Consider the following 65436-nt stretch of genomic DNA (forward strand, 5'->3'; position numbering starts at 1 on the left):
CAATATCTAGAAAATCAGCAGAAGAACTTGGAGGAATGTTCTCAGGCATGCAGTTCAGCCCCCTGCGCACATTGTCATAAAATCCGAGTGTGTGTACAGGGAGGTGCATTCCTTTCTGTTCTCATCACAGGTCCTTCCCTGGCTCTGCACCTGCCTGTCATGTGCATCCCTGTGAAGAGACAACCAAACAGACTTTGTGTCAGCAATAAAGCTTTTTTTTTTTTTTTTTTTTTTTTGAGGTGGAGTCTCGCTCTGTCGCCAGGACTGGAGTGCAGTGGCCAGATCTCAGCTCACTGCAAGCTCCGCCTCCCGGGTTTTCGCCATTCTCCTGCCTCAGCCTCCGGAGTAGCTGGGACTACAGGCGCCTGCCACCTCGCCCGGCTAGTTTTTTTTGTATTTTTAGTAGAGACGGGGTTTCACCGTGTTAGCCAGGATGGTCTTGATCTCCTGACCTCGTGATCCGCCCGTCTCGGTCTCCCAAAGCGCTTTGATTACAGGCTTGAGCCACCGCGCCCGGCCAGCAATAAAGCTTTTTAATCACCTGGGTGCAGGCAGGCAGAGTCTGAAAAGAGAGTCAGCAAAGGGAGATAAGGATGGGGCCATTTTATAGGATTTGGGTAGGTAAAGGAAAATTATAGTCAAAGGGGGGTTGTTCTCTGGTGGGCCGGAGTGGGGGGTCACAAGAAGTTCAGTGGTGGAGCTTTTTGGGCCAGGATGAGCCAGGAAAAGGAATTTCACAAGATAATATCATTGCTTAAAGCAAGGACTGGCCATTTTCACTTCTTTTGTGGTGGAATGTCTTCAGTTAAGGTGGGACAGCGCATTTGCACTTCTTTTGTGATTCTTCAGCTACTTCTGGCCATCTGGGCATATAACTGTAAGTCACAGGGGATGGGATGGCTTGGATTGGGCTCAGAGGCCGACATTGCCCTCTTCCCTACCTTCCCTACCTTTTCCCTCCTGTGTGGCTCTCTCACAAAGTGAATGGCCTCAGCCACAGCTTCTCTGCAGCTGCATCAGACTGTGGCAACAGGAGTGGTGGCTGCTGCAGGGCCTGCTGTCCCCTCGGAGCCCAGTCTTGCTTGCCGCTGCAGCCTGGTGATCATTTTACACCTCAAGTATGTAATTCTACAGAACGAGAGCCAACATGCTGGGGATGGAGGTGTCTTTATCACCGTGCTCTGCATATTTTAATCTTGGGTAGAAAGTTTGGAAAAGTATGTGATACCTGTGGTTTGATGTCAGAAGGACGTTGTGAACTTGACGTGGACTGAGGATGTTAAGGTGCAACACGCACCCCGGCTTCATTAAATGAGACTTCCCCATCTGCCTGCCAGGCACACACAGGCGTATGGCCACATTTTATGTGTTATCCTTATCTAGAGTGCACCTTATCATCATGCTTAAAGTTACATGATGATATTCTTCCTCATAGAGTAGGTCCCAAACCGCATTCAACACAGAAATGTACTCTTGCTATTATACGTAGAAAGTGCTTTCATATACCAAGTGGGAGAGCAGTCCTAAAATCTGGGCTGGAATCACAGAAGGAAGGCTTTGGGAAGCAACAGATTCCTTAGTCCTAAGCTGGTTTTTGATGAACCTAGAAACAGGACCGATAGAAGTGAATTTGCCTAAGGCCCTGACAGTGTCTCACGGTAGCATTTGAACCTAACAGCTTCTTGACCTATTTCTTTAAATGATTAGTCATGCTTCCTCTGATTCCTATACAAACGTATTCCTCATTTATTCTTTTGTTTCAGTGAATTATTGCGGTGCTACCACCTAACAGTATTTGAGTTAAAATGTGGTAGTGTTTATCCCTTTCCAAGGTTTTTAGTGGCACAGTTTTTCAAAGTTGTGCTTACAGTTTCTTGTTGGTTGTAAGATGTCCTTTCAGAAGCCAATTGTGTGGTGTATTTATGTTGATTGCTGGAGGTAGTTTGGTTAGAACCTACTTTGAGTGGCTGGTGTGGGCCTGGGGCACAGTGACAGCTGCCTGCTTCATGGGCAGAGATGAAGTAATTGCTTCCTTGGAAGTACCATCTTCCTGGCCACACTCTCCAGCCCATTTCATTTGTGTTGGCTTCCTCGCATCTGCACGTTTCTGGCTTCATGTGAGTCTCATTTATTTGAGCATATGACTTCAGGCTGTGGGGAAGAATGGCCATTTTAGCACAGAGATGCACACAAAGGAACAACTGGCTCAATGTGAGTGAAGACATTCTTGGGGGGATTTCATTTCTTTTATTCTATAACAGGCAGTCTGGGAAGCATTCTGGACACGTGGCCTGCGCTGTCACAGTTCCTCCTTGCAGGATCGCAGATGTTTGGAGATTGTAGTGATAACTGTTATCATTGAGAATGTCATTCTCGCAGGCTCTAATAAGTCCGGATTTATTCAGTGTTAATTTGTTAAAGACCACTGTATTTCTAGCCAAATCCATGTTAGTCGTTTCTCCTGGCAGTGTTGCTGGGGCTATTCCCGTGGCTTAGTCTTAGGGAAGCACACGCCTTTGAATACTGCTGAAGCTGTGAGTACCCAAAGCGCACCGAGTACTTTTGCCATATGGGGTGTTAGTCACTGATACACGTCTTAGTCAGACCTGATGGATTCTTGACCCCTTCCTTTTTTAATTTTTTAATTTTAATTTTAATTTTTGTGTTTTAAGAGCACAACCCCTCAGGTGGCCACCATGAATCTCTGGTGTCTTCAGTTGTTTGAAGCCTATTTGCTGTCTCTGGTTCAAACATATTCGAAGCCTGATGATGCTTCCCTCGGTTGTTCTTCTGCTGTGTGACCTCCGCGCCCGCAGGGTTCAAGACTGTCAGAGCTGGGAGCCACCTTCACAACTACCAGGGTTTCTGGAACCTCCTTTATCTAGCCCTGGGGATGGAAGAGATGTCATCAGAGGTGAAGGCTTATTAGGTTTACATGCCATTGATAACGAATGAGGAGGTTTTCTTTTATATAAGGGGAGCTTCTTATAATGTGCTTTAGTAGGTAAAGAAGCTTTTGAGGTTTGCTTTCTCTGGAAGGATAATTTGTGATCCTGTCCTTGCTTTCAACAAAAATATAATTTGCATACCAGTGCATGTTATGTTACTGAGCACTGGCTGACAAATGGTTCTTAACTCGTCATTCACTCCACCACTCTTTCTTGAATGGCATATGTGTGCCAGCTGTAGTAGGAACTTGCTAGGCTCTAGGACTAGCCCTTATGAAACAGGGGTCCTGGGGAAGCAAATGCATATAACTATAAACGTTTGAGGGGATATCAGCGGGGGTGCCTATAGGTGCAAAACTTCGTTCATTCATTGTCCCATCTAGGAGGTTTTGTGTCTTAGCAGCGTGTTCCATAGTAACACATTCCTGTATCAAAATATTCATCATATTATTTTGAAATTCTCTACTTAGGTATGTATTTTTTCCACTAAGTTTAGAACTGGTTAAGGACAGGCTATGGGGTATGTAATATATGTACACACACACACACACACACACACACACATATATATATTACCATTGCAAATATACAATATATATTTATATATACACATATATATTTCTCCCTCTCTATATATACACACAACACACACACATATATATGAAATACACACAGACACACACTTCTGCCAAGCACAGAAAGTCAAAACTAGGCAAGGGTTCTTTTAGGGTTCATGAAAAAATAGATGTGCTTAGTTGAGAGCGTCCTTAAGTTGCCAGGGGAAAGACAGGATGGATTCACAAAGGGAGATAGTTTTTTTTTCTCTCCTTTGTTTAACTCTTGAATTCGAAATAATCCAGACTTACGGAAAAGTTGCAAAAATAGTACAGAGAATTCCCATATGGTCTTCCCTCAGGTTCCCCAAACCTTTCACCCCATTTGTACTTTCTTTTTCTCTCTCTGTAGATATATATATATTTCTTTTTCTGAAATGTTTGAGAGTGGAAGGTAGAATGCAGGGCAGGGTGAAAGGCGGAGGGAGAGAGGTGGGTTTGGACACTTTTTTTTTAACCTTCTGAGATAGAGTTTCGCTCTTGTCACCCAGGCTGCAGTGCAATGACACGATCTTTTCTCACTCTAACCTCTGCCTTCTGAGTTCAAGTGATTCTCCTGCTTCAGCCTCCCGAATAGCTGGGATTACAGGCACCCACCACCATGTTCGGCTAATTTTTTGTATTTTTAGTAGAGGGGTTTTACCACCTTGGCCAGGCTGGTCTTGAACTCCTGACGTCTGATGATCCACCTGCCTTGGCCTACCAAAGTGCTTGGGATTACAGGCATGAGCCACTGTGCCTGGCGATTGGGAGGCTTTTGCAGTAACCCAGAGCGCTATGATGAGGGCTGGACCTGGTTGGAAATGATGAGGAAGGTGAGAAGTGGTTAGGTCTGGCATATATTTTGAAAGGAGAGTTTAAATGGGTTGGATGACAAGAGAGAGAAAAAGAAGTTTTAAGGATGATGTCAAGGATTTTGGCCTGAGTAACTGGGAGACTAGAGATGCTGTTATTGGGATGGGGAAGATTATGGGAGGCATGGGTTGTAGCAGGGGGAATGAAAAGTGCGTTTTGGGCATGCGAAATTTGAGGCCCAAAAAGAGATGTCAAGAAGTGTTGGCCCGACACGGTGGCTCACGCCTGTAATTCCAGCACTTTGGGAGGCTGAGACAGGCAGATCACCTGAGGTCAAGAGTTCGAGACCGGCCTGATAATTATTAAAATCGATCATTGATGTTTACTAATTAATCATATTATTGCTGCTAATATCGCAGGGGGTGTACACCTACCTGTGATGTCGTTCCTCATATCCAGGGACAGAGAGCATGATTTTAGTTTTAATATTGCAGTAGGTGTACACTCACCCTGTGACACTGATCCTAATATCCAGGGGGTAGAGTATGACATGACTCCCAACTTAGCAATGAATGGACAGCCACCCGGTGATATTGCTCCTAATATTCATGGAAGAAGCTTATGATATTACTCCCAATATCGCAGAGAGGGTACAGCTCTTCTGTGATATGGTTCCTAGTATCCGGAGGGGGAGAGGATGATAACAATTCCAGTATCGCAGGCTGTGTTCACCCGCCCTGTGATATTGTTATTAATATCCTGGAAGGGAGAGGATGATATGACTCCCCATACAGCCGGAGGCGTACATCCAGCCTGGGATATTGTTCCTGATATCCATGGAGAGGAGAGGCTGATATTACTCCCAATATGGCAGGGGGTGTACATCCACCCTGTGATATTCTTCTTCATATTCCAAGGCTGAGAGGTCGATATTACTCCCAGTATCACAGACACTGTACACCCCCGTGTGATACTCTTCCTGATATCCGGAAGGGGAGAAGATGGTATTAATCCCCATATCGCAGGAGGTGAACACCCACTCTGTGATATCTTTCCTAGTATGCAGGGGGAGAGGAGATAATATTATTCCAATATTGCAGAAGATGTACACGCCCCCCCATGATATTGTCCTTAATATTCCAAGGCACAGAAGATGATGTTACTCCCAATATCGCAGAAAGTGTCCACTCCCCAGTGATGTTGTTCCCATGGTCCAGGAGGGAAGAGGATGATACTACTTTCAACCCCTGCACCCTGCAATGCTCTCACCCTGCAACACCGACACCCAGCTCAACCTGACATGGGACCAGAGGTGCTGGCTGGGGGTGTTGATTGCTTCTCTTTTCTCCCTTGCCAGACTCAGTAGAGGAAGCTGAGACTGAGCAGCCGCAGGAACAAGGTGCGTTTTGCAGGTGGCTCAGGCTTCCTCTGGTTATGAGCCGGGCCTTGGGGTAACGCCGGGGGGAGGTGACAGAGCTGAGTACAGTGGGCATTGGATGCGGCTGTCACCCCTCTGTGCTGTGGGCTGGGGTCTTGGGGGACGTTGACTGAGGTGGGCCTGACCCTCTCGTCTACTCTGACACTGGAGGCTGTGGGGTCCCACACTTCTTCCAATGAACATGCTGGCCCGCCTGGTCCCCGACCGAGATGGGACATCCTTTCCACTGCTGGGGCCCACATGGAGCTGTGGGTTCCTTTCTCATGACCTGGAGAAGCTGCAGTTCACCCTGTGCTCTGCCTCAGAGATGGGAGGCCACACTGCCCTCAGCGGGTAGCAGAATTCAGAGCCTTAGGTTGCAGGGGCCTCAACTGAGGTCCCTGAAGGGTCTGCCCTTTCCTGAGGGGCTGATTCAGGGAGGCCCTCCCATCTCCCCTCTAGGGCTCTGTCTCTTCCCCTCACACAGGGTCCACATGTGGACAGCCTGGTGATGTGGACGCCCCAAGGGCCTTGGAAGTTCCCTGGGAATGGGATCCATCCCAGTACATTTGGGATGCAGGCACAAGGTCCCAGAGGAGGCCCAGGAAGCCAATGGGGAAGGGAAGGCTGTTGTAGGTTTAGCCTCGGGGAGGGGGTGGTTCCACCCTCTGCCAAAGTCCGTGGAGCAAAGGCACGTGGCTCTCCAGCTGCCCCAGAGGCCAGGGTGGTGGCTGGGAGGGGCTCTGTGCCTCTGCTGGGTGGGGGAGATTTCTTAGCTAATCTAGTGAAGTCAAGTCAGACATTTGCCTCTAAATCGTATTTATTTATTTTTTAATTCCAAGGCTTTACAGATGAATAAGGAGACAGTTTGTATTGAAAATAGTTTTTACATGTGAGCTTGAAAAAGAAAGTCTGTTTAAATCTAGTTTTTTCCTTCCCTGTAATGCCTCCTTTCATCCCAGGTTTTCCAACAGGAAATGCGTTCATTTGCTCACCTCTGGGAGGGGGCTTTGGCTAGGAATCCACCAAAGACAGCAGGTGCCAGTGGACTGCTTGAGCAGTCTGGCCTTTGTGAACCCTTTAGGAACTGTGGGCTTCAGGTTTTCAGACCATCCAAGGTGAAGGTGGCCACAGGGGCCTGGAAGCTTTCCCATCCTTCCTGCAGGGATGGTCCATTTCCCTGCACGGAGCTGGGTACATGGGTACAACATCCCTGTCCTGTGCCGTCGGTGGCTTTACCAATTTTGCATAGCAGCTTTTGAGCTGATCAATAGCTCTGATTGGCTGTTGAGGATTTCATGGATTCCTGTACCCCACCGGGGGCCCATATGCTGACAGAAGTGACATTTGTAGTTGTGGTGCTGCATACACATGGGTCCAGTTAGAAGGCTTTGATTCTTTCTAAAGGGAAAGGCATCTCTGAGGGATCACTGAGCTGACATAGTCTCCTCAATCCATGCTATCAAGTGGGCAACAAAGCAGGACAGGAGGATGATTTCGTAGGAGAGTCGGGCCACGGGCCTGCGTGTTCTCTCTGTCCCCATAGCGCTGGAGTTCCTACGTGCTCCAGGCCCCGGGTTTGCATTGCATATAATTCTCAAGGGCTCATGGCAAGCTGTACCAGGAACACAGAGGATGGGGATGCGGGGACCCTGCCCCCAGTGGACCAAGGACTCACTGCTGGACTCTAATCTGTCTAGGTATTTTTGTGACTTGCAGAAATACCTCCACCTTGCCTGGGCCTGGAGCCACAGGAGACCCTTCCGAAGGTGAGGAATGTTCTGGAACAATGCAAGGCCTGCCCAGGCTGCGCCCAGGAGCCAGCGTCCTGGGGTCTCTGTGCGGCATCCAGCAACGTGAGCTTGCAGGACCCCGAGGATCCCTCCTTCTGCTTGGAAGCTGAAGACGACTTGGAAGATCCAGAGGCCGTGAGCTCACGGCTGCTGTTCTTGAACACCTCCGGATACAAGGCCAGCTTCTGTGGCCTGTACGATGTGGCGCTGCCATGGCTGAGCGGCATGTTCTGCAGCTTTAGCAACGAGGAGGAGCAGACTGGGCGCCTGGCACAGGCCCGAGGGGCAGCCAAGAAAGCTGGCCTCCTCATGGCCCTGGCCAGGCTCTGCTTCCTCCTGGGGCGGCTGTGCTGCAGGAGGCTCAAGCTGTCCCAGGCCCAGGTGTACTTTGAGGAAACACTGGGGACCCTGGACGGCAGCTTCGGGGACCTGTTCCAGGTGGTGGCTGTGTACGCCAACCTGACCAGCATTTACCGGAAGCAGAACCGGAAGAACTTTACACAGGTGGTTCCCAAAGCCATGGCCCTGCTCCTGGGGACGCCCGGCCACATCTGCAGCACCGAGGCGGACGGGGAGCTCCTGCAGCTGGTGCTGCAGTGGGCGGTGGGTGGCCAGAGCCTGCAGGCCGAGGCCCGGGCCTGCTTCCTGCTGGCCAGGCACCACGTGCACCTCAAGCAGCCCGAGGAGGCCCTGTCCTTCCCAGAGCAGCGGTTGCTTTTGCACAGGGACTCGGGAGCCCCAGATGCTGCTTGGCTCTCAGACTGCTCCCTGCTCCTGGCTGACATCTACAGCCGCAAGTGCCTGCCCCACCTGGTGCTAAGCTGTGTCAAGGTGGCCTCATTGAGGACACAGGACTCACTGGCCAGCTCGCTGAGGAGAGTCAACCTGGTTCTCCAATAGCCCTCCAGCCCCACAACCTCCCCACCCAGACTTCCCACTACCTCAGGGGAGTGCTGGCCTCCCTAATCCTGGGCACAGGCCAGGCTCTGCGTGGCCTTCTCCACGCCAGCCTGGCCCAGCCGTACAGCCACCATGGCTACCACGGCCCGGCCATCACCTTCATGACGCAGGCAGTGGAAGCCAGTGCTGTTGCCAGAGTTTGTGCCATCGTGGACACCCTGGTGGCCCTGGCCTGGCTGCACGTACTTCATGGGCAGAGCCGGGTGGCCTTGGACATCCTGCAGTCTGTCCAGGATGCAGTGGTGGCCAGCGAGGACCAGGAAGGTGTGATTGCCAACATGGTGGCCGTGGCTCTGAAGAGGACGGGCGGGACGAGGCAGGCAGCCGAGGGCTACTACCGCGCCCTATGGGTGGTTTGGGACCTGGGCCAGCAGAGGAACCAGGCAGTGGTGCTGGCCAACTTCAGGACCCTGTGCCTGCACGTGGGTGCCAGCAGGCTGGCCCAGCACTACCTCCTGGAGGCCGTGCATCTGTTCTCGAGGCTTCCCTGTGGGGAGTGTGGCCGGGACTTCACCCACGTACTCCTGCAGCTGGGTCACCTCTGCACCTGCCAGGGCCCGGCCCAGCAGGCAAGGGCTACTGTGAGTGGGCCCTTCTGGTAGCCGTGGAGATGGACCACGTGGAGTGAGTGCCCTAGTTCCTCCTGTGCGTCTTCTGGGGCCACTCGGGTCAGGGCGCACCGGGGGTTTGTGATTTGGAAACAAGTGGTGGTTTTTCACCATCGAAAGTGCTGAGTCATGGCCAGCAGCAGATGTTGGCAAGCGCCCTGGAGACAGGCCGTTCCCATGCAGGGCCAGGCCCTCTGTGCCCTACTGGGGCAGCCAGCTCTTTCGGGTTTGCTCAGGGACCATCCTGCCTTGAGCACGGAAAGTCCTGCGTTCTGGGAATCCCTGGCCATAACCCTGGGATCAAGGCAGGCTCTGCTGAGCTGGGACTTGGGGCCCCTCCATGAGCCAGGCCTTGAACGCCAGTTCTTGTGCCTGTGTTATCTGCTTGGTATCTCGGCAGCCCTGCGCACCTGTCATCCCACTTCACAGAGGACACAGGGGCGGGTGATTGCCCAAAGCCACAGAGCAGTTCATGCAAAAGCAGCTCGTGCAGAGTGTGCCAGGCCCCACCCACAAATGGAGCTTGTGGAGTCCTCGGGAAGCAGGTGCTGAGCATCGGAACGTGAGCTTCAGGCCAAAGAAACCACAAAAGGGTGAGTGACATGATGGCGGGGCAGCACTTGGCCCCGGGTTAGGGAAGCCTCTTTAGTCTGGTACCAGAGGGTTGAGAGGATTTAGTCAAGTAACAGGTGTGGATGAGGGGCTGGTGGTGGGGGAGGGGCTGGTGGTGTAGCCTGTGTGAAAGCCCAGGGGTGAGTGAGTGGGGGTGAGTGAGCGGGAGTGAGTGAATGGTGGTGAGTGAGCGGGGGTGTGATGGGGGTGAGTGAGCGGGAGTGTGAGCGGGGATGAGTGGGGGTGAGTGAGCCGGGGTGTGATGGGGGTGAGTGAGCAGGAGTGTGAGTGGGGATGAGTGGGGTATGAGCGGGGGTGAGTAAGCGGGAGTGTGAGCGGGGATGAGTGGGGTGTGAGTGGGGGTGAGTGAGCAGGGCTCATACAGGGAGGTGCAGAGTTGGGAGTGGGTGGGTTGGGTGCTGGATGGTGAGAAGCTCTTCTGGAGAGCTAAGCAGGGTCTGGGGCCTCAGGCTGTGCCTTGGCCTTTTCCCTAAGAGCACTAGGGAGCCATGGAGTGCTATCGAACAGTCACTGCACACTGAGCAGTAAACGGACATTAGGTGGGCAGGGCTGTCCGAAATCTAGGCCGCAGAGAATAGATGAGGAAGTTGAGTCCAGGGAAATGGCTGAGACAAGGGATACTGTTGAGTCCTCTCTGCCTTGCAGCGCTTTGTCATGGCACAGTGAGACCATTCGGAGGTGCCTCCTGTGGCCTGGACCAGAGCTCCAGGGGCTGTGACCAAACCTGCCCATTTCCCAGCACAGGCCTGGCACTCACTCCTGTCCCTAGGAGGGATGAGATTTTGGAAAGGACCGTGTGAAGGGGCCCTGGTCCCACACATCTGCCCAAGGAGGGGTGGGGGGTTCATACCCAGGCTTCTTCCCCAGGGGCATTCTCTGACTGGAAGGAGACCCTCCAGGAGCCCAGCGCCCCAGCCCCCACTGCAGCCTCCGGTGGCTCCTGGCACAATACCCTGTGGCACCTCCTCCTATGAGGCCCTCCCCAGGCTGCTGGGGGTTTCAGACTGGAAATGCAGGCCAGGGAATAGAGATCATGCTTTCCTGTCTCCCCACCCTGCGCTGAACGGTCGAGGAGACCGAGGGTGGGGTTGATACCCCACATGCTTACTTGGGGTCATTTTTGAGACACTTTCGGTAGTTTGTGTCCTTCTAGGAGTTTGGCTGTTGTGTCTAGATGGTCTGATTTTTTGGTGTACAATTGTTTGTAGTGTTTTCATGTAATCCTTTTATTTGTCAGGTCGGCAATAATGTTTCCTCTTTCATTTCTGACTTTAGAAACTTGGGTTTTTAATTTTTTATTTATTTATTTTTATTAGAGATGGGGTCTCATCATGTTCCCGCAGGCTGGTCTTGAATGCTGGCCTCAGCGATCCTTTCACATCGGCCTCACAAAGCGCTGGGATGACAGGCGTGAGCCATGGTGCTCAGTCTCTGATTTGAGTCATTTGTGTCCCATCTTTCTTTTCTTGGTCAGTCTGGTGAACGATTTGTCAATTTTATTATTTTCAAAAAACCCACTTTTGGTTCTGTTGACTGTCTCTTTTGTTTTTCCATTCCCTGTATTTTTACTTCCCATTTCCACTCTCACGTTTATTATTTTCTTCCTTTTATTCACTTTGGGTTTAGTTCATTTTTTAGTTTCTCAAGGTGGAAGGTTAGGTTTTTGATTTGAGATTTTTCTTCTTTCTTTGAATGTAGACATTTACAGTTATAAATTTCCCTTTCAGCACTGCCTTAGCTGCATCTTGGAGTTTTTGATATGCTGTGCCTTTTTTTTTTTTTTTTTTTTAGGTTTTGCTCCATTGCCCAGGCTGGGATGCAGTGGTGCAATCTTGGCTCACTGCAACTTGTACCCAGGTTCAAGCCATTCTCATGCCTCACCTTCCTGAGTAGATGGGATTACAGATGTGCACACCCGGCTAATTTTTGTATTTTTTTTATAGAGACAAGGTTTCACCATTTTTCCCAGGCTGATCTCAAACTCCTGGACTCAAGCGATCCTCCCGCTTCAGCCTCCCACAGTGCTGGGATGACAGGCATGAGCCACCATGCTGGCCTGGGCTGTGCATTTGTTTACATTATTCTCAAATTAGTTTTCAGTTTCCCTGATGGTCTCTTCTTTGACTCACTGGTTGTTTAGGAGTGTGTAATTTCCACATATTTTTGAATTTCCCACGTTTCCTTCACTCTTGATTTGCAGTTTCGTGAGGACTGTATTCAGCTGTCGTTGGGGGGCGTGTGTGACAGATGTCCATTCAGTGTATCTGGTTTCCGGTGTTAATCTTCGGAATGTTTCTGACACTAGAAAATCAGAAGCTTTCCACTGTTCCTAGCACCGTGGCTTTGGGAGAGGCCAGTGAGCCTGTGCGTTTGGAGCCTGGTTGCATGAGAGAAGCATGTGTGGGAACACCAGGGCCTGGCTTTGAACCCCATTCCCCCAACATGATGCCGAGTGTGGCAGACATGACACTTGGCTTTGCTCTCTCAGGGTTCCATCTGCGACAGGGGCTACTTGTGCCCCTGGCCTCATCAGCTCAGGCTGAAGGCGGCCCTGGTCCTCGCCAGAGGGGCTTTGTGAAGCAGAAATAGATGGCCTGGTGCAGGGGCTGAGCCTGGCCAGGACCTTGGCCCTGGGAATTGTAAAGAAGGCCGGCCTCTACCATGAGCATCTGCACCAAGCTGTGCCCATGTCACGGTGTGCTCGGTGTCTGCCCTTGTAAAGGTACATGGCCTGTCTATGCTCAGGCTCCCCGCCTATGGGGCCCAGGTTCACAGAGGTGTGAAAGAGACAAGCACAGCACAGGGGCCTCCGAGCCCAGCCAGCCTCGCTTCGATGCTGGGAGGCTGACATCTTCCATTTTGTCTTCTGCCCAAGCCAGCTGCGGGCCGTCCAGTGGCTGCGCTACTTCTACAGTGTCGTCATGCCCAGTGAGGCCCAGTGTGTCATCTACCATGAGTTCCAGCTGTGCCTGGCCCGCAAGGTGACCGACAAGGTGCATGAGGGGGCAGTTCCTGGAGACCATCAGTCAGCTGTACCTGTCCCTGGGCACCGAGCGGTGAGGACTGGCTTTGCCATGGTGGGGGTGTGGAGGGGGGCAAAGGGGTTGGGGGGCAGGGAAGGGAGGGGGACACAGGGAAGCTTGGGGGGGCAGGGAGGGGGGCACAGGGAAGCTGGCCCAGGGCCCCATCAGCCCCTTTCCTTTGGATTATTTGGTTCCTTGGCATCAGATGCTTTGAGCTGGTGGGTCTCGGGTCGTCCCAGGGCTGCTGCTGGCCCGTGAGTCCCAGTTTGAGCCTCCCTTGTTGGGTCAAAGGTCATCTCAACCCCAGCAGAGGCAGTACGTGCACTCTGGGCTGTTCTTCCTACTATGGTGGCTTTTGTCATCTGACCTCTGTCTACCCCGAGTCTTCACTCCTGGCCTTCATCTGTCCCCTTAAATGTGACCATAGCAGCCACCTGTGGCTTCTCTCCCACAGAAGAAAGAGCCAATTGTGTCACCTGCTTCCCTGGGGCAGGATTGCAAGGTCTCACGTCCCATATGTGGCCCACTCGGCTTCCCCCGAGCATCCTGACCTCGTGGGGTAACCATGGCCCTGGCCACCCCACCCACAGGGCCTGGTGACATTGCTGGAGTCACAGCCCCTCAAGTGTCGGACTTACTGAGAGAGCAGGGAAGGAATGAGATTCCATGGGGACCCGGGAGACTGGCTCCAGTCTTGGCCTCGAGGTTCACAGAAGGAAAATGGGCCAGTGTGCTAGAGCCATGCTTCTCAAAGTGTAGTCCCTGGACCAGCAGAGCAGCATCTATATCACCTAGGAGCTTGTGGCAAGTGGGAGTTCTAGGTCCTGCCCCAGGTCTGTGGAGCCGGAAGCTCTGGGGGCAGGGCCAGCAAGCTATACAGCCAGGCCTCCGAGTGACTGTGATGCCTGCACACCTTGAGAACCATCGGCCTAGATAGCCTCTGAATACTAATGTCTCCTGGTGCATCTGGAGAAGACACAGGCCATGTCTGGGAAGCAGGGGAGATGGACTAGCACACTCCTCCTGCCACAGGGCAGCATGATGCTCGATTCCCTCAGAAGGATGTCCTTCATCTTTTCCATGCCGTGTGTGTTCACCCTGGCCCTCCCAGCAGCCTGGGAAGGGCAGAACACTGTACACACAAGAGGGCCGTTCCCAGTCCCCACATTCCAGATTCATCTGTCACCAGACCCACGGGAGGAGGCAGACTGGTTCCAGGAGGATGAGAGCCCTTGTTCTGACACCTGTGTCTGATTCCAGGGCCTACAGATCCACTCTGGACTACACCAAGCAAAGTCTGGGGATGTTCATTGACCTCCAGAAGAAAGAGGAGGCGCATGCCTGGCTGCAAGCAGGGAAGATCTACTACATCCTGCTGCAGAGCGAGCTGGTGGACCTGTACATCCAGGTGAGTGGCAAGGGAGGCAGGAGGGCCCTTGTGCTGTTCACTCTGTCCATCCATCCATCCATTCATCCATCCATCATCCATCCATTCACCTGTTCATCCTTCCATCCATCATTCATCCATCCATCCATTCACCTGTCCATCCACCCATCCATTCATCCTTCCATCATCTTCTCGTACACCTGTGGGTCCTTCCATCCATCTATCATCCATCCATTCACCTCTTCATCTTTCCATCCATCATCCATCCCTCCGTCCATCCATCCATCCATCTTTCCATCATCCATCCTGTTCATCCTTCTATCCATCCATCATTCATCTGGTCACCTCTTCATCCATTCACCTGTTTGTCCATCCATCTTTCCATCTATCTTTCCATTATCCAGCCATTCACCTGTTCATCCTTCTATCCATCCAACCATCTTCCATCCATCCACCTGTTCATCCATCCCTCCATCCATTCTTCCATCCATCCTTTCATCATCCATTCACCTGTTCATTCTTCCATGCATCCATCATCAATCCATCCTTCATCCACTCGCCGCCGCCTCCTTCCATTCATCCATCCATTCACCTATTCATCCTTCCATTCATCCATCCATCGTCCATCCATTCATCCATCCAACATCATCCATTCTTTTATCATCCATCCATTCAGCAACCATCCATCCGTTCGTCTGTCCATCCATTCATTCATCCATCCTCCCATCATCCATCCATATATCCACCCATCTGTCATCCATCCATCCTCCCATCATCCATCCACTCACCTCCTGTTCACTCTTCCATCCACCCATCATTCATCTATCCATCCGTTTATCCATCCATCCTTCCATCATCCATCCATTCACCTGTCTATCCATCCGTTCGCCTGTTCATCCATCCATCTTTCCAGCAACCATCCGTTCACCTGTTCATCCTTCTATCCATCCGTCATCCATGCATCCATCCATTTATCCGTTCCTCCATTCATCCATATATCCATCCATCCATCACCCATCCACCCTTCCATCCATCCATCATTCATCCATCTATTCATTTATCCATTCATACATCCATCCATCCTTCCATCATCCATACATTCATCAATTCGTCCTTCCATCAGTTCATCCTTCCGCCCATCTCTCCATCCACCCACCCATCACCCATCCATCTGTCCACACACCCATGTGTCTATACATCTGCTCATCCATTCATCCATCCATCCACTCATTTCTAAGCCACTGCTGAGCACCTGTTGTGTGCCTTTTCCCTCCCTCCAACTGGTTCCCTCACATCCTCCCCCAGTGGCCAGCATCTTCTCCCTGAGGTCAGAGGCGTGGCCCCTCACAGTGCCTAGTACCTGCTGGTATACAGCTCATGCTCAAAGAATGTGACCACTCAGTTAACACACAGAAGAACGTGCTCCAAGCGACACGTGGCGCATCTCCTTACAAAATGAATCTATCATAGCAGCTGTTTTCAGAGGCTTTCCCAAACACAGTGTGATCTGGAACAAATTGTGAAGGCCACGAGTCTGGTGAAGCTTTCATTATTGAGCACCTGCTGTATACCTCCTTGAGCTGAGGAGAAGGATCAAGAGCTCATGGCCAAGAGGGGACCAGGCCCACCCACAAACACTGTTGATGTGCAGCCCTGAGCTGCGGCAGGGATGTGGCAACGCAGAAAGGAACCAGGGGATGGGCTCCCAGCAATCTGGGGGCCACAGAGACTGTTTGAGTGCGGGGGGGGGGGTGGGCTAAGGCTATCCCTGGTGGTAGGATTCACAGGTGTCGGGGTCCTGGGCTGCAGCTGCTCAGTCACCTCCTGGCACTCAAGTGCATCAGTTCATTGTCCTCATGCCAGTGGTGGGGCAGCCCTAATGCACAGGTCTGAAAAATGCTCAGGTGTACCTGCAGTGTGTGTGAGGAAGGAGGCTGGCGAAGGTGGGTGTGGCCACCTCCCAGGTGTGGGTCTTGAGGGAACTTCTGCTCCTTTCAGGTGGCACAGAATGTGGTCCTGTACACAGGCTACTCCAACCTGAGGTGGAGCTGTTTGACGCAGCTGGAGACGTCTTCTTCAACAAGGCCTGGGAGCGGGAGAAATCCGTGTCCTTCTACCAGCTGAGCTGGCCTGTGGGCTGATGTGGGTGGGCCTCAGGGTGGCACCTGGAGGGCTGAGGCACAGGTGTGGCAGGGCAGAGGCCTCCCACCTGGAGGCAAGGCCACCCATGCACGTGCTTAGTTTCCCAGTGGTCTCACCGAGAATGATATTGACCGTGCCCTTGTCCGGGATAAACGCTTGGGGCCTGGACGTGGCAATGGCCCTATCCTTGCCTAGTGGTCTCACCAGGAATGACATTGACTGTGCCCCCTGCCCGGGACAAACGCTTGGGTCTGGACATGACAGTGGCTCTACCCTTGCACCTGATGATCTCAAGCAACCATGACTGGGAAGTCCTGTCCCCATCTTCCAGATGAGGAAGCTGAGGCTCAGAGGAGCACAGGGACATGTCAAAGGACACACAGCATGTCATTGGGAGGCCCAGGGCCCACGTCTGCCTACACCCCGAAGCGGGGACAGCTTCTCCCTTCCTCTGAGCTCACGGTGTGGCTCAGTCCTGGGCACAGATAAATGTGTTTTTAGAGCAGAGAGGAGTGCTGGCTTCCCCCAGTCAGACCCCCGGTGCCCAGGTGGGAGAGGCTGGTCTGAGGCTGCCGGGTGTAGCTAGATGGGCCTCAGGTGACTTTTCAACCCCCAACTTGGGTGTCTGAACTGTGTGTTATCTCAGAGCACAGAGCTCTGCAGAGGTGCAGGCGTAACTGGGGCGTGGGATGCTCCAAGCACATGTTTGAGCTCTGAGGAAGGCGCTGGGCAAGGTGGGTGCTGCGGGAAGTCTGACCCCCCCCCGCCTGTGTGGTAGGACCGGGCTCTGCCCCTGCCAGTGACTATGGGCAACCGCAAGGCAGAGCCGCAGCTGCAGCTGTGCAACAGGCCGGTGGCACTGCTGGCCATGCTGGAGGAGCCCCAGGAGGGCTTGGAGGTTGCCCACATGGCCCTAGCACTCAGCTTCACTCTGGGTAAGTCCCCTGAGACCCCGCTCTGCCAGGACCACACTTTGCCAGAGCCGAGACTCCAGGTCTGTAGAGCAGGAGCTGAAACAGCTGCTGGATTTTCCTGGTCTCCTGTCCAGGCAGGCAGATCTGCCCAGCTGGCTTCCCCGTCCGGCCGTGCGGCACAGCCCGAGGTCTCTCACGCAGTGCTGAGCTCTGCTTCCTCTATCTCTTCCCGCTGCTGACCACAAGGGCCACCCACTGTGCCCTCTGCCTTCCAGACATGCCAGGCATCTCGGCCCCTGTATGTGCCAGGCTGAGTGGCACATTCCCTTTGTCTTGTGCTCTTCCCACCCTCATCAACCACACGGCTCGCTGGCTGATGAAATCCCGGTTCCCCTTCCAGCAGCCTGCCCCTTAAGGCCAGGCATCCCCTGGTGCTGTGCCAGGATCGTCTGTCCTCTTCCAGAGACAGGGAACCCTGGGCGGGCCGCATGCCCCAACGCCTTGTGCCTTGGGGCCCAGTACACAGTAGGTGTGCAGCTGTGTGGGAATGCATTGAATGCAGGCTCCACGGCACTCGACCTGAAAAGGGGAGGACATCGGAGACAGCCTAGGTGGGTTTGTGCATCTATGGGGAGACCTGGAGCTCAGGCACGCAGTGACTCCCCAAGGTAAGGGGCTCTGATCGTGACACACCCAGGAGGAGTGGGATGTCACGTCTGTGGGCTGCCTGGAGCCGGGGTGCCCAGGAGCACCTGGACTGCATGGGTTTTCGGCTCCCCTGGTTAAAACCAGTGAACAAAGGCAGGTGGCTATGTGTAGGCACAGAGCTGGGCCATCCAAGTCCAACTTTGCCAAAGCCTCACAGTAGACGGGGGCAGGCCTTATTAGTTCTGCTTTGCAGATGGGAAAGTGAGTCTGGGAACCCGGAAGCGACTGGCCAGAGCTGCCCAGGTGACCACAGGTGCCTGGAGGCAAGCCAGGTGCTGCCTGGGGTCTGCATACGTGCTCCTGAGGGGCCTGTGCTCTGACTGCCCCAGGGAGCCACGTCCTCACACCTGACCCTTTGGCCTACACCCCAGGGGACTGGTTGAACGAGCGCGTGGCCTACTACTGGCTGGCCGCCCTGCACCACCGGCTGGGCCATGGCAAGCTGGCGGAGCACTTCTACCTCAAGGCCCTGTAGCGCTGCAATTCGCCACTGGAGTTCGACGAGGAGACCCTCTACTACGTGAAGGTGTACCTGGTGCTCGGTGACATCATCATCTACCACCTGAAGGTTGGTGGGGAGGGGCAGGGCTCGGGGTGTTTCCAGCCCCCTTGGAGCGGGATCTCCACCCAGACCCCAGGGGCCTGGGTTCCAGCCTTCCTTAGGAATGGCCCAGTGGCTTCCCTGGAGCTCTGCACGCGGCTGGAGGAACCGGAAAGGTTAGCAGATACAACCCAGCTCCCAAGCTGGCCAGGCCCCACCCTCAAGAACTCAGTCTCAGCCTGGGACGCTGACACATGAGCGGGCAATGGTGGCCTCTGGGTAAAGAAGGGGGATTGTAGTCAGGGGGGCCCTCCTGGAGGAGGTGACACCAAACTGAGTCTTGACAGTCAAGTATCAAGTTCCATTTAAGAAAGAAAACAGCGGCCGGGTGCGGTGGCTCAAGCCTGTAATCCCAGCACTTTGGGAGGCCGAGACGGGCGGATCACGAGGTCAGGAGATCGAGACCAGCCTGACTAACACGGTGAAACCCCGTCTCTACTAAAAATACAAAAACTAGCCGGGCGAAGTGGCGGGCGCCTGTAGTCCCAGCTACTCGGGAGGCTGAGGCAGGAGAATGGCGTAAACCCGGGAGGTGGAGCTTGCAGTGAGCTGAGATCTGGCCACTGCACTCCAGTCCGGGCGACAGAGTGAGACTCTGCCTCAAAAAATAAAATAAAAAGAAAACAGGGTCAGGAGAAGGACATTTTGGAGGACGGCATCATCCTCATTGCAAGATCCACATTGCAAGATCCACCCCAAATCCCGGCACCTCCTCTAGGAAGCCTGCCCAGGGTGCCAGCCTGCACTGAGCAACTCCTTCCTGGAGTCCCGAGACACCTTGAATCTTCACATCACCCAGGAAGGGTGGGACCAGTGTCTTACCATCGGGTTCACAGACAGGGGATCCCCAGCTCACGGCAGGTGCAGTGGGGCGGGGCCCCAGCCAGCCAGGCTGAGACCTTGCTGGGTCAGGTCTGTCTCGAGGGGAGGTGCTGTGCTCCCTCTGCCCCCAGCCCTGCAAGGGTGGAGAGCTGGGACTAGCAGACTCAGACCTGGGGTGTCTCCACCCCTCTGCCCAGCAGGCACCCACCCCTCCTCAGCATCACACTGGCACCACGTCAGTGCTCCTTATGGGCTGAGGGGACAGGGCGCTCCAGTCCAGGGACCCAGATCTTGGCCTTAGAACAACATGAGGAGCTGGGGCAGCCCTAAGACCCCATCCCGTATCCCTCACCACAGGCCTGGGGCTGCCCGGGAGGCCCCCGCTCATTGCTGGCGACACCTGGTGGTCAGAAGCAGTCCCAGCCAGACAGGGAGATGCCAGGTGTCAGGCCCAGAGGGACCCTGCTCACCGCTCAGGGGCTCGCCTGGGACCCAGGGGACGGGCCTCCCAGAAGTGGGCCTTTATCTCTCTCAGTCAAGCCTGCCGCCCACTCTGCCTGCCCAAGAGGAATGAAAGGGCCAAGTAGTCCCTGAGAGGCCAAAGTCCATGGTTGGGGTCGAAGGGCAGAGGCCTTCTTCACCTCTTCCCATGCACAGCCCTCTGGGCCTCATCGTGACTATGCTGTCAGCCCAGGCCAGCTTCCCAAAGGAAGACCCCATCGGAATTCCCCAAGGGCACTGTCTTTCCAAGGCCACACCCTCCTCCTTGTATAGGAGGCTCTGGACCCAGGGCCCAGAAGAGGGGGAGAGAAAGCCTGGCTGGATGGGTCCTGGAAGGCTGGCATAGGCAGGGGTAAATGGACATCCTTGCCGATTGCCTCTAAAATGGGGTCCCCTTTAGTCTACATGTGAGAGTGAGCCCTGGAATAGGGTGGATTAGGTGTGTCCTGGCTCAGCCTGCCACTCACTAGCTGCTGCACACACTACAGGCACATGGAAATGCACACGCAAATGCACACAGGCACAGGGACACGCACATACAGGTGCACACGCCCAGGTGCACACACAACCACATACACAGGTGCACAGGCACACACACAGGCATGCACACAACCACGCACACGCAGATACATGCTTTGGCTAGCTCCTTCCTGTTTAGTTAGGATGCCCCCACGCCTTCAGGACGCCCTTGCCTCCCACCCCCCGCTGATTCAGGGGTCTTCTGGGCCCCCCACAGGCTCCTGGGCTTCCCTCTGCCACAGCCCGAGCCACCTTTGTAGTCAGTGTTCAGTCCCACGTCCCTCAGACTGGGAGCAAGGATATTAGGTTCAGCCATGCACCCAGCACAGAGTCCAGTGTTTCACTGGGCCGGGGGACATTGGATGAGCAGTGACAGTAACTCTGGGTCTTCTCACGCCCCTGCTCCGTGTGTGGGGCAGGGCAGTGAGGGAATGGACTGCTGCATCTTGGACTTTGTCCTTGGCCCTGGGAGCCATCTTGAGATGGTAAAGAGGGACAGGCCAGGCCTGGGTCTTAAAGAGGTCCCTTGGGTGTCCCCATGTGGAGGAGGCACCTGGGGAGAAGCCGGGGGGGGGGTAGATGGGAGGGTCAAGGTGGAGGTCTGGGAGGCAGCATCCCAACCCAGGGATGGTGAGTTTGAGCCAAAGATGCATTGAAAGTGGGAGTGGATGTCTGGGGAGTCACACTCCATCAACATTTCAGGGAACATTGCCAGGGAGGACACCTGTGAGATGGTTTTGTACCTGGCCTGGCCCGTGAAGGGCCTGGAAATGGTCAGCATGGACAGGGGCCAGAGGGGAGCCTGGGTCACTCAACGCTGTGCCCCTGCTGTGGCTTGCAGCCACGGGTCCTGCATGGAACTCTCAGAGCAGGCAGGATCTGCCCTGACCTCAGCCCATGGGGAAAGCAGCCACTGCCTGCAGAGAGGGTGGGACTGGGGCAAGAGACTTGGGGTGAGTGGAGCATAGGGATAGTCAGGAAGGCTTCCAGGGGAGAGCCTTGTCAGGATTGTCCCCACCTCCTGCAGCTGAGACCACAGCAGTGTCACAGGCTTCAGGGTTCATGAGGTGAGCCAGCATTGGCTGGACATGTGGAATGACCTGGTGATGGGAGCAGCCTCTGAGAAGACAGGCTCCGAGTCCCCCTTTTGCTGAGCATGGCCTGTCCCCTTCAGGAACGGTTTGATGCAGCCGGGTACTACCAGCTGGCACTGGTAGCCGCCGTGCGCCTGGGCAACAAGAAGGGCACAGCTGAAGACCTACATGCAGCCGGCCAGCATCTCCCACGACTTCCTCCTGGACCGCGAGAAGTCGCTCCTCTTCTACCAGAAGACCAGGACCTTTGCCACAGAGCTCAATGTCTGCAGGGTCAACCTGCCTCCTCTGCCACTCTGCGGGTGGGCCCCCTGGTTGGCCCCAGCCACTCTCACTGAGGACAGCATCCGAGGGAGTGGGTTTTGTGCAAGGAGGATGGTCTCCTGCCTCTCCTGGTATCTCCCGTGGCTCATTTTCTGGGAAATGGAGGCATGAAAGCAGGGGTCAAATATCAATAAATATTTTTTTGCAATAACATACTGAAGTCCCCAGAGCATCCTTCCCTGTGTGCTTCCTGGGCGGTGTCTAGGGGCCAGCTCCTTCCCTGGTGGCAGCCCTCTGATCTTGGGGATGAGAAGGACCCTGAGTCCAACAGACCTGGGCCAGGTCACCATGAGCTTCGGTTTCCTTGGCGGCCAGAGGGGAGATGATGGTGGAACTCCCTGGGCAGCTCCGTGCTCTCCCTGCTCAGAGCTTTTGCTGTAGGTCTCATGCCGCCCTTGCCTTTATCCTTCAGGCCACTGTGCCCGGATGTGGGGGCTGCTAGTGCCCCTGTTCGCCATTGAAGAAACAGAGGCACAGAGAGGTTAGGTGTCTCGCCCACCCTCACACAGCAGGTAGGGTGGAGACACAGAGCCCAGTACACTGACTACCACACCACTCTGCCAGCTTGCTGCCAGGAAGGTGTCCCCCACTAGGACCCAAGATCAGCTCCTGGACCTCTCTTGTGGTGTAAGGAGAGCCACAGGCCAGTGAGGGTGGCCCCGGGGATCCCTCACTCAGTGTCCTCTGCTCCCAGATTTGGTTGGGCTGAGCCTGGCCAATCCCACCTCTGGCCACCGGTCAGCCCTGCAGGAAGTGAGATGCAGGGATCTCCGCCTGTGTAGACGCTTCTACCCAGTATTGAAAGCCTTATCTGGGCTGCCCCCTATGCCATCCCCACAGGCCCCCTCCCCGTCCGGCCCCCGGCCCTCATCCCAGTCCCTGGAATCCCAGGTTTTCCTTCTTGGAATCTCTTGGCCCCAGGGAACACAGCTCACACGGTCTTTTTGCCAGTTTACGGCAAGGAAATCGAGGTTCAGAGACTGTGGGTGTCCCACGTGATTCTCACATACACTACACTCTCCCAGGCCCGTCTTTTCAACACTTTAAATGAGGTGACATTCACATCGCATGCAATTAACTATTTCAACGCGAACCATGTAGTGGCATTTGTGCATTCACAGTCCTGTGCAGCCACTCACGCCATCTAGTTTCAAAACGTATTCATCTCCCCAGAAGAAACCTGCCATCCTCACTAAGCTGTTACCCCTCCTTGGTATCCCCCAAGCCCCTCCTTTAATGGAAGGGGAAACTGAGGCCCGGAGAGAGACTTGCCAGTGGGTGGAGCTCTGATTATAAGGAATCAGGCACCCATCAGCTGCTTCAGTCCTGGGTTGGTTTTCCACCCAGCAGAGGTGACAGAGCCAGGAGGTTCTGGCACCTCATGCTTGCAGCCAGAGCCCTGCCCCGAGCTTCCCCACCAGGGGGCAGCAGAGAGCTTTCCAGTACCGGCCGCGGGGCTGGCCGGAAGCGGGGGGTCAGAGCTGCTGACAAACCTCACTTGGACCCCAGATCACTGTCTCTGTGGGTTGGGCTTGGGAACTGGAAGCCGCATGATTGGAAACATGAAGACAGCACGGCCTGGCTGGAGGAGCGGGAAGCGCCGTCACATTTACTGAGGACACAGACCTCCTGCCCGCTGGGCCGGGCCTGCAGCCATTCTTCTGGGGGTGGGGTCCGCAGGTCCAGGTTTCTGTCGACCCCTGACCTGCCTCAGAGTCCAGGGGGGCTTTGGAACTGTGCCTCCCCATCTCCACCCACCCTGGCTGGTGCCATGAGGGGACTGGATCCTGGGATCCTGTTCCTCTTGGGCAGCAGAGACTGGGGGACCAAAGGAGATGATGGGTCTTCAAGACCCACATTCAAACCCCAGTCCACCACGCACAGTCTGGGGGTTCGTGGTGAGGGAGTTGATGTCTCTGAGCCCCAGTTTTGTCACCACTAAAATGAGACCGACGTACTTGGGCAGAGTGCCAGCCCCAGGGCTAACAGAGGCCTGTTTCCTACTGACAATACCTCTTACTCCTAGGAACAGCTCCAACAACCACACACTAGGGAACACTCAACCCAGGCCAACTTGTCAGAGGCACGTGAGCCAGAGCGACTCCATCTTGAATAGGGGCTGGGTAAAGGGAGGCTGGGACCTGCTGGGCTGCATTCCCAGGAGGCTAGGCATTCTTAGTCACAGGATGAGATAGGAGGTCGGCACAAGATACAGCTCATAAACACCTTGCTGATAAAGCAGGTTGCAGTAAAGAAGCCGGGCAAAGCCCACCAAACCCAAGATGGCCCACGAGAGTGACCTGTGATTGTCCTCACGGCTCATTATGTGCTAATTATAATGCATCAGCTGCTACAAGACACTCCCACCAGCGCCACGACAGTTTACAGATACCATGGCAACATCTGGAGGTTCCCTACATGGTCTCAAAAGGAAGGGCAGAAACTCTCAGTTCTGGGAATTGCCCACCCCTTTCCTGGAACACTCATGAATAGTCCAACCCTTGTTTAGCGTATGATCAAGAAATAACCATGAAAATGAGCAACCAGCAGCCTTTGGGGCCGCTCTGCCTATGGAGCAGCCATTCCTTTTTTTTTCTTTTCTTTTTTTTTTTGAGATGGAGTCTCGCTCTGTTGGCCGAACTGGAATGCAGTGGCGTGATCTTGGCTCACTACAACCTCCATCTCCTGGGTTCAACGATTCTCCTGCCTCAGCCTTCCTAGTAGCTGGGATTACAGGCACCTGCCACCACACTAAGTTAATTTTTTGTATTTTAGTGGAGACAGGGTTTTGCCATGTTGGACCAGGCTGGTCTCAAACTTCTCACCTCAGGTGATCCACCTGCCTTGGCATCCCAAAGTTATAGGATTACAGGAGTGAGCCACTGCGCCCGGACAGAGTAGCCATTCTTTTATTCCTTTTCTTTCCTAATAAACTTGCTTTCACTTGATGGACTCGCCCCAAATTCTTTCTTCTGTGAGATCCAAGAAACCTCTCTTAGGGTCTGGATTGGAACCCCTTTCCAGTAACAAACTTGCTTAACCTCTCAGACCCTTCCTCTCTTCATCTGTAACCAAAGACAAAGCCTCCCCCGAGGTTCCAAAACTGTGGAGAGAATGCATGGGAAACGAGGGGCACAGAGTTTGTGTGCAGAACCAATGTCACATACTGGGTGTCAAGCCACTGTCATACTGGAAGTAATATCATGCTCTCCCCCACAAGTTATGAGGAACAATATCACAGGGGTGTGTGTACCTTCTCCGGTACTGGGAGTAGTATCATCTCTTCCTTTAGATGACAGCAACAATATCACAGTATGGGTGTACACCCCGTGTGTTTCTGGAAGCAATGTCATTCTCTCTTCTTCTAGGTTTTACGATTCATATCACAGGCGGGGTGTACACTCCTTGTTATTTTGGATGGAGTCTCATCCTCTTTCAACCTGTATCTTTAGAACAATATCCCATGGGGGTTGTATATCTCTTCAATATTGGTAGTAATACCATCTTCTCCTTTCCTGGATATAAGAAACAATATCACAGGAGGGGTGTACACCCCTTGCAATGTTGGTAGTAATATCACCACTCCCCTGTGTTTATTAAGGACAAAATCCCAGGGTGGCTGTACGGTTCCTACTTTATCGGAAGTAATATCATCCATTCACCCCCTGGATATCAGGAACCATATCACTGAAGAGGTGTCCACCCCCTTCGATACTGTCAGCCATGTCATCTTCCTGCCTGGATATTAGGAACGATACCCTGGGATTGGGGGCAGTGTACACCCACTGCGATATCAAAAGTGAAATCAGCCTCTTTCCCGCTGGATATTAGGAACTATATCACAGGTGTGTGTGCACCTTCTGGGATATTGGGAGTACTATCAGTCTCCACCCCGCTGCATATTAGGAACAATATACAGGGCACAGGGTAGTTACACCCCCTATGATATTGAGAGCAATATTCTTCTCTTTCCCCTGTACATTAGGTCTGTACACCTTCCGTGATAATGAGATTCATGTTATCCTCTCCCCCACTGAATGTCAAAAATAATATCATAGAAGGGTGTACACCCCCTGCGATATGGCCAGTAATGTCATCGTCTCTACCTTTGGATACTAGGAACAACATCACAGAGTGTGTGACACTGCCCTGCGATATTGGGCATAATGTTATCCTCTCTTCCCCTGGATATTAGGAACGATATCCTTGGTGGTGGAAGATGGAGTACATTAAGAACAACATCACTGGGGGGGCATACACTCCCTGCGATATTGGGTGTAGTATCATCCTCTCTTCCCTAGGATATTAAGAACAATATCACAGGAGGGGTGTACAACCACAGCCCCTGCGTTATTGGGAGTAATAGCGTCTTCTCCCACTCTCGATATAAGAAAAAATATCCCAGGGTTTGCGTACATCCCTTGCGATATTGGGCCTATAGTCATCGTCTCCCAACATGGATATTGGGCGTTGTGTACCAGGGGGGTGTACACTTTCTTCGATATTGGGAGTAATATCATCCTTTCCCCTCAGGATCGTAGGCAAAATATCGAAGGGGTTTTACAACTCGTGCGATATGGGCAGTAATATCATCCTCTCCCCACCTGGATGTTAAGAACTACATCACAGGCGGCTGTACACTTCTTGCCATATTGGGAGTCTTATCATCCTCTCCCATCTTGGATATTAAGAAAAATATTACAAAGAAGGTGTACACCGGCTGAGATATTGAGAGTAATATTATGCTCTCCCCTTTGGGATATTAGGAACAATATCACAGGAGGTGTGTACAACCCCTGTGATACTGGGAGTAATATCATCCTCTCCCCCTGAATATAAGGAATATTATCACAGGAGGATGTACCCCCCACGCTATGATATTGGGAGTCATATCATGTTATTCGGAACAATAGCACAGTGGGCGTATAAAACCCCTGCCATGTTGCCACTAGTATCATCGTCTCCCTCCCAGGATATAAGGAACAATATCACAAGAGGGTGTACACCCCTGCGATATTGGGGGCAATATCTTCCTCTCCCCGGCTGGCTATTAGTAATAGCTTCCTCTCCCTGGCTGGATGTTAGGGAAAAAACACAGTGGAGGTCCATGCATCTTGCGATACTGAGAGTAATATCATCCTCTCGCACCCTGGATAGAAGTAACAAGATGATCGAAGGTAAGTACACACACTGCGGTAGTTTCAATAATGTCATCCTCTAACCCTGGCTATTAGGAATAACATCACAGAGGAGTGCACACTTTCTACGACATGGGGAGTAATATCATCTTCTCCCCGCCAGATATCAGGAACAAGTATATTAATTATTAATGTTAATAAATATAATAAAAATTAGTAATCACCGATATTAATAATGACATTCAAGATACTAAAGATACACACTGGTTAAAAATGATAATGATTAGTATTAATAATTAATGATATTAACACTATTAATAATAAAATAATGGTATCAACAATTAATGTTACTTAAATCAATACTGAGGGACGCTGGCAATAAAATAATATTAAGAATTAATAATATTGATAAATGACATTAATATTAAAAATTAATTTTAGGCATCCATCATCTATATAAAATAATTATTAATAATTAATGGTAAATTATTAATTGATAGTATTATTAATTATTAAATTCGATTCTTGATGTTTAATAATTAATTATATCATTGTTCCCTGAGCAATACACTGAAGGTGTACACCCCTCTGTGAAAGAGGTCATTATTTCCAGAGGGTGAGATAATACCCACAATATCCTAAACAGGCTGTGAGTCCACCATGACTCCCAATAGCCGAGGGGGGGAGAGGGGGTGGCTCCCAATAGCCAAGGCAGGGAGAGGGACATCTCACGTTCAAAGGGATCTGCAGGTGCCTGCTGCACGTGGAGCCCAAGCCCTTCCCAGAGCTCAGGACGAACCCAGTGTCCAGGCCCGGGACTGTCACCAGCCAGGAGAGGCGTCCGGGGCACTTCCCAGCGATGGCCATGGGAAGTAACAACTCAGGCCCATCAGGGGCTTCCTCACTATGCAGGTGTTAGAAGTAGAGACAGAGGTTCAGGTCTCGTGGCACAAACAGCGACGGACCCCATGGAAATGCCGGCGCGCCCCTCCATCCCAACAGTCTGCATGGCTGCTCCATTCTGCTCCCATCACACACGTCCCCACCCAGCCAAGCCCTTCTCCTTTTCCCCACTGGATTCATCAAATCAAACCTCACTGTCCTTGACAAATGTACCATTAATTTACTTACTGCGCAGTTAAAAAACACTCTTCCAGTTAACATGACACCCCCGCTATGATAAAACAACCTTAATTCAGACATGACGCAGAGGAACAGGGGGAGGAGGGGTCGAGGGCTGTCCTGGAATCAGCAGCTGTTTTCTGGGGAAAGCATCCATCCCACCCGAGCCTGACACTCGTGCCACACTGTCCCCATGGTGTCTGAAAACTCCATGAAGACAGGGTCACTCTGACCCCTTCACACTCATAACGCCAAAGAGGAGCAGGTGTTCAGGAAAAGTCTCCTGCTAGTGCTGAAGACAGGAATAATTCCTCGTGGTGCCCAGAATGTCAGGAGAAAACAAGGCACCATGTGGACACCTTCCAGGTGAATTCTGGAATGACTCTACCGAATGCCAGTCATCCTTTTTCAGAACAAAAGAAAATACCAGAAAACATGTGTCACCAGCAGAGATCGTCCCTTTGATGGCTTACACACACACCTACGTTACACTCAATTTGTGTCAAGCCACCCTCTCTGTGCTAATGTAAAAAGTCTCCTTTATTAACCGGTAGCCTTTTTCATCTGGTGCTTTTTAACAAGCAAGACGGTCCTGTAACACTCAGGCATTGTTGAAAACGTCAAATGGAAGCCTAGAATCCTCTTCCGTGCAGCTTCACTGCAAAGTATTTTGACGTGAGCCAAATCGTGCTATTCCTACATCTCCATAGGAAACTCAAGGCTTCATCAAGGAAACGCAGCATGATTTCTGCTAGGCACAGAAACTGGTGGGGGGGGGGGCATGGGGTTGAGGGAACATGACATAGAAAGCACACCCTGATAATCACCTGCATGAGAGCCATACTGGCGGGCAAGCCCCGGTCGGCTCGGTCTCTGCACAATCACAGGCGTGAGGCCTGGAGGGCAGACACCTGGCACTGCTGACCACCCCAAGGTCGTGGCCTCTGCCCCTTCTCTGCTGCCCATCAGTTCCAAGCTTCTGGCAACACCGCCTGCTGCCCCCACTGCCTGATCGACTCTTCATGAAAAGCAAATGTTGCCAGGATAGCTTATGAGTACATTTGCCAGGAAAGCAGCTCCGATTGATGCTGAAACCCCGTTCCCACACCCCTGGCAGCTACCTTGCCCCCGAAGTGCACATGCTTGCAGCTCTGACCTTGCTCAGTGTCCACACAGGCTCTGTCTCCTGGAGAGCCGAACGCAGACTCAATGTTGAGTCAGAAATACACAAAGAGGGTGAAGGTTACGAACTGCCTGCTGCCCCCCAAAACACAGGTTGAAATCCTCACCCTCCATGTGATGCTGTCAGGTGGTCTTTGGGAGGTGACGAGTTCCCGAGGCTGGAGACCCTTGAATGGGATTTGTGCCTCAGAAAGGGGCCCAGCAAATCCCTCACCCTCCCATTGTGTCAGGGCCAGAGAGAAGGTGTGCGCCAACCAGGAAGGAGCCCACACCAGAACCCACCCGTGCGGCACCCTGATGCTGCCTTCCAGCCTCTAAGAACTGTGAGAAACACATTCCTGTTGTTCAGAAGCCACTCAGTCAACGGTGATTCGTTACCGCAGCCTGAGCTGCCTGAGAGGACGATGCTCCCCGCCCTACAGAAACGGCTACTCCCCTCTCCCAGAAAGAGGGGTTTCATTAAAATCTGTCTCTCCTCGCAGCCACCACAGATCTCACTCCCCAACCCTGTAAGCCAGCAGTCGCTAGGATTAAAGGAAACGGAGGATCATTTTAGACAAGCCCCTCCATGTCGGTCTAAAGCCTGTCACTTTGCCCCCTTCCAAGGTGGCCGCGTCGCCACATTGCCCATGCCAGCTCTGTGTCTGCACTGGGTCCCAGGCTCTGCACAGACTCCTCTAGCTGCCCATCCAGCACAGCCATTTCCCCTTCTGCTTTGCAGGTTGTCCTTCGATATCGAACCCCCACGGTTCTGCAACCCAAGGCCTTCCGATCCAGGCATTCAGGGTGAGCTTAGCTATGTACTGGAGTCCTTGACTCAGGTAACCCAGGCCCAAAGCATTGGCACCAACGATCTACTGGCTGTGGGGTCTGCACAGCCACTAGCTGCCCCAGCCACACCAGGGCCTGGGAGGGGAGGCAGAGGAACCTGTGAAGCTGCCAACAGCCATACGGGGACAGGGGCCCCTGGGATGAGGAGGATGCCATGGCAGGAAATTCAGAGAAAGAAAGAGCCCAGGGCTGGACAGGTCATGCCCAAAGCCTGCACTGCTGAATTTTCCAGGTTTCTGAACTCAATCGCTGACCCACACAGCATGTGTTTCCTGAGTGCTGACCCCGCGTGGCATTGGATACGGCAATAAAGCAGGACTCCCACCTCCCCCTTCCTCGCCCCCTTCCCCGACACATACACAGGGCCTCCGTCCTGGCGGGAAATCAGGCCTGGGCGCCCAGCTCCCACCGCGAGCCTGGGAAGGGGGCCGTTTCAGATGGACAATGGGTGCAGCCTTGCCAAAGCCCAGCAGTCACCTGCACTGCCACAGCCAGGCTGAGTCCGGATCAGCTGCACAGAAACCTGACCCTCTCAAGCGCACGCCTGAGCTCATTAGGGACAGACTCCGTCTCCTGTTTATCTCCAAGACTTTCTCTGCAGGTCTAGTTACAAACGGATGACGCAGGCTTGGAAGCACAGCTGTGACTGTGGAGACAGATCCCAGGCCACCCCCTGCTCCTCTCCGTGATGCCATTGATGGGGAGGGGCCGCTATGGCCGTGAGGCTGCACACCCACAGCCACTCTGCCACGGAGAGGCGGGCCTTCGACGGTTACTTCTGCCAAAGAACCCTGCTGTGTCTTGGAGCACACCCTAATGGATGGGAAGCTCCACCCGGAGCAACAGTGATGCTTCTCCCCAGAGCCAATGGAGGGCACCCCCCACCCTGCATTCAGCAGATTACTTACATTCTGAAAAACATCTGAATTAACGGGGAACAGTAAAATGAAAAGGTCACACTAGGAAGGTTAGAATGTTGTGTGAAGTCTCAAGACGTCCAAAGATTTCTGAACCAAGACTGCTGCGGTCAACAAGCTTACAGGGAAAGTTTCCACACGGGCCTTCCACAAGCAACGCTCAGCAGGGAGGAGCCACGTTCTACGCAGAACCTCAGAACCAGAACATCGGACACCACAAAGTCACATCAGAGCCAACAGCAACTGAAATCCAGCGCTCTCCTAAGCTGTGTGCGTTACCTGCAGAAAGTCACTACACATTAAGGTGGGGGAAGAAAAGGATAAGGTTAGAAACAAATTTGAAGTAATTTCTGCACACGAAAAATGTCTGCATCTACTGGCTTTCTTTCTGGGAGTAACAACTTTTACATGAGATGCACATCCCAGTTGGAAGGAGTTTGGGTTTTCCATGGGCAGAGACAAGGGCTCTCCAAGAAAAGTGAACCTTTTCTCACTCACTAAGCCAAGTGCCCTGAGGCCATCCTGGCCTGCCTGAGCACCTCCCTGCTCTGCCTCCAGCCAGCTCCTTCCAGCACTCACCCCGCTGCTCCCAGAGCCTGCACTGGCCCAGGATCTCCTCTTCTGCTGCTGTCAATCTTCCACTTTAGGGCAAGTAAGTTGGAAACTAGAAAGTTATAAAACCCCTTGACTTTTTAAAAATTTGTCTTCTCAGAAAACAAAGAATACTAATTCTACTTCCATGGTTTAATATGTTGCCCCCATCTGCATGTTCATGGATATGTGTTTTTATATATATTTTAATCAATACTTATAAAAGCATGCACTATTGGCTACATTCAGTTTAATTACATTTGATGTAAGAAGTTTTAATTTCAGTGAATTCAGACACTCAACATTTAAGCCCTCTGGTATCTATTAATCAAATGGAAAAATGACAGGTAGATATTACAAAAATCAAGAGAAGTGGTTAATATAAATCCTGGACTTTCAGATTATTTCCACAAATGTAATGTATACATTAGTACACAACCTTGAACATTTTCATAACTCTTTGAACTCAAATTCCATTCTTAACTTTTATAGGTAAATCGACATCCATGTGTGATTTTAAGCAGCTCAAACATCAGCTCTTAAAAACAACCAGAAATGCTGCGGGCAAATCCCACCGAGCAGCAAATAACGGAACTGCATCCAACAACCCAGATATCTCCCCTGAGGTGTCTGGAACTTGAGAATTACGAGAAGCCTTCGGTTTCTGAGGCGCCCGAGTGGAGACTCCCAACTCCCCAAGTCTAAGAAGGCCTTAGCGATAAGAAAAGTGGTCAAAAAGTCATCCCTGCCGGCTCCCTGCCACGGGCTCCTCCTTGCCCGCCTTCAGCCACGTGCTTACAAGATCTCATTTCCTCTCTGTCCCGCAAAGCCTGACTCCTGATTCCAGCCCTGCCACTTACTGGGATGTGGCCTTGGAGGTCAACTGCACCTGTAAGGGAAGAAGCTGGTCAGGATACAGGATCCTGGCCATCCTGGCAGCACTCAAGCTGATACTATAACTTTGTAGTGAATTACTTAATGCAAAGGTTTCACTTTGAATAATTTAGATATGTGTATTCTAACAGGGAAATTCTGAAGGTAGAACACGGGCCACACCCTCACACAGATGCTGTCTGGCCAGCACTCTTTTGTTTGCCTTTTCAATAGATGTTTTTAAAAGCAGTTTTCTGTTCATAGCAAAATCAAGAGGAAAGTACAGAGTCCTCACGTATCTCCTTTCCCAGAACAGGCACAGCCTCCATCATTCTCCTGCCCTCACCAGATCAGCATGTCTGTACGACCGACAGACCCGCATCAACACGGCACCACCACCCACAGTCCACAGCTCACACGAGGACTCGGCCTGCTGCTGCTCACTCTGTGGGTTTCACAGACGTGGAAAGGCATGGATCCCCTATGAAAGCCCCACCTGGAGTTGCTGCCTCACCCTACACACCCCCTATGCTCATCCCATTCATCTCTCCCTTCCCCAAACCCTGGTAGCCGCTGACCGTTTTACTGTCTCCACAGCTTTGCCTTTTCCAGACTGTCCTGTGGTTGGTCTCAGACAGCAGGCAGCCTTTCCAAATTGGAGTCTCACTTAGCAACATGTGTTTAAGATCCTTCTGTGTCTTTTCATGGCTTAGGGGTCCAGTTCTTTTTAGTGCTGAATAATATTCCAGTATCTGACATACCATAGTTTATCCATTTACCTGACTGAAGGGTATCTTGGTTGCTTTCTAGTTTTGGCAATTATAAAGCTGCTGTCAACATCTGTGTGCACATTTCCGCACAGAAGTAAACTTTCAGCTCCTCCGAGTAAACATCCAAGACTGTGATTGCTCCTGTGGTTGGAGAGCTTAGTTCCACGGAAAACCGCCACGCTGCCTCCCACAGCAGCTGCCCCACTTCCCCCAGCGATGAGTGAGGGTCCTGATGCCCACACACCCACCAGCACGCGGTGGTGTCGGAGTTCGGGTTTTGGCCAGGCCGATGGGTGCACAACAATACCTCGCCCTAGGACATAAGACGCGGGCCATCTTTCCACGTGTACATTTGCCATCTGTGTATCTTCTTTGTTGGGGTATCTGTCCAGGTCTTTGGTCCATTTTTAATCAGGTTGTTCATTTTCTTGTTGAGTTTTGAGAGTTCCTTGCACGGTTTGGATAACAGCCTTTATCAGATGAGTCTTTTACAGATACGTTCTCCCCCTCTGTGGCCTCCGCTCTCATGCTCCTGAGACACTATGTTTTTTATTTTAAAAAACACTTTAGACAGAAGATGGACCTCCCAGCCCATCATGTTTCTCAATTTGGCCGTGGTCACCACCCTCCCAGCCCTGGTTCCCACCTTTCCACGATCTGCTGGTCCTATGGGCATCAACCCATGCTAAGTCCCTAACATGTCCCCAATGATGGCAACGTCAAAGCAGGCAGTTTGCAGTTAGGAAGGAGCTGATGGAGGCCGCAGCAGAGTGTGAAGGCCAGCGGATTCATCCCTCGGGGACCGGCAGGCCTCTCCGATGTCCCCCTGGGTCACCTCCCAAATAAAGTACCTGCTTTGGCCGTGGGCAGGAAGCAGGACCTGGCCCAGATCTCAGCATATTTGACCTGGCACGGCATTTACAGGTGAGCCTCCGTAACAGGAAACTCTACTCTCTGGGGAGAACACATTTTCATTATCAAGGCTCTTAGGATTTTAATTAAGAAACCAAAGAGCAGTGCCTGGAATGAGGGACTCTGGGTGACCCGCACGCTCATTTCCACCTGGCGCAGAGGACCCTGGAGTGAGGGTGCAGTGGCTGCTCTGAGTCACCAGCGCACTCATCATTTCTACATAAAGAACCCTGTGAGTCTGTCCCAGGACTTTTTAGCCTAGACCTAAAAATTCGCAGCTCAGGAAACCCTAACCATTTTGGGAACCTGAGGGGTGGGCCAAGGGGATCTCACAGAGTGTGGTGCTGGCTATGGGGTCAGCAAAGGGCGGCTGGGGCTTCCCGCAAGCACTGCCGGAAGGCCATGCAGTGGCCTGAGGCTGGTTCCACCTCCTATCCTCGGTTCTCATGCCCAGTCGTGAGGGGAACCCCCGCTTCAGGAGCAGTCCCTGGCTCCAGGCCCTAACGTCCATGTCCAGGCCCCTGGTAGGGCAGCTTCTACCCCAGGGAGGCTGGGACTGGAGACGGCCTGGAGCTCTAGGCAATCCTGGCAACCACGTGCTTCCCGAAGTGGCTGCAGAGGAGGCCTGGAACGCGGAGACGCATTTCACAGGGTTCCTGCTCACATACAAAAGCAAGACTAAGAGCAGGTAAATTATTTAATTACCCTCTCATGGTTATCAAGTTAAGTCATAGTCGCTTAGACCTATGTGTGACTAGAAGTATACACATTATGGAAGTGTATATAAATGTGAATACAGACACGCTTATTTTCCTTTTATACACCTTACATATATGTGTATACGTGCATATGTGTAAAACTTGGATTAAAAAAACCATAGTTAAGATTTCAAATCTCAGTCACAAAGATCTCAGAAGCAAATTATTATCCTTAAATTCTAAACAAAGACGTAACATTTTACATTCTTACAAACATAAACGTTCTCTATTAGCATTTTATTTTAAAAACTAAAAATGCACTGCACTCTCTCAATTTCTATTTTTAACTCAGCTCACAAAGGCCACTGTACAAAGGTCTTCTGTACCATGGCAAGGACAGTGGTGGTCACACCTGTGGCCATTTATCCTCTCTGCATCTAGCTCCTCTCACTGAGGCACCTCTGAAGTCACAGTCTGGCCTCCCAACTCTCCCCCTCCCAGGCTTCTTGGCGTGTTGCTCTGCTGCACACACCTCAGCAAATACTGCTGATTAGCCAGAATCACCCAGAAATCTCAACCTTGATTGTGGCTGCTTTTGTAATTTGTAATATGTGTACTTCTGGTATGATTTGAGGAACAACAAATTTTAAAATTAGAGAAGATGTGGTTTTTATTCTCTCGTTTCTACTTGCAACCTTGAAAATTCAAGTAGCAGCAAGGGTTGTTGCAAGTAACTCCACCAAATAGAACCTATTACAAATGTACTACAGAGTGTCAACCACATAGATGTAAAATAGAGATGCAGACAGATATAAAATCCAATCATTAAACCAAATTGAGAAATGCTTGCCAGTTTCATAGGACTTCTAAAACTTGACATAAATGTCGGCTGAGGGATACAAGATGTTATGAGATGAGTGAGATGCTTGGCCTAGAACCACAGGCTCTCTCCTCTTTACAGCAGAAAATCCATAAGGAAGTCAAATCTGATAGAACCAGGTACCGGTGAATGCCATACTGAGCCATCCTTCCCCATTCCTGGGCCAGCTGCGGTGAGTGCAACCAGTCATTCACCAACATCCATCATCCATCCTTCAGGCCATGGCTACACTTTACTCCCAGGCTCCCTGCCATTATGTAGATTAGGTAAAACATGGCCACTCTCACCTTAAGCCTCCCCCGCCAGCATGGCAATCACCCATTCCCAACCACAGCAAGGACAGCCGTGTCCCTGGGAATGCAGAGCAGGGGTCGGGAAGGGACCTGGATCCCTGAATACCTCATGGAGCAGTCACCAGCCTGGAACATCTTCCCTGACAGGTTTGCAAGAGACAAAAACTCCTTGGTTTCTCAAGCTGCAATACTGCAGAGTCTCAGGTCACAGCATCCTTACCTACCCTCGTCAGGAACCGTTCATGCTCATCAAGACATGAGAACAAAACTGCAGTGGCACAGTCACACACACCCAGAAGGGAGACCACCTGCTGCTCACATTCATCGTATTAACACCAAAAAGCCACTGTGGTGGATATCCTGGATGTGGACACTCGGCGGCTTTTTGCTGGAGATGCGCTTTGTGCATTTATCGCACAACTGTCTTGGCGTTAGGAGGGTTTGCGCAGATGGCAGCTGTGCACGTCACAGGGAGTCTCACTCACTGGACTCTCAGCCAACTCCTAGCATCAGTGCCCGCAGAGTCCTCTTCTCTGGGAGCACGTGCTTGGATGCCACAGTGGCCTGTGGATCCACACAACAGCACTGTGTGCCCCAGGAGCCTAGAAAGTACCACTGCATCAATGCCTCCACAGGTGAGGCCGGGGGCAGAAGCCAACCTCAAGCAGTTACGGTCTTCCGTGGGGCTGGCGTCCACGCAGGAAGGCGGCTCAGCAGCTCCCCTCTCACTGTGGAACTTCCTAGGTCCCCACATGAACAGAACCTAAATAACATGCAACCAACAACAGGAACGAGAACACGACCAGCAGCTTCTGAGATGAGCAAGCTGGGCTGATCATGAGACACCTGACGGGGACGGTGCCAGAGCCCCTCCCAGTGACCTGTGAGGACAGCGTTGCCAGCATCTCCTTAAAACCAGCCGAAGTCGAGTTAGACTCGAGGCTTCCTAGGAGTGGGCAGATCCATTCAATCCCACAGTCTGAACCTTCTAGGCCGTGTCTCATGGCCCTCATCTCACAGATTGGAACCCGGACACTGCACCATAGACCAGGCCCCAAGCGCTCGTTCCTTCTTGGACACCACACACCAGTATAGTGAGCACTTAGGATCTGGGCATTCACATAAAATACTGCTTAACTAAAACTTCTGATTTAGAACATGTTTAATTCTTACTCACAGAGCTGAAAGTGTTCTGTCCTAGGAGGCGGCAGCTGTAATTAAGCATGGGACAAGAAGGGATCAGAGTGGTGCCAAGTATTAAGTATTCCCCTGAATCTATTCACCACGTCGCCATGCTATTCTATTGTCACCTGCTTCATTTTCTGTCCTTAAAAGACACAATAGATACTTTTCAAAATAGACAACCTGTTTTACTGATGCTTAGCTATAAAGAAGCGAGCTACGTATCCAAAAGGGAGATGTGGGAAAACAGAAAATGTCCACAAGCCATCGGGTGGGAGGGGAGCTGTAGCAGCACCCAGCTCTGTTGCATTGTGAGCCAGCCACATGGGCTGGACAGCTCACTTAGCCACTGAAATTATGTCATCTAAGATTTTGTTGCAGTTACTTTGATAAATTCTCCCTCTTGCCATGAACAGTAAGGTTTTTGTTTTTGTTTTTGTTTTGAGTCGAAGTCTCGCTGTGTCACCCAGGCCAGAGTGCAGTATTACAATCATGGCTCATCGCGGCCTTGATCTTCTGCCTCAAGCAATCCTCCCGCCTCAGCCTTCCAAGCAGCTAGGATCCAAAGGCGAGTTTGATTTCTTTGCTAACGAATTCCTAATTCATCTCGCAGTGGGCCTGTCAAGGCCATATGCCCGGACACCCACCTTGCCGACCGTCCATGTGGTCTCTAAGGTGGATGCACTCTGGCTGCCCAGGCTCTGCACACGATGCTGAGTCTCCAAGTTTGCCGCTGTATAACGGACTGACAGCCCGGAGAGTCTCGACGCGCCACGGTGAGCCGGGCTTTATTCCACAGGGCGACTCTGCTTCCCGTGACGAGATGCAGCACGTGAGCACAGATCAAAGGGTATCAGCAACTAACCCATTCCCCAGGTACTAAGCAGAGGACCAAGAGTTTAGTTCCTTACTTATTTGCTCCGGGCTTGATTCAAAACAGTTTTCTGGGATCCTGGTGACAAACATCTCTGACTGGGGAGAATTCTGACTTTAGTAACGGAAGAATCACCTAATGCCCATTTTGTAACTGCTGTTCTCATCAGAACTTGAGGCTAAAGGGAAAAATAAAAGGGGGGCCAAGATCATGACACCCCAGTTTGCTCAACGCCAACCAGCCTGCTTCTGGGGGTGAAAGGAGTAGGATTTTTAAACTGCTGAGTTTTAAAAACATGGCTGCAGGCTGGGCGCACTGCCTCACGTCTATAAGCCCAGCACTTTGGGAGGCCGAGGTGGGAGGATTGCTTGAGGCCAGGAGTTCAAGACTAGCTTGAGTAACACAGCAATACGCTATCGCTTTAAAAAGGAAAAAAAAAAAAAAACACGTTATTAAAATAGTAATAAAAAGGTTAATACAATAAATTACTATGTCAACATGGCACCCCCCGCTGTCAGACGAGGTGCACTCTCTGTGGCTACGATGAGGTCCGGAGAGAAATGTAACCGACATCACAGGGAAGGTGGACCTCAAAGCCCCACAGCACTACTCCTGTAGTTTGTTAACCAGCATGAAAGTCTCCTCCACAACCAGAAGCCTGGTTTAGAGGAACGCTGCCCACGGGACCTGGGTGGACTCCAGACGCCGGCCGACCCGACAGCCCCACCCTGGGACCCTGCCGGCAGCCCCGACTGGACAGAATGGCCTCATGAGTGTCCTTTCCTGCCACAGGCTGCAGACCCTGAGTCAGTCCTGGCTGTGACTGAGGCTGCGCATAAACGTCTGCGCCCAACAGCTCACCTTTGTACATGACACGCCGAGTACACCTCATTTCAAATGTTACGCTCGCCCCAAGGCGAACATGGATGTTACAGGTTAACTCACTGCATATGTGCTAGGCTTTCCCTGTAAGTGTTCCGACATTGCACGAACCGGATGAACAAACCCCACTTTCTCTGTGAACATTCAGACATTCCATGAGCCCGATGAACACACACAGCCAACAAACCCCGGAACGTGTAAAGCCGCGGCCTCCTCCCCTCCTGAGGGGCACGTGCTTACAGCTCCCCCGAGACCACATTTCCCAAAGCACAGAGTGTTACTCTGAAAAGAAAACCTCCTTTTTCCTTCCTTTGTACATCTCGTGGTCATGTTAACAACTATTGCTACAAATGCAGAGAAACGGGGTATCATCCGTGCTGGTCACCCAATTCCTAGCTCCAAAGCTTCAGGGCCCCGCAGTCTGAAGGAAGCTTCTATCGCCCTAAAGCCAACCTCGAGACGAAAGCGGAGCTGGGGAAAGGCTGTGTCACCCGCAAATCCACACCACGGGGCCCTCTGCAGTTGTGTGTAAGGAACTCTTGGCCTGTCCTGGGGTTTGGGGAAATCAGGATGCAAGCAGATACCATACACTCTGCCACGGGACCGTGAAGTCTGCGGAACCTCAGAGGAACACAGAGACAAACGGCTGCACGAGTCCCACAGGCTGAGCCTCGATGGGCGCCCGTGTCAAGAACACAGACACGCCGGGAGGGGCAGCAGATGCGGGCAACGCCTGCAACCCCAGCACGCAGCAGCGTTCAAGTGTGGGGGTCTCTGGCCAGGCTCCACCACAATTGCCATATTCTGTGGCAAAATTTAAAAAATAGGTTTTAACCAGTCATAACTCTAACTTGTTTTACACATAAACAGAACACAGGGTACCAACAGGCTCCAAAATATTTCGCCTAGAACCAAGTCTAGAATGCAGATGGCTGCTGCTCCGAGTGTGACGAGTCCCTTGTAGTGCCATAAGTCCTAGATCTAGGTGACTAAGTGCTCTTCCTACACCAGATGGCACCATGAGGCTGAGGGCACCCTCTGTCCCCAGGCCAGTCCATCAGCCCCGGCAGAAGCTTCTAGAGGAAGAGCCTGTGGATTTGTATTGGACGGATGTGAACCAGGCAAAGTCACAGGGCTCATCCTAGAAGCCCATCCATTCACCCACTCATGCCATGGAGAGCCCTGTCCCCAGTTCCACACCCGCAGTCATGCTGAACCACAACAATTGGCTTCTAGGCCCTCAAGCTACTCCCTCTCGCCCCTGGACAGACCCTTCTCAAACCGTGAGGCCCAGAGTAGCCTTAACAGGTGGTCCCAGCAGAACTGGCCACTGCATGAATTGATATTTTGTGTGTGTGTGGGGGGGGGGGGGGGGTTGTTCTTCTGTCACTCAGGCACAGTGCACCGTAAGTACAGTGGTGCTATCATGGTTCACTGCAGGCTCAACCTGCCAGGCTTGGGTGATCCTCCAGCCTCAGCTTCCCGAGTAGCTGGGACCACAGGTGCACATCACCACTCGTATTTAATTTTTTGTAGAGTCAGGGTCTTGCTATGGTGCCCAGGCTGGTCTGGAATTCCTGGGCTCAAAAGTGAACGGCCCACCTCAGCCTCCCAAGGTGCTGGGATGACAGGTGTGAGCCACTATGCCCAGCCTGGAATTGGTTTTTCTTAAACCTGAGTTTGACACACGAACCCCACTTACATAGATATCAGCCACTCTCACGGCTCGAGGGTTTTTCTGAATCTCGATTCTGTCGGTTCAAGGTCAATATCTAAGAAAGGGCCAGAACTGACACTCCCTCAGTGAAGCCTAAGGGCAAATGCAACAGCATCTCAGTGTATGAGGAGACAAAGTAAGAAGGGTGGAAAATACACACTGAAATTCTAGTGCTAGAATCGTAATCACCAACACTTTAAGAGGCAATCTGCTTTCCAAAACATGTAGCTGCTGGATTAAATTCAAAGTCACCAGATTCCACAGGCAGGAGCTCAGAGGGGCACAGCTTTCTAAGGCCGCACAGTCCGGGGCAGCGTAACAGCCTCGGGACAAAGCAAACTAAACAAAGGCTTGGTTCTCTCAAGGATGAAGGTGCTCAAGTCTTTCCAAATAGATTCTCCTTCTAAGTAAGTTAGATGTCTCCTACAACACTGTTTAGAGTGCCAGTGTGTTCAGAAACGTGAAGTTGAAAATACATCTCAGGACCCCAAAATCACTAAGCTAAAGGGACGTCAAGGTGAGGAAGAGCTTAGGGCAAACCTGCCTCCCATGCTCTTCCGAACAGAGACAGCTACTGGGGGTGGGGGGAAAAAGCCACGTACCTCCCTCACAACCGATCCACAAGGACATTCCTCATGGACAGAGGACATAAGTCAAAGTCACCATCTGCACACGGAGATAAATGCAGATCTGACTGCTTCCTCTGGAAAGGTGCACCAGAAACGCATTTGTCTCATCTACCTGTGACCTGGAAACCCCTCCCCGCTTCGAGCCGTCCCTCCTTCCTAGACCAAACCAACGTACGTCTCACATGTATTGATGTCTCACGTCTCCCTAAAATGTGTAAGACCAAGTTGTGCCCCAAACACCTTGGGCACAGGTCCAGGACCTCCTGAGGCTATTGCAGTGTGTCCTCAACCCCTCCTGAGGCTGTGTCTTTAACCTTGGGAAAAAGAACTCTCTATGGGCCGAGAACCGTCGCAGAGATCCTTCTGGTTTACAGGAAGCATTCTTTCCTGCGAGTATAACGATGAAATCATGTGGAATTACAAAATGTCACTTTAGTAAAAGCCAAAGGAATTAGGGTTCTATGTGCTTCAAAAACAAACAAAAAAGTAACGTTCTATTTGTCAATGGACCATGAAGCCCACACCCCGTTTTGCGGTGAAGACGTCAAATGGGACGAGAGGCCCCTCCTGCGGATGCAGCAAAGGCTACTCTCTACTCTCTGATCCCTCTTCCCAGAGTCCAGGTTCCTGCTGCTCAGAGAACAGCAACCCCAGCTTCATGGGGCTCAGGCCTCCAAACCCAACTCCCACTCATGCTGGAGAATCACCCCAGGGACTAGCGAAGTGGCAGGTGCAACTCTCACCTCATCCCCTTAAAGGGGAAAAGGCACCTTCCCACTCCTTTTCCTGCTGGTGGGGTCAGGAGTCGGGCGGCAGAAGGGAAGCAGCCTGGTTCCCTACTAGTCACAGTTGGCAAATGCCAACCATCCCCGACATTCACTTTGCAAATAAATCCTTCTCTTTTGTCAGGTCCCTTGTTAGAAGTTTGCACCCATAACTTAAAAAGAAAAAAAAAAACCTCAAATACAAAATCGGTGTTTTGCTGACAATATTTCAATTATCTTGGGGCCTTGGGTCAAATGACGGCAAAACAAGATACTGGACGCTGTTATTCAGAAAACTACCTTCCAGCCCCGTCTACCCTCCCAGGCAGTCACCTTATGGTTGTTTGTCTGCTAGATGATTAACAATAACTGCTCTGAAAACCCAGGTGTACACAACAGACAAGAAGTCAGCTCGGGTTGAGGGGAAGCAGGATAAGACCCCCTTCCCCGCAGGACGGTGGAAGAGGAGGAACGTTCAGCACCTGGGTTTGCAGGATGCTAGATCTCTGAGAGCAACTCTCACAGCTCAAGTACGGCCAGACCCTCCTCTGACACAGCCTGTGCAGGCAAAGGTGGCACCTGCCCTAGAGACCCACAGCCCTGTGCGGGGCTCAGCTGGAGCTGAACTTTCCTCCCTTGGTAAGAGTCAGGGCCAGGGGTGGGGAGAGGAGAGAAGCAACAGGCCTGAGGGACACTGTGGAAACTCCATGCCACGCTAACTCCTGTCTGATGTGCTCCGGCCAAAGCCACGCTTCTCGGAGGGCATTTCCCTTCACACATCCGGAAATCATCAACGTCTAGTCTCCCCACAGAACAGATCCTTCCCCAGGAAGCAGACGCTTGGCTGTAACATGGGGTAATGAGGGGTGAGCCTTCGTGCCCATTCTGTAGTGTTTCCTGTTACCTATTTTACCTTAAGCTACAAATGATTCCCGTTTACACGGGACACAGTGACACAGACAACAAAACACATGAGATTCAGTGTGATCCCACACCCGCCACTGTTGACCTCAATTTCTTTGTTTTGCTTCTAGAGTTTGTACTCTCTCCCGGGGTTCCAGGCCTGTGGATTCAACCAACCATAGATCAAGATTTTTTTTAATGTGTTTGTACTAAGCATTCAGACTTTATTATTCATTAAACAACTACTCGCATGGCACGTCCATGGTACAGCCGTTACGAGCAATACTGACATGACTGTCTGCAGGAGGATGTGCGTATGTCATATGTAAACACTATGCCATTTTATAGCAGGGACCTCAACGCCCACAGACCTTGCATTCCATAGGCAGTCTTGCAGCCCACCCCCATGGGCACTGTGGAATGGCTATAATAGAAAATATGGAGGTTTTAAACAGTTATGTACTAAATCTAATCTTTTGTTAAGAAATTACTGTGGGCCGGGCGCGGTGGCTCAAGCCTGTAATCCCAGCACTTTGGGAGGCCGAGACGGACGGATCACGAGGTCAGGAGTTCGAGACCATCCTGGCTAACACGGTGAAACCCCGTCTCTACTAAAAAATACAAAAAGCTAGCCAGGCGAGGTGGCTGGCGCCTGTAGTCCCAGCTACTCGGGAGGCTGAGGCAGGAGAATGGTGTAAACCCGGGAGGCGGAGCTTGCAGTGAGCTGAGATCCGGCCACTGCACTCCAGTCCGGGTGACAGAGCGAGACTCCGTCTCAAAAAAAAAAAAAAAAAAAAAGAAATTACTGTGTATCACTTGTATTACTTGGAAGTCCCTCCTGGCCCACAGACTTGACATGTTATCTTTTTGTCCACGGATCTAGTCATTCCAGTAAGCTTATTGAACACAAATCAATTTTACAACTAAATTCTTACAAGAATCACACTCAATCTGTAAGCTGCTTTGGTTTTTAAAGTGAAATAACCAATAGTTTTGCCAACCTGCTATATCATAGAATAACAGGATAAAGCAGCCCCATGACATGCAAAAACATGGGGTTCAAAGCTAATCAGTATAAAACACGTTACAAACCCCTAAATATGAAAACGTTTGACACCAAAACAGATATTCCAGAAAAAAGATGTTCAAAAAAGCCCTTTGCAGAAAAGCACTTTCCCCTTCATTTTTCACACGGTTTCCAGAAGCTTGTGTTTGGGGATGACCATGAACCAGAAGTAGCGTCCACTGCAACTACTGCTATGGCAACACAGAATATTAAGGCAAAAAAAAAAAAAAAAGGACACAGCGTATTTCCTATTGATGAGAACAGGTAGAGCGTTATAAAATGAGTGTGTCCTAAAGTCAACAATGTTCAAATTCTAGGTCTCCCGCAGACACTGGACGGTAACCGCCAAAGCTTATGTACTTGGCAACGTTCAAGGAGACCAAGTTCAGAGTTGTCACAATGCAGCACCATCCTCACGTGATTATCTCAGGCCGGTTTGAGGGCAAGTGCCCCCGTCACTTCGGGAAAGCTGCCCAGCCCAGCACTTCCTGAGATCACAGACCTTCGCCTTCCCACATCTTCAATAGTTCCTTTACACTGGGAACCGGACAGCAAAACCTAAAACACTTCCTCAAATCTCAAGACAGTCTTTAGAGTTCTTTTTCTTGCCCCTTCTCTTCCTGAAAAATCCAATTTCGTAAGCACCCTGTAGTGCTTCCCAGAGCTGGGGCGGAAGGAGAGCTAGTGTTTGTGCAGGTGCTATCACTTATTTCCACAGCGACAATATACACAGACACCACACAGAAATGGGCAACCCTGTTAGGAGCTGTGCAGGGAGATCTCACTCATCAGATGTGTCAAATTCCTGTTGCCATGGAAATTTAACTAAACTAACGTTGCTATGACCTCATCTGTTACTGCACCACTAAAGATCATCCTGGTAAGAGGAATGTGCCTCTGCATAGCATTCAGCTCACGTTTCCATGTCGGTTTTTCCTGAATATGGTTATGTGAGATAGAAATCAGTAAGATGGGGTGTAACATACAGTATAGGATCGTTGTGTCTCCTAGCCTCAAGCACTTCAAGATCCTCAGAAAATGAAGTTTAACTCTGGGGACGTGAGTTACATAGTAACTTGTTTTGGATACTATCATATCAACACGAAAGAACTTCTTCAATTCCTTTTTAAATTGAAAAGCAGTTTACAAAGCATAAAAGCCCCAATATTAAAGAATACAATTCCGTCTTTTTAGCATTTTCTCAAAGCTGCACATCAACCACTAGTATGTAATTCTGGGACTTTTTCACCACAGGCCAAAGAAACCTTGAATCCATTAAGAGTCAGCACCTGCTCCTTCCTTCCACCAGCCCCTGGCAATCACCAGCTGACTTCCTTTTCTCTGGATTTGCCCATTCTGGACACCTGTTGTGAGGAGAATCGTACAGTGCATGACCTTTGGTGTGACTTTCGGTGCTGACATCTTTTACGTCCAAGGTGAGTGGAATCTCACTGTTGACAGACACCTGGACTGTTTCTGCTACTACGAATAATGCTGCTACGAAGATTCAGGCATGACTTTTTTTTGGAAAAATGTTTTCAATTTTCTTGAGCATATGCCTAGGAGTGAAATTGCTGGGTTGTATGGTGATTTCATGCTTTTCTGCAGAACTGTCAGACTTTTCCAAATCAACTGCACCATTTTACTTCCCCTCCCACTAGCAATATATCAAGATTTCAGTTTTCCCCAATTCACCAACATGTCACTGTCCAATACTGGGGTTTTATCCATCACGGTGGTTGTGAAGTGGTATCTCACAGTGGTTTTGATTTCCATTTCTAAGATGACGAATTCTGCTAAATATCTCATGTGCTTTTTAAGGCATTTATATGTCTTTCTTTGGAGAATGTCTATTCAAATCCTTTGTCCATTTTTAAAATGGATTTTTATTGAGTTCTTAAATATATTCTTGATATCAGGTCCTTATCGTGATAATGTATCCTGTTCTGTGGGTTGCCATTTTACTTTAATAGTATCCTCTGAATTGAACATTTTTAATTTTGATACCGTCTTTTTCCCTTCAGCTGCTTGTTATAGCTTTAGATGTCTCAGCTAAGGAAACATTGCCTAATCCAACGTAACAGTTTATCCAGGATTCTCCCCTAAAGGTGTCATGGGCTGAACTGTCCCCCCACCCCCAAGATTCCCATGTTCAAGTCACAACCCCAGAAACCCAAAATGTCACTGTATTTACATACAGGGCCTTTAACTTGGCAATTTAGGTCCCATAAGATCTTAAGAGTAGGCCCTGATCCAGTATGACTGGTGTTCTTTTAAGAGAATTTAGACACAGTCCTCAGTGCTGCACACACATAAGAGAAACCTGTGAGGAGACAGAGAAGACGCCGTCTACACAGCATGGGGTGAGGCCCCAGAGAATCCAACCCTGCCCGCACCTTGATCCCAGGTTTCCAGTCTCCAGAAAAAAGGAAATAAGATGCTGTTGTTAAGTCACATGGTCTGTGGTGTCCGTTATGGTACCCAGCAGACTGACAGAATGGGTCTCACAGTCGGCTCCTTATGTTGGAACCATGTTGAGCTTTGCGTGTAGGGTGAGGAAGGGTCCAGTCCATCCTTTTCCATGTGGATATCCCAGTTGTCCCAGCACCATTGAGTTGTGAAAGGAAAAAGTAAAGCAACCCTTACCGTCCTTTCTCCATCAACAGATTAGAAGATACACTGAAGAATCGTGGACAATTTTGTTGGTTTAAGGCAGTGGTTTTCAAACTTTTGGGTCTCAGGAACCCTTTGCACTTTATTCAAGATCACAAAAAAGCTTTCTCATCAGGCCAGGAGTGGTGGCTGCTCATGCCTGTAATCCCAGCACTTTGGGAGGCAGAGGCAGGTGGATCACTTGAGGTCAGGAGTTTGAGACCGGCCTGCCCAACATGGTGAAACCCCGTCTCTACTAAAATACAAAAATCAGCCTGGCATGGTCCCGAACACCTGTAGTACCAGCTACTAGCGAGGCTGAAGCAGGAGAATCTCTTGAACTCAGGAGGCAGAGGTTGAAGTGAGCTGAGGTCACACCACTGTACTCCAGCCTGGGCGGCAGAGCAAGACTCCGTCTCAAAAAAAAAAAAAAAAAAAAAAAGAACACAATTTAGTTTATTTTACAAGGATAAAGTCATTACATCTTAACACAGTCTTAAAGAAGAAACGATTTTCCAAAATAAGCAGCAGCGTGGCAACAGTTTGTGCTGCTGTGAAAACACCTAACATCTCTGCACCTCAGACAGCGGGATTCTCATGCCTACATCTGCGTTCAGTGCGCTGCAGAGCCATGGTTGAAGTTTATGAAGAAAGTCTGCTGCCAAATGTAACAAGTGGCACTTCCGTACAGGCTGTCTGCAACGCAGAGTCTGTGCTCTGGTCGACGGGCCTTTCTGCCCCAATTCCTTCTAAGTCGACTGGGCCATCTTGCACTTGAATGGCTTTTACCAGCACACGATTTTGTAATCACACATTGGTTAGAAAACACTGGTTCAGAGTTATGAGCAGCTTCCACATTTCGTTTTATGTCCAAAAAAAAAAAAAACCCCACATCAATATCACCATTGATCACATGAGAAAGTGGTGGACACAAGATTTTTATATTTTAATATTCACTGGAAAGCTCAAATGTCTATCGTTTGAAATAATGTAAGGTACTTTCCTTGAGATGAAAGGCATTTTGTTCATTTTTCAGGCCACATCTGCAAATACCTCTATCTGAAGTGGAATCATTTGTAAGTCATTCTTTCTATAAAGGTGGCCGTTAGTGGAAGAAGTGGTTCTGCAGGTTCATAGCTCAGAGGCACCAGTGCTCTCCCAAGAGATAACCATAAAATCCACAAAAGACGCACCTGTGCACAGTTCCTGTTTCTCACTCAGAACATTCCAGATGGAACCCTGAATCCCAATGCCACAGCAGGACTGAAGTTTGCTCTCACCCACACAATAAACCCAGGGAGCTCCCCCAGCCCCCACCCCAAGGCCACAGCCTTGGTCCTCTATCTCGTCTAGGGGGGCTCCTGCAGCTCCAGCCTAACAGGGAAAAGCAGGCATCCACATGTCAGAAAGTCCTCCCAAGGCCCGGCGAGCACTTCTGCTTATGTGCCAGCCAAGTGCGTTTGACAAATCTACAGCCAGCTGTACGGCAGGCAGCGAGGTACCCAGCAAATACTCAGGGCTCACGTTACTGAGGAAGGAAGGTGGACAGCAGAGTACCCAGCAAGTACTCAGGGCTCACGTTATGGAGGAGGAAGCCAGGCAGATAGTGAGGTACCCAGCAGGGTTCACGTTACCCAGGAGGAAAGGAGGGTGGAGACAAGGGGGCTGGAACAGTCTGTCATAAGCTTTAGTATTTACAAGGCTCACTGAAGATTATCCGATTTGATCTTCACAACAGCTCACAAGATAGGCAGAGGCATGACTGTTTTCACTGCATAAAATGAGATCCCAAGAACTGATGACGACCACGTGCTCTTCCCACAGGCTCCCAGAAATCCTCCTCAAATCATCTCTCAGTTGTATACATGTGATAGTATCTCAGTCACGTCCCCTCTCTGCAGAGGGATTTTAATGCCGCCCTGCTGTTCCCTTCGCACCCCTGCCCTCTCCTCCATTTCAGCCATGCCCACCATCCATGGGGAGTCTGCACCACCACCACCACCACCTCGCTGCTGCTGATGGCTTGGGTCACCCTTATCTTTCATTTCCACCTACAGGGACCTGTTCTTCCTTCAAATGCAGCTCAAACTCACTCATTGTGTGAAGCTTTTCCGTCATGTGTAAAATCAGTCTGTGGAATGCTTCATTTAGGAGGTGCTTATGTTGCCTCATTGGCTGTGATCAGGACCAAATTCTGAGCAAACGCGGTGGTCCCCTCTCCCTATCTCTGCTCCAGTGCACTTAAAACAAGGATTCCTGGAAGCATCTTTTTAGTCCAATTCATGCATGAGTCTGCCCCACACGCTGCAGAAAAGCCCTGGTGGTCAGCGATCAGGGCTCGGGGCTCCCCAGGTGGGTAAGGAGAGCTTAGTGCCCTCTCTGGAGTTGTCGCTCAGAGACCCGCGGCTGGAAGGGAAGAAACTTGCATCCTGTGAAACATCCAGGCCCCGAGACCCACTCAGGAGCGGAAAACCGGGAAGGAGCCTTGAACAGACCCCCGGGAGGACAGACAGCGGGAGCCACGGAGGCCACCAGGAGGGAGGGAGGCAGGGAGTGAGGCCACAGATGACGTGGCCGGGAGGGAGGTGATGTGACCAGAGGTGACGTGGTGGGGGGATGACATGGCGTGGTGGGGGGAGGAGATGTGGCCAGGGCAACGTGGCCAGGGAAGGAGACACGGCTGGAAGGAAGTGACAGGAGGGGTCTCCAGGCCCCAGACTGTGCCTGATTTACAGATGACATTTTAATTAAGATGTTATATCTAACTTTAATGAAAAGAAGCAATTTAGAACCACTGTGTACATTTAAAGCACGGTACAAATTGAGCACATTTCCCAAACCAAAGAACAGTGCATTGAAGGAAAAAGTAGCAGCTCACTAAAAAAAAAAAAAAAAAAAAAAGTGAGTAAAGAAAAAATTCATTTAAGATCAGAAATAAAGAGATCTTACAGCTCTTTTAGTCCAATCCCCACCCTAACGTGAATGGGGGGAAAAGGAAGTAGATTCTCGTCAGTCAGAATTAAAGGCAAAATCGATCCACTTTACTTTCTACTTGACAGAAAACAAGAAGCTCATCAAGGAATCCCTCCAAACAGTAGCTTTAGTAGTTCCCAAAATGCAAAATTCACCTACAAATTAAATCAACTGCTAAGTGTGTATAGAGTAATTTTTTTCATTATTGCCTTCCTCATCACCGGGGACTTTTTTAGACCTTGTTTCCCCCTAATTGCCTCCAAGACCCGGGAAATTTAAACCCCACAAGTAAACCGTGTCTCGATTCATGCACAGCGTCCTGTAGAGCAGACAGTCCGTTGCTCTAAGACGTTCTTGTCACCTAAGCACTGAGTACAGCCTGAGAACGCCCAACACGCACTCACACGAACTCGGACAGACAACAGGTGAGACACGGCACACGAGGAGGAAGACAACATAAATGAGCTTCACCGACACCCCAGATCTGACAAGAAGTGACACACGCAGCCTGCTCGGGTGCCGGTGACTCCTGGAAAACAGCCAAGGGCAGCATTTGGAGAAGCAGCACCGCGGGCCAGGAGGGTCCGGGGCTTTAGAAGGGAGGGGCGCCCCGACCAGGTGCTGGGGGATTCAGAAGAGAGGGGTGCCCCGACCAGGTGCTGGGGCTTCAGAGGAGAGTGGTGCCCCGATCACTTCCTGGGGGCTTCAGAGGGCAGGGGTACCCTGACCACGTGCTGGGACTTCAGATGAGAAGGCGCCCCGACCGGGTCCTGGGGGGCGGCAGGACAAGCCCAGGGTTCCATCGTCACTTTTCACTCCCTACTCCCGAATCTCGCCCTGAAGTTGTAGCCAGTCCAGGTATTCATTTACCCATAAAATTAAGTATCTGTGAGTAACACAAGTCACTAATCCACACAGATCTGAGTCCACAGATACCTCCCAGAGATGCCACCATCCCTTCTGGTGGAAGAGCAGCCCAGGAGCCCGTGCTGCTAGGAAGGGAGACTGTCTCCAGCCTGACGCTGCAGAGTCAACACAAAGTCTACCTTCTGGAACCATGCCATCTCCTACAGAAGCAACTAGGGGCATGTAGGGTTTTTTAAAATCTTTTTTTTTTGTTAAGACAGAGTCTCCCTCTGTCACCCAGGCTGGAGTGCAGTGGCTCGATCTCGGCTTGCTGCAACCTCTACCTCTCAAGTGATTCTTCTGCCTCAGCCTCCCGAGTAGCTGGGATTACAGGCGCCTGTCACCACGCCTGACTAGTTTTTTGTATTTTTAAGTACAGATGGGATTTCACCTTGTTGGCCAGGCTGGTCTTGAACTCCTGACCTCACGTGATCCACTCGCCTCGACCTCCCAAACTGCTGGGAATACACGCATGAGCCACGGTGCCCGGCCCATATAGCTATTTAAATTTGACTAAAATTACATAAAATTAGAAGTTCAGTTTCATTTACACTTCAAGCGTTCAGTTACCCACAGGCGGCCACTGACCAGAGGCTGGTAGAGATGTCACACTCCATACTGCAGAAGGATCTAGGAACGAAATGGCTCTAAGATCATCTCGACATCTTCATGTTGAAGCTACTGAAGTTTTACTCTGATTATTATAGACATCAGCATTGTCCCACTTAAAAATGTCAGTGCTATTGCAATGATCAGATCTGTGACTTCCCAGCAGCTCTTCTCTTCCTGAACAGATAACTGTAGAGCATCTGCACTCTGCCTCCACACTAAGGGATAGTAGAAGCCTCCGTGTAAAATCAGGGGGAGAAAAAAACAATGAATCCCTAGTCCACCTCTACCCTACGATTTTGTGAAACTCCTCTTAATATGCAGAATAACTGCAGGAGTTGCAATAAAGAAGCGTCCCTTGACCAGGAAGCAACAGGGAAACAAGAGGAGGGGATGCGAGGACCCTCCGTTCCCTCTGGGACCCCAGGCCCAGCCAGGACTGAGAAGGGCAGCACAGCCCGGCAGACCTGCACGCCTGAGGCGAACCACACACACGGCTTCCCTGGGCCTCGGTCCCCTGCTCTGCCCTCACTGGCCACTGTGGCTCTGGGTAGAGGCAGCTCCCTGAGCCCCAACACCCACAGCCAGTCCCCTCCTTGCAGGTCTCAGCTCTGCTCTCACTGCCTCCCTGACGCTTCTCATCATCATTCACGTACCGTGTCGCTTTTACCCCACAGCCCTTGCTACCGCCCACCCCACCACGGAGCCTAGCACACAGCAGGTGCCCGAGACGCCCCAATGGGCAGGCATGGCAGAGTAGGGCTTGGAGTTCCAGGGGCCTCGTCCCGCATAGCACCACAAGCGCCACGGAGGCTATGGAAGGGATCCAGGCTTCAGGCCTGCACTCAGCTTCTCCCGGTCCCCGAGGCCAAGAACCTAGCAAGGGAGTGCAGCCGGAAGCAGGGTCCCAAACCCCCTTCCTGCTCCTCAAGAGGAAGGGGGCCTCGGGGCACAACCCCACGAGCGCCTTCCTCCTGCCAGGCTGCCTGTCACAGCACCGAAACCTTCACCGCAGGGAAACCCACTCCTGTGAGGAGAAAACCACCAAGTACCACAAGGAGCCACGTCCCCCGCAGCGTCTGCTGAGCCCAATCAGCGACAGCAGCAGCCGGGCCCCCACTCAGCACGCACCAACACCGAACCTGCCACGCACACCACAACGCCATTTTGAAGCTCAGCTTCGACTCATCAGGGCCTCTTCCAGGAGAGCTCGGCATGTCTATCTTCCCTGGGCTCACAGAAAGGAGCGGGACTCGGCCCCGAGTGTGCACAGGGTTAAGCTCCCACTAACTGTGCAGACAACCTCCCTAGCCCTGGCCTGGGAAGGGGCCAAGCGCAGTCATCTTTTGCCCACACAGGTACAGAATTCAACCAGCTCTCTCAATGGAGTCGTGACAGGCTCCTCAGTGTTCTGGGGTTCACCTAGGGCCACTGCACATTTGAAACGTGGCTGTGGACTCCTCTAGGCTGCTCAGTGTCACGGCCCATTTCATCCAGAGACTGCAGGCCCCTCCCATGGTGTGAATACCCACGACACCCCTGCCGGCATCCTCCGGGATGCTGCTGCAGCTGCTGTGATCTGAGAACAGCCATGCACAGGCATCAAAGGGAGGGCGTCTCAAGTCTCCTCCAAGAGCAGTGGCTACAGCTTTGGAAGACGTTGCACTGAATCCTGGGTGAGCCTGGCTCGGTCCGCAATCTAAGCCGGGTTGCTGGGGAGACACACTGTTGTCATTGACAGAGGCTGTTGGTGGCAGCTCTACCAAGACCGAGAATGGCAACTAGTCTGAGATTTACTATCCATACTTTCTATTTGATGTTTAAAAGGAAAGCATCGTGAAGTTCCAGTAGCAAGAATTTTCTATAATCTATCACATCAAGATACAGCAGAAATGGAGCTAAAATGTTCATAAGGGTCTATGCAGAGGAAGAGACGGGTCTATTTCAGGAAAAGTGCTCGCTGGCTTTTCAGAAACATAGTGAAATCCCTGCCAAGTAAAAGGTTGTTTATACTTTTGCTTTGGAAACAGAGGGAAAGTTCTCTCTTATTATTTGAATACATTAACTATATTTAAGTGTTCTGGTAGACTAAGAATTAAATATTCAAAAGGAAGTAATTCTGTTCGGTCTATTTCATTCTTTGAATGTAGCTTTCAAAAACTGACAAATACCTGGCCGGGCGCGGCGGCTCACGCCTGTAATCCCAGCACTTTGGGAGGCCGAGGCGGGTGGATTACGAGGTCAGGAGATGGAGACCATCCTGGATAACACGGTGAAGCCCTGTCTCTACTAAAAACGCAAAAAAACTAGCCTGCTGTGGTGGCAGACACCTGTGGTGCCAGCTACTCAAGAGGCTGAGGCAGGAGAATGGCGTGACCTGGGAGGTGGAGCTTGCACTGAGCCGAGATCACACCACTGCACTCCAGCCTGGGCAACAGAGCAAGACTCCGTCTCAGAAAAGAAAAAAAAGAAAAAAGTGGCAAACACCCATGTCTGCCCTGGCTCCAGCCATCTCCACGGAGTGGACAGAGCTTGGGAAAAGCTCACTGTGGAGGCCCAGAAGGCCGGGCCTGGCCTTTGCTCAGCAGATGAGCAAGAGAGTCAGCCACCCTAGTGAAGAAGCCCATGTTTGCTCTGTTACTGATGATATCCACCACATACATTTCTATTTTGTCTCCCACACAGAACTGGGATCTATGTTTGAGCAAGCAGCTTGTCCCAACAGTCCCTCCATGCCATCATTTCCCTGACCTCCCCCAGAAGAGCCAGGCCAGGCAGTGTCCCCACACGGGCACTGGGGCCCACGAAGATCCTGGTCCTGCCCCTCTTCTCTCTCATCCTGCAGCACCCTGGCTTGCTGTGGAAGCCCAGCAGTGCTGGCTAAACCCACGTTCACCTGGGGCCTTCAGGAGAAGCCTCTGTGCAGAAATCAACTGGGAAGCAGGACTGTGTGTGCTGGCAGGTCATGCGAATGGATTTGCAGAACTCAGTTTTCAACACAGGTGCCGCCACCAAGTCCCTCAAGCCCTTTGTGAGCCTAGAGCCACAGGGCCATTTGCGGCACTCTCACAATCTCTAACCACCCTGCACAGAGGCCCTGTTTATCCAAAGGACCATAAAATTTTCTGTGTAAACAAAGTTTACCATAATGAATTAAAAGTGAAGTCACCACTATTTTCCATTAATCCATTCATTCAAACTATCTCTTGAGTATGTGCATCAAATACTGTGGAATTAGGATTCAGTACATGCCTTCAAGAAATATACATCACAGAAGAAAAGGTATAGCTTGTAACTAACAGTGGTGAACAGGCAAGAAATACACATCGCAGAAGAAACGGTATAGCTTGTAACTGTAACAGTGGTGAACAGGCAAGAAATAAACATCATAGAAGGAAAGGTAGAGCTTGTGACTAACATCATAGAAGAAAAGGTGTAGCTTATAACTAACAGTGGCGAACAGGACAGAATCTCACAGGCTCATCAGGAGCCACCGAGGAGGAAGCCATGATTCACATCCACCTGCAGTAGATAAATGTTTCCTGGATAAAGTAACTTTTCTACAGCGATATCTGCTCCTTATTGTTTAATCTTGCTCGATAGGGTATTAAATTACCACTTTATGTGCTGCTTATATAAAATACATCATTGTCAGGGGAGGTTATAAAATAATACTTCACACAAGCTTGGGCTGTGAATGGTGCGAGGCAATGGGACGATGTGTTCCCGTGTTCTCAAGACGCAGAAGGGGCAAGACTCTGCTTCCCTTCTCCTCCCCACCGCCCTGTTCCCAAATGAGGGGCGGAGGCAAGGCCGCCAGGCAGTCCTAGAGCTGGCTCCAGGGCCAGGACACCACGCCCAGACTCTCTGCGTCCCATGCGACAAATACAGACTGTGGGGCAATCACCAATTTACCTGGCAGTGGGGAGAGTCCTTCATCAAAAGCCTGTGCTTCCAGGAGCCAGGACAAAGCAGGAGCACCCAGGAAAACTGTTCCGGGTGCTCCTGAAACCTGGGCAGAGTCACAGTCTGGCAGGAAGCACCAGTGATGCCAGTGTGCCCAAGACTGGGAGGATGGCCAGATGCCTGGAGACCAGACCGGCCTGCAGGAGATGACCACTTCTCTCTGGTTCATTAGAGATAGAGAATCTGGGCTTCACTTTTGTATGTGGAGTCTCACAGTACAGAAATATCACAAAGAGATTAGACTTCGTATACCCCAATTTTTTAAATTAAAAAAACACATTTATTACAACTAATTTTAAATCCAAAAAAGAAAAATAAGTATAAAAATGCATGCCTCCAAAATGTAAACCACAATCTCTTTACCCACAGGAGACCCAAAATTTAGTTTACCTTTTCTTCAATATTATCTCATTTTTTTAAAGCCATTACTGAGGGGTCTCCTCGCTGCCCCAAGAGAAGGTTCATGGGCTCTTCAGGGCTCTTTGCTGTTTCATCATTTTTCAAGTTTAAGGGCAGGATCATTTTCCCACACTTGCTTGTTTCCCTGATCACCAATTTTTCACAAGGACATCATTGTGCCTCAGAAAACCTAGTAACTGAACTTCATTAAAAGTGAAAACAATAAGGACATGTTGGCTGCTATGACACCATCCTCAGTCACCGAATCTCCCTGGGGGACCAGACACCCCCCCAAGCTCCTTGTAACCCCAGCATGCAGGTATCGCTGCAGCTGACAGGACTGACCCACCCTGGGGGAGGCATGAAAGCAAAGAGAAGAGAAAGCAGGTGACTCGTTTAGGAAACTCAGGTGATCCTCTCGAGTCACGTTTCTCAGGGTGTCAGGGGAGAGCCACATGCAGGGAACCTCCTTGGCCTGGCAGGTGGCAGACTCCTGGGACCCTCCTCAGACATGTTAATCAGAGAATCTAAAGGCGGGCAGACTCTGAAAAGTATCTGTAATGGAAGGACTTAGCTCTGCTGTGAGCCCACTACACGTGGGGTCACGCATGACGCCGCTCCCAGCGTCCAGTCTCCATTTCACCCTCCTGGGAGGAACACCCATCAAGTCACAGAGCACAGTCTTCAGCGAACACCGTCCTGCGGGACCTCCACTGTCGCCCAGTCCTGCAGGAGTAGCTGCCGAGTAGGGGAAACAAGTCTTTGCTCCTGACTCGGCCATCTTGACCCTGGGCATAAGACCAGCACTCCTACGTCTCTGGGGAAAGGAGCGGCCCTGGGCAGGAATGCACTTGGCAGCCCCAGGGAGGGGCCAGGTGTGGAGGACCAGGCCTCTGCCCGCAGACACGTCAGCACAGCATCCTGGAGCAGAACTTCCAGCCAGCTGAGCCGACAGATGGCTGCAGCCCTGGACAGTATCTTCACAGTGACCCGGGGGACTGGGCCAGAGCCGCTCAGCAGGGCTGCCCTGAATTTGCAACCTGAAGAAGCTGTACAGTCGTACGTGTACGTTGCCTTAAGCCCCTAGGTTTTGGGGTCACTTGTCACACCGCGACAGACAGTGGATGTGCACAGACTCCCAGGCCACAATGGCCTCTGCCGGCCTCACCCGGGTTGTCTCATCTGTTCCCATGACATCACGTTTCTCAGAGCCAAAGGCTGCCAGGAACCCCTCTTTTCTTCACAAAGTCGTTACAAGCTCACGATACAAACTGAAAATACCCAATCTGTAAAATACAACGTATGACGCAATACAGGGTGAATGTGCAGGCACATACACAGGCGAAACAGGCGCATGCATGAAACAGGTGCATGAACACACGAACACGTGTACGCACATGAAACAGGTGCACGTGTAAAGGTGTACACGCGTCAAACACGTGTGCATACACACATGAAAGCACCAGACATGAAGGGCTGTCTTTGGGAGCCTGGTTTTTAGGCATCACCCTCACCCTTTTACATCTGCACGATCACAAACACAGCACACCACAGTACTGAGGGGAAGCCCCAGCTTCTCATGGGGGCACATGAGGCTTTTTATGCCACAGGTTGCATCACTACATTCTAGAATTTCAAGGCCCCGCACTGCCAGGACTGGGTCAGGTCCACCCTGTGCTCCAAGGACCAGGCCGCCTGCCAGCCCACAAGGACCTGCCCCTCGGATGGTGCAGCTGCTTCTAAAACAGACTCAGCCCCACCCAGAGACCTGCAATACCTGTTATTAAATCAAGACTTGGCTGTGGGTAAACGTGAAGATTTTTATTAAACATGACTCTGGAACATTCAAAGGACCATAACTGAATGCTCCTTTCACAGCCACAGCGTGTCCAGATGCTCCTGGAGAAGGCCAGGATGTGGAACCCACGGAACCCTGACAAGGCAGACTCGGAGCTGTGTGACGCAGTTAGCACCGATTTTGTTTTGACACTTGCCTTTTGTATTCAGATTAAAATAAAAAAAAGAGGCAAAAGTAGCTCACATTCTATTTCAATTCTCTATTTTTGTAGTAACTGGGACCCTTTCCCTCTGGTTTCCCAGCCAAGCATTAAATAGGCCCAGCTGGGAGTTGTCAAAGTCTGGACCTCTGTTGTAGAGTAAGTGAGGAGGGTAGAGAGGGGAGCAGGAGTGGTGAGGAGGATTGGGGGATAGGGAGGGACAGAGGGAAGGAGAGAGAGAGAGAGTGTGTGAGAGAGAGAGTGTGAGAGAGAGAGAGTGAGAGAAAGAGAGAGAGAGGAGAGAGAGAGAGACCCCCGAGGACTGGAGGCAGGAGGGATGCTCCCTGGCAGCCTCAGGTTCCCCGTTCCAAGGTAACTGAGCTGGCATCACGCATGCGGTGCCGTCATATGACTTGGCTGACACACGCCAGAATTAGAGCAAAATGCTTAAGGAGAAGAGTAAGCACCAGCATCTTTAGATTAGGGTAGGGTCCCGGTTTCACGCTTGCCTTGTATGACATTCTATAAATTGTAAAGATAACGCATTTTCTTACCAGCCACGCTGTTCCCCAAATATTAACTATAATAAACACCAGACAGCATCTGAGTACTGAGCGTGTGTCAAGCCCGGTGAGGGAGGCATCATTTACTTTGCTAGTGAAAGAAACAGGCTCTGAGAGAAACTTCCTGAGGCCAGGCAGCTGTCTCCAAACCCACATCGTGCCTCCTTACCCTGAAAGTGGAGGACCTAAGTCATTCATGTGAATAATTTACCCACATGCATGTCAGAAGGAGATTCACCCCCAGGTCTAATCAACTCTATGCAGGAATGTGTCAAGGAAGGTATACAATTCTATGACCTCGAGCTGGGGGAACAAAGGCAGAAACCCTCGACACAGATGTGGGGCGGAGGTGGGCGCCCAGCGCAGGGGCAGGCAGGAGCACGTCCAGACCTGCCCAGTTACACAGCCACCCTGCCATGCCAGTGCAGGGGCCGCCACCGCGTCTCGGGGAAAAGCAGCTTCTCCTGCACAGGAATCTACCCCTGAAAGTGTGTTGCTGAGAAGGTGTGGACCAACATCTCAGAAATCAGACACTGTGTAACACACTTATCTATACAGGCTGCCTATGTCACGGAATCACCAATAATTCCCATCTCGCCATCAATTATTTCTGACAAATACTGGTTATTCTAAGTTAACTCAGGCAACACAAGAACAAAATAAAGGAAACGTCAGAGTCAATCAGCTCCACCTGCTCAAGAGCTGGGACTAATGATGAAACCTAAGGAATCCTGGAGAACGCAGCAGGACCCCACACCCCACGGACCACCCAAGCCTCCTTCCGAAACAGGAGAGTTAGTCGTGGAGCCAAGGGACGGCTACCAAGGAATCTCAGAGGTTCTCAAGGTCTTGAAAGTTTAAAGGGAATTGAATATTTGTATATGAGTCACACGAGCACATTAAAAGTAAAATTTCCTCATTCCACTGGAATTATGAGTTTGGGGCAACGGCACTGGCTGTATCTCACGCTCGTGAGATGTTTGGGGGCAGCCGTGCGTCTCGGGTGAATCATTTATAATAATGAAAGAAGTGCTTGGGCCCTCGATCCGGGACCACAGAGCCCACCAATGAGGGTCTAAACATGACAAGCCTCGACCTGGAAAGGCTGGTGTCCATGGGGGCTGGGAGGAGCACCAAGGAAACTCAGGGGCAAACCCCACGCAATCTCGGCATGTCCTACCCCACGCAGTCAGCATCAGCCACAGGGATCTTTTGTTGTTTTTTGTTCAGGAAGGAACATATTAAAAAGCCCAGGGCCCAGGGCCCATGGCCTGGACTCTTCAAAGCTCCCCACAGAGCCACGTTAAGTGGCACCTTCCCTCATGTTAAAATCAACTATATATGGCTGCTGAGGGCATCTCAGAGCAGGTGCAACACGGAACTTTCTTACTTTCTGGGGAAAGCAGGAATTCCAGGCCTCTGCCTTCCTACCTCCCCAGAGGCTCTGGCCCAGGTGAGCTCAGCTTCTCCCAGGTAAGGAGCACAGACCAGCTTCCCACATGCCCCTCAGGTCACACAGGAGCGGTGCAGACTCTTGCACCTTGGCAGGAGCCCTCGCAACACAACCCAGAGGCAGAAGCCCAGTCCTGTGGCCCCGGCCTGGCAGGAGGCAGCTGCTGGGGCTCCTGCTCAGGGTTCAGCACAGCGAGGTCCAGCCACAGCAGGTGAGACATCCACCACCCGGCCATTCGTCTTTAACCTAAAACAGACACAGGAATGCGGCAAGGGGTTCCTTCCCCTGACAAACCCGTCCTACCTGTTCTCATCTCTCCCTTCTGTCCCAGTACTGCACCCAAGGCCACCCAGCACTGTGCCCAAGGCCTGACTCCCAGTTTCACAGGGAATCCAAGACAATTATGATTTTGAGAAACTGGGAGCTACATAGAAAATGAGTCGGTAAAGCCAGTGTCCACTGATCCTCCACTCCACACAGCGGAGAACAGTCCTCGGGATAAAACCCACGGGGCAGGGAAGATGTGATCAAGGCGGGCAGGACAGAGGAGCCGCAAAGCAGGTGGTTCAGGGAACAATGCCACGTGAACACAAAGCTAAAGTGCTCCACGGCTGGAAGACAAAACACAGGAGACAGAAACCCTGACCGTTTAAAAAGAAAAGAAAAGAAAAAAAGCCTCACTCTTAAGGGTCCATCAAGATTTAAGTTCTCAAGTCACAATGTATCAGCACAGACTTCTCATAATGCCTGAAACTTGGCGCAGTAAACACGTGAATCATTCTCCCAAGTCCATCGTTTTCTTTGATGAGCCTCTTGAGTCTCAGACTGGTTTCAAAGTAAGCCCTTCTCTGTTTGTTGATAACTTAATAATTAACATACTTGAAAACACATTGATTTCCAAATTAATCTGCTAATAAAACATTAATTACCACACTGGCTGTCATCCACAGAAAAAAACACAATCACTTTCTGGTTGTAAAAATATTAGAATTCGAAGTCCCTTTGGCCATCTGAACAGCCCCTGCTTTTGACAGGGGCATTCCAAAGCTAATCTGAAAAACTAGTCCAGGCCATGATCGCTGGGGGGTTGGACTTGCCTCATCACCCCATCTCCCTTCTGGAATTAGACAGAACTTAGACTTAGTCTGATGAGAAGCATTTATAATCTATTCTCTCCCAAGCTACCTGGAGGATTCCCTCCACATGACAAAGCCTTGGTCTCCACAACCCCTTATCTGACAACTCTCTTGACCAACTATCAGGAAATTTTTGAATCTACCTATGACCTGGACACCCCTGCTTCCAGTTCTCCCACCTTTCCAGACCAAACCAATGTACATCTTACATTTATTTGATCGATTGTCTCATGTCTCCCTAAAAGCTATAAAACCAGGCTGGGCTCTGCCCACCTCGGGAATACGTTCTTAGGATATCCTGAGGGCAGTATCAAGGGCCATGGTAACTCATTTGGCTCAGAATAAATCTCCAAATGCTTCACAGAGTTTGACTCTTTGCTGACATGGTACCTTTCATGGGTATTCATCTGCGGGACTCACAATCAACCGGAGGCAGCAGTTGCCCACTGTGCAAAAGTCTCTGCAGGACTGAGCCTCTGGCATGGGGACTCCAACCCCTGAAGCAGCAGCTCTCCCACGTCCCACGGCCTGATAGACCTGCACCTCCCGGGCTTCTCATTTCAGAGTCTCAGCAACAAATCTACCAAATGTCATCAACATCACAGAAGATTCCTAGAGGCTTTTGGCTGTTGTTTCTCCCCAAGTTTACTCTAGAACCAGAATGGCAACACTCGGAACAGGATGGTTCTCAGTCACTGATCCTCCTGGTAAATACACTGTCTCCAAGGTGCTTTCCTGCCAGTCACAGCTTCCTTCAAGTCACGCTCGAAGGCCACCTCCCCAAGAAGGAAACCTCTTCAATCTAGCAATCACAGCTCCTGTTCCCATCTAGAGCTTGTCTGCCAGGAAAGGAAGACTCCTCATTCCAGAGACAGCAGGTGCCACAAACTCAGGGTTTTAGCCATTGCGAAGGCAAACACTCATGAAATTAATACACTTTTTCCTCCTTGGATACTGACGTTTTCTCTTCTGGAGGTCAGCCAAGGCCATCTGCATGAGTCACGAGCGTGATGCTCCAGGCCCTCCGGTGTCAGCGTGTGGCTTCCGCTCTGAGACCCTCCTGCACCAGCCGGGCCATGCAGCTGTTCTCACGACTGCTGTCAGCAAACTACAGTGATTCTAAAATAATCAGCAAACTGAGGTTCCGAAGGATGTATTTTAAAGAAAAGTGTGTAAGTTTTACTGCATGAAATCAGCTACATCTTTTGCTACTCCAGAGGCTTTTTGTTTTGCTTTCCTCAACGTTCTCTACAATGATCCCGACAGTCAAGGTTCCCAGTTACAGGCAGAGGGTTGGGCAGGCCGCGTCTGATGTTTCACACACACAGAGGATCCACGTCAAAGGATTTTCCCTGTTCACCAACAGCATCAGGACAAACTTTAAGCCGTAATAATCTCCCTGTCTGGAAAACTGAGCTCACTTGAGAACTAATGCAACAAATGTGTTTGACAAAGTTGCAGGTGGACATTTTAGTGAATGAATCACTGTTTCAAGGAGGATAAAGGCTCACTATTCAAAGGCATGTTTTTGTCAAGTTTTGTCATTTCAGCTTCATGCATTTAAATCATAAAGTGAGACTTGTACCTGATACATTACAGAATCTCTACAAAATAGACAAAATTCCAATTCTGTACATTCACTCTCATTCTTTTCCATATGCATACGGATGGTCGTAATTTAAACTGGCATTCCAACAGGATTTCTAAATTAAACTGTCTTCTACTTAAAAATTACGTGTTAAACATTACACATTCCATTGTTAAACATTTATAGCAGGGTCTGTATGGCCCGTTTTAAAGATTCTTCCTCACTAAAAACAAGCGTTTAAACAATAAATGGTCTACTCTAAAACATTCCGGAGACAGAGATACATTTGGAGAGTGGACACACTCAACACAGAAATCCGGAACATCAAACAGGCACAACCAGCAGTGAGGGTAGAAGGGGCGCCATGTGAGTGCCCCTCAAAGCACACACAAGCCTGACTGCTTAAAAGGAAGAATATAGCTCAACACTCCTATGTGAACATTGATGTGTCTACTGCCTTACAGAATCCTCCTAGCTGAGCTACAGGAACCTTCCTTGGAGCCTTTTCTCACCTACACTGCCTACAGGTGTCCCCTGGGCTCCCTGGACAGTCTTGTGTCTTTGTTAGAATATCACAGTACTTGGAGGCCTGTTTAATCCCAAGTCAGAGCCTTATCATAACTCAGACACCATTCCTCAGGGCTTGTGGGCCAACTTCAGTTAATGCAGGCTGCTTCACAGTGCCCTGCAGGTTGGCTTGGTGCATCCACACTATTTGAAGATTTGGGGCTGCCGTTTTCTGCAGTCACAGATGCGGACTTACATATTCATCATGACAGAAGGCAGCACGTATTTTTATGTTCCTTCTCTAATGGTAATCATGGCAATATTGCCCCGATCCTTAAAAAAGCCTCCTAACAGCAGTTGCATTCCACCCCCTTCCTTCAAATTAATAGAATTTACCAAACTAGGTGAAATCAGTCTTCATAAGAAAGTGACAAATCAGTGTTCACACAATGACAGAGTAGCTGGGCATAGAGTGTACGTCAACATCCCGAACTAAGCACCCATCACAATTATTCCCAACTCGCAGGAAAGCTAGAAAAATTAGAAGGCTTAAAACATAATTATAAATGAAAATAACAAGAAACCAAAGTTTTTGAGGAGCATTTGTTAGCCAAGCAAGTAAAGCCATTAACCAGTGCTGATTACATTGCATTTGATTACAGCAGCCAAAGACAGAGGAAGAGACTTTTAAAGATTAGTCTTTCAGTAAGAATGATTGCTTAACAAGTTCAGACTACTGAGCTACACCAATCGTCAATTAAAAAGCAAGGCAAACGAGTGTGAGTCATTTATCGTCTCCAACTCCTGACCTCAGGTGATCCGCCCACCCCGGCCTTTCAAAGCGCTGGGATTACAGGCATGAGCCACCACGCCTGGCTGAGAAGTGTTTGACAGAGGCTGAGGGGAGGCTCCTGTCCCTTCCTGGGACATCCACCTCCCACCCAGCTTCCCACACCAACTATGACACTCGAAGCATCACAGCAAGGGCAGCTGCATCCCCGCAGTTCTCTGCACTAACGCCACAGCTGCGTGAGCAGCCACAGCCCTGGAGCTGCCACTCAGCCTTATCGAGCTGGCACAAGCACAGCAGAAACTACCACGCCCCCAAGAGGGAGGAGTGGGGATCCAGGGGAGTGAACCAGGAGGGAGGCGTGGGGGCCAGAGCAGTGAACCAGGAGGGAGGCGTGGGGGCCCAGAGCAGTGAACCAGGAGGGAGGCATGGGGGCCCAGAGCAGTGAACCAGGAGGGAGGCGTGGGGGCCCAGAGCAGTGAACCAGGAGGGAGGCGTGGGGGCCCAGGGGAGTGAACAAGGAGGGAGGCATGGGGGCCCAGAGCAGTGAACCAGGAGGGAGGCGTGGGGGCCCAGAGCAGTGAACCAGGAGGGAGGCGTGGGAGCCCAGAGCAGTGAACCAGGAGGGAGGCGTGGGGGCCCAGGGGACTGAACAAGGAGGGAGGCATGGGAGCCCAGAGCAGTGAACCAGGAGGGAGGCGTGGGGGCCCAGGGGACTGAACAAGGAGGGAGGCATGGGGGCCCAGAGCAGTGAACCAGGAGGGAGGCGTAGGGGCCCAGGGGAGTGAACCAGGAGGGAGGCGTAGGGGCCCAGGGGAGTGAACAAGGAGGGGGGAGTGAACAAGGAGGGGGGAGTGAACAAGGAGGGAGGAGTGGGGACACAGGGAGTAAATCAGGAGGGAGGAGGGTGGAGTTTGGCCCAGGGAGTGAACTAGGAGGGAGGAGTGTGGTCCAGGGAGTGAACCAGGAGGGAGGAGTGTGGTCCAGGGAGTGAACCAGGAGGGAGGTGTGTGGTCCAGGGGAGTAGGGAGTAATACGGTCCAGGGGAGTGAACAAGGAGTCTCTAGGGGTAGCAAGTTCACACACCACAAATACCCCCCCCAATCCATCCGCGTGCAGGGAGGGGACAGAAACCATGCAGGACCTACAGAGCTTTCTCCTCGCAGATGAGGAGTGAAGATACCGACTCATGCATGAAATCAGAGCTAAAGTTCTACCACGGTGGGGAGATGCTTCACAGACCCAAATGGGTGCAAAAAGAAACCAATCATACAAGATCAGTGGATGGAATGGGATCAGAAATTTAAGCCTGTAACAAGCTTTCAGAAAAAACCACTTGATCTGCAAGATGACTGCAGCTCTGCTTGATCATTTCTGCAAATCTCTAACTCGCAATGAGCCATCTCAGAGCCGTTCAAGAGGAGTAACAAAATCAAAACGCCAAGGCATGCTCCGGATTTTAGATGGCCTGCAACAGTGTGGAAATGAGCAGCGGTGCCAGAGCTTTCAAGTTTGTTTGAAGTCAATTCCAGTATGAGGGCAGCATCTTCCAGGCTGAAGCAATGGGGTGGGTTCCTGCTCACCGCATGGGAGACCAGCTTTCAGCTAAGGTGCTGAAATCTAAGCAACATTAGAAGAAAAATCACTGAATTCTGCCCAAGGCTCCAAGGGTATTTTCCTCTCTGAAAGGAGCCCCCTTTCGGGACTTGGGATTGAGTGACGGCCTTCAATTATGGTTATCCTAGTGGTAACATGGAACTCCTCAGCCTGCCGGGAGCTGGGGCCCTCGACAGCCTCACGGCTCCACACACCAGTGTTTTAAGGATCACACGTGTACAGATAGCAAAGCTTGCTGCACAGACGACAGGTG

The 65436-nt window shown here is 51.1% G+C and overlaps 1 protein-coding gene across 1 annotated transcript; it reads left to right on the top strand.

The window, feature by feature from the left end:
• Positions 1–2607: 2607 nt before the first annotated feature.
• Positions 2608–22315, top strand: LOC117089936 (SH3 domain and tetratricopeptide repeat-containing protein 1-like). The gene is given in 15 exon segments (XM_033221686.1): positions 2608–2914; positions 5715–5756; positions 7494–8462; positions 8465–9091; positions 9094–9151; positions 9620–9622; positions 12644–12764; positions 12766–12824; positions 14052–14199; positions 16177–16216; positions 16219–16310; positions 17099–17255; positions 18314–18510; positions 21560–21628; positions 21630–22315. Coding segments are annotated over 15 exon segments (3015 nt in total). The 5' UTR covers positions 2608–2766; the 3' UTR covers positions 21915–22315.
• The last annotated feature ends 43121 nt before the right edge of the window (positions 22316–65436 follow it).

Source organism: Trachypithecus francoisi, unplaced genomic scaffold (assembly GCF_009764315.1).
Source record: "Trachypithecus francoisi isolate TF-2019V2 unplaced genomic scaffold, Tfra_2.0 Contig00930, whole genome shotgun sequence".
Classification (NCBI taxonomy): Eukaryota; Metazoa; Chordata; class Mammalia; order Primates; family Cercopithecidae; genus Trachypithecus; species Trachypithecus francoisi.